General features: G+C 35.5%; 1 protein-coding gene across 2 annotated transcripts; it reads right to left on the minus strand.

The window, feature by feature from the left end:
- Window positions 1-22,537: 22,537 nt before the first annotated feature.
- LOC149795195 (uncharacterized) lies at window positions 22,538-60,226 on the minus strand. Of its 2 annotated transcripts, XM_089964932.1 has the most exons (10): window positions 60,150-60,226; window positions 54,325-54,572; window positions 49,632-49,730; window positions 42,852-43,030; window positions 35,528-36,439; window positions 33,035-34,182; window positions 31,941-32,244; window positions 30,910-31,034; window positions 29,428-29,546; window positions 22,542-23,577 (listed from the first exon to the last, which is right to left on the minus strand). In XM_089964932.1, exons 2-10 carry the CDS (start codon window positions 54,557-54,559, stop codon window positions 23,387-23,389), a joined length of 3,312 nt encoding a protein of 1,103 aa, XP_089821058.1. In that variant the 5' UTR covers window positions 54,560-54,572; window positions 60,150-60,226; the 3' UTR covers window positions 22,542-23,386. The 2 variants fall into 2 exon arrangements, with proteins under 2 accessions (XP_089821059.1, XP_089821058.1); XM_089964933.1 differs by lacking the exon at window positions 49,632-49,730 and having other exon boundaries at window positions 22,538-23,577.
- Window positions 60,227-62,527: the final 2,301 nt, after the last annotated feature.

Consider the following 62,527-nt stretch of genomic DNA (forward strand, 5'->3'; position numbering starts at 1 on the left):
GGTGTAGGGGTGAGTTTAAGCAATCAACTTTAACTGCCTTATACCTTTGCCACGGCCAAGGCCTACTTCTGGACTGCGTACTGTTGATGATGATGATTGGGCTGAAATCACTAAGGGTGGTACGGTAGGCTTAGTCACAGGGTTGACGTGTTTAGCTCGGGAAGGTCGTATTCTCTTCGGTCGTAATAAAGAAGTCTGATACATTTGTTTCAGACTTCTTAACTCCGCTAAAATGTCCAACAGTACCGTGACCGTTTGATTTTCACCCTCTTGTTTCTTTGCTGCTACTTCTTCTTGCTGTTGTTGCTGTTGTTTTTTTCTTACCTCTTCTTCTTGCTGCTGTTGCTGTAGGAGAAAAGCTTGTTCCGCTTCCTTTTGTCGTTGTATAAATTTCTCCAATTCTTCTTTCTGTCTCTGTCTAAAATTCTCCACTTGCGGTAATGAAGAAGGTAACGAAGGTTCCGGAACAAATTCTTGCGAGGTAAGAAAATCCACAAAATCCCAATTCACCTCTTCTGAAAGTAAGTCCGGGTTCCCTTGTGCGGTCTCCCCTGCTGGTGCACCCCAATGGATCGTTTTCTGAGTTTCCGTCATGTTGAATCACTGTCGCATAGATTGACTGCACACAAGCGCTAGCGAATCTATATAGACCACGTGACGTCACAGACTGCTCTCTTCGGATTGGATGCGGGCTGACTGAATTTTGTAACGCGTGACTTTCAATTGCCTACCCCTTTTTTAAAAAAAATTTTTTTTTTTTTAAAAAAAAAAAATAATCCCATATTCAATTTCCCTTGACGCTAGACAGTCCCACGATTTCTCTCCATATTCAATTCCCCTTGACGCTAGACAGTCCCACGATTTATTCCCATGTTAAATTCCCTTTGACGCTAGATTGTCCCACGATTTATTCCCATGTTAAATTCCCCTTGACGCTAGATTGACCCACGATTTTTCTCCATGTTAATTTTTCATTGACACTAGATTGTCCCAGGGGTCTCTGTAATGCTAATTCCCATTGACGCTAGGGTGCCCCACTTCACTACTATCGGGGTGGATCGAAATATCGATGACCATAAGCTTGCAAGATGCAAACTTAGGGTAATTTTATGGTATTTCTTATTTGATTTTTCTCGCTAGTATTCGAGACTATGTCGAAAGTTTACTTTCGAGTTTATGTTTGCACGGACCGCTCCGGAGGCCTAGTGGTTAGAGCGTCCGCCTCGGATGCGGGAGGTCATGGGTTCGATCCCCGGCCGAGTCATGGTAAGACTTACAAAAATGGTACTAACAGTTGCCTCGCTTGGCGCTCAACGTTAAGAGATTAATGTTAGGACTGGTTGGCCTGTTGTCAGGATATTTGATTGGGTGGAACATCATGCTACATGTCTGCGACATGATGCCCCAGTGCCAGGCATCACTATAAACTGCCACACTGCAGACATCGTAGCGAGATGACTGACAAATTGTTAAAGCTACGTTAAAAATCAAAATCACACACACACACACACACACACACACACACACACACACACACACACTATGTTTGCTTTCTAGACTAAGTTGAAAGTTTACATGAAATGGCTCAGGCTTACACTACATATAAGAACAATTTTTTAAAAATTATTTTTGTTTTTGTTTTTGCTTGTGGTTTTCTATATAATTATATAGAGTTCATTTACTATTCATATGTAAAATGTAAGCAACAATTGAAGCTGCATTTTACTGAATTCATAGTAACCACACCCAATTCCAATTTAGAATGAGAGACCATTCAATGTGATATTTGTCAGTTTTCTCTAACAATTTACGCCTTGTCCACGAACATGTATACTGTTCCAAAGTGATTTAAACAATAATTAAAATAAATTACAAATATTTACTGAGACAAATAAAAACTTACAGAATATGTGTTACTCCTTCAAATCTAAAGAGTATTGGATGGAAAATAAAATATATTTGTTTCTTTCAATGACAAATGTAATGTTCACATGGTAAATAGAAAATAACTAGTGTTACGTGTTTAGGCTCGAATACACAGTAATACAAGAAAGAGTGAAAACAACAAGCTTTGAAAAATTTAACAAATTATTTATTTCCCTGGAAAATACTGTAAAATTGAAAAAATAAGAACTGACGGTTTTTGAGAATCAAATCCAAAAATAATCCAGGAATAACATTTTAGAAGTTCTAATATTGAAATATTCTAATGAATTCAAGTTCGAGTCCTGACGAAGAATCCAAGATGGAAGGCGATGACGTATACTGTATCCTTTGTGGTGTTGGAATGTCTACAGTTCTATGTTATTCACAAACAATAATCTAGTGTTGGAAATCCAATTTTTGTTTAAAGAAATGGTTTTGTTCAAGAATTCTGTATGAACATTCAGCATATTTCCAGAGAAATCGAAATAATTTTAGAATCCAAATAATCTGAAGAAAAATTAACATATAACTTGAAAACTGGCTACAACAGAAGGAAACGCCTTGACATACAGTTTTTTTGTAAAGCACAGACTGAGATTATTTCATTAAATGATGGTTTAAAACTAGAATTTTACGCAAAACAGATGCCAGGATAAAGGTCACGTGATCATGTTTATATATATTTAAAAAAATCACATAGTCAATGTATGTCCTTGATAAGAACCAATAGTTTTACTCCGAGAATAAAAGTTGTTTACTTCACTAAAAACTATTTTCAAATCGAGGGCACGTATCCAACACAGCCTCGATCTCAACCGTATTATTCCCACAATAAAAATAAATTTAAAAACCTTGCTGACGTGACTGTTAACTAAATTTGAATTAAGGTCGGGAACAAGGTTAGCCTTATGTGTTTACAGAAATGATCAGTCAAAGTCAAACTATTTTCTGGAAAAAGTATGAGTTACTTGTAAACAGAACTACATTATTTTGACATATAATGACATAAAATAAAAAAATGATTTTAAAGATTACAAACAATTAAATCAGATATAAATTAGATTAAATATAAATAACACTTCCACCCATAAAAAAGAAAGATTTAAATGATAAAGCTTTCTTTTTACCACAGACTAATTATACATGATTTAAAAAATTAAAAAATCGTATACATTACACACAGTGTACTTTAAATAATACATTGTTATACACGGGAAAGTGCGTCTGCTATTAAATTATTTTTCCCCTTCATCTGCCTGATGTCAAGATTATATACCTGTAACAAGAAACTCCATCTTAGAAGTCTTTGATTTTTGTTTTTCATCTTGGCGATGAAAGTAAGGTGGTTGTGGTCACTAAACACAATAATCAAAGAAGAGGCTGAACTAAGGTAAACTTCAAAATGTTGTAATGCAAGTATGAAAGCCAAACATTCATTCTCAATTGTTGAATCATTTCTTGCTTTGCCTTTTTGAATTCTTAGAAATATAACACACTGGATGAACAATACCATTTTCATCTTCTTGAATCAAAACTGCTCCAACCCTAGCATCACTTGCATCAACAGACAGTTTAAATGATTGGCTGCAATTTGGAGCTGTAATAACTGACGCGCTCCTGATATTTTTCAGTCCAAAACAACTTGATTTTCTTACTCAATAAATTTGTCAGGGGTTCACCAATTATAGAAAAATTGGAACAAAATTTTCGGTAGTATCCGGCCATACCTAAAATTCGCATACGTTTCTTATTATTAACAGGCACCTGAAATTCAGAGATAGCCTTGACCTTAACATCTATAGGTTTAACTTGTCCATATCCCACGATACGTCCCAGAAAAGTTACACTTGCACGGCAGAACTCACTTTTACATTAATTAATTGTCAAACATGCATCAATGAGTCTGTCAAAGAATTTCCGAATTATTGCTAAATGTTCTTTCCAGGTGTCGTTGTTGATGATGACATCATAGATGTAAGCATTGTTACGTGTTTAGGCTCGAATAAACAGTAATACAAAAAGAGTGAAAACAACAAGCTTTGAAAAATATAATAATTTATTTCCCCGGAAGAATCCTGCAAAAATAAAAAATACGAACTTACGGTTTTATAAAATCAAATTTAAAAATAATCAAAGAATAATCCACGAATAAATCTTTAGGAGTCCTAATAACAATTTTCTACTGATTTCAAGTTCGAGTACCGACGAAGAATCCAAGATGGAAGACGATGATGTATGCTGTAACCAATAGTGTTGAAGTCCACAGTTCCTTGTAGAAACAAGAAATATCACTCCGGGTTTGGAAATCTGAATACATTTTTTATAAGAGCTGCCTTTGTTCAAGAATCTCACATGATCACACGTATTTTCCAGGGGAACAAAAATTAATCCTATTAAATCCAAGTAATTTTTGAAATAACTTCAAAACCACACAACACCTTCCAGTGTAAAGAAAAAGCCCAACTGAGAATATCTCTCAAAACAAAGGTTATATCGTACTCTAAAACGCAAAAGGGGGTCACGTGATCATGTTCCAGAACCTCGTCGAAATTATTTACTTGTTAAAAATCAGGTACACCCAGTGTGTCTCTGACCAAAACCAATCATTGTACTCATAGAAATAAAATAATAGAAATTGTTTACATCTTAAACTACGTAGCCCCATCATGACCCCGGCAACAACCAATCATTTTACACTAAAATAGAACTTATTTACGTGGTTGCTACTAATTTTGAATCAAAGTCAGGATCTAGGGCAAAACCTGATGTTTGCTAAAACGAACAATCACGGTCAAACTATTTGTTAGAAAAAGTATCATCTCCAGTGAATACATTTAAATTACAATATCATGTAATGAAAAATAAAAAAATAAAAAACTAACAAACATAATATTAAATTGAAATAAATATTTATTAAATCAGATTTAATTAAATCAAATATACATAACAGCATCACAATTGACTTGACCAGAGATAATCATATTCATGAGACGTTGAAATGTACTTGGCGACCCTTTCATCCCAAACGGCATTACTTTATATTGGTAAAGTCCATCTGGAATCACGACTTCCGAAATTAGAATTAGTACAATTTGCCAACTGGCCGATCCCCGCATCGACACTCAAGCCAAAAAGCAAATCATTTTGAAGCCTTGATGGAGCGGTTCTCTAGGATGTGTCATCATTCGCTTTCTCTTAAAATGGCATCCTAATGCCCCCAAAGTTCTCCCCAAGAAAAAAGCCAAGCGAAGCCCTAAGAAAAAGAGCAACGGTGACAAGAACAGGTCACAACCGCAGAAAAAGAAAAGCCCACAGAAAAAGAAAAGTCCTCAGTAAAAGAAAGCCATCAGAAAACATCTTCTACCCGCAAGAGAGACAATTCGGCCAGGACGCAACCTTACATTCGCAAACACACGACCTGCAACAACGACGTCTCCGGTAGCCTCAGGTTCTTCTACTTCTCCGTTGCTGGTGATGCCTACCAAACCCAATTTGTTTATATTCCAATTTGATTGTTTTGATGTATATGTTATCGTTGTACTTAACCATTTGGCTTTTATGTATTTCAGAAAGTCAAATTTGGCGACATACTTTGCATTCCCGATCTTATCAAGACAGTCATCGATTCTTTGTAATGGGAATGAATCTGTTTTTGTCACACTATTCACCTTCCTATAATCAGTACTCGTACGGAAAGTATTATCTGGTTTGGGAACAAGTATGCATGATTAACTTCAGTCACTTTTGCTGGGCTCTATAAAATCATTATCCAGCAAATATTGAATTTCTTTTTTCAAGTATTCCTGTTTGAGAGGGTTCATCCTGTACGGGTGTTGTTTCACATGTTTGGAATTTACGATTTCAACGTCATACAAAATTGTATTCGTTCTTGTACGAACATCTGGAAATAATTGTTCATATTCAAATAGTAACTGTTTTACTTTCATTTATTTGTTGCTCTTGTAAATGTAAAAGATTCTGGTCCAGACCCTTCATAATTTCTGAATTCCGAAGATTTGTCACTCCAATGTCAGTAGAATCCGATGATATTCCTTCACTTAAATCTTCAGTGAATGGGACAGGTACAACTAAATTAATTGCATGTTTAACCTGGCTATCTCTTTCAATATACTGGTACTCGACTAATTTATTTAAATCCCAGGAGCACTAATATTATAATTTTACTCATTCATTTTCTTCTTAACTTTGTAAGGGCTGTAATATCTAATCTGAAGATAAATTTGAAGAATGAGCAAGACAGACAGAACCCCATTATTACCAAACTCATAATTTATCTCCATTAAAGCTCTGTCAAACCATACTTTCACTTTTGACTTGAAAAATGAAAGACTGGAAAGTTGCAGACCTAAAAATTGACCCTTGACTCAATTGGACAGTTAGAAAGGCCAAATTCAGTAAATAAACTTTATCAAAGTTTTAATATTTAAAGGAATCGCCTCTGGAAACCTTGTTGACGCACACATACTGCTCAACATGTATTGGTTACATGACTTGGTCTTAGGTAAAGGACCAACACAATCTACCATAATTCTACTAAATGGTTCGTCAAAGGTAGGACTAGGTTGTAGATGAGCCTTAGGTATCTTCTGATTGGGTTTTCCTACCATTTGACAGGTATGACAAGATCTACAGTATTTACAAACATCACTTTTGATTTGTGCCCAATTGAAGTGAGTCAAGATCTTGTGATATGTTTTATTAATCCCTAAATGACCAGCCAACGGAGTTTCATGTGCCAAACTAAGTATTTCTTGCCTGTTAGGACTTGGAGCTACAATTTGAAAGTTGACTGACCACTTATCATCAGCAGGTACCTCGGGATTTGTACACTTTAAAACAGACAGTTTTTGATGCAAGGCTAATGACAGAATTGATGCAGTCAAAAAATTTAATATTCAGAAATTTACACAAGATGTACCCATCTGAATTAGATCAGCACCTGGTTGGTTTTATACTCAGTGTTAGGAGAAAAGATGGATCTGAGTTTGAAACAAACAGCTTAATCTCCACCTTAAAATCAAGAAATATGCAAGTACAATCGTGAGGGGAAGAGACACAAATTTTGCATTAACAAGGGAAGCTTATCGGGCTAAGCCAAACTATTTAAAAGCCAAAGGAAAAGGAAATAAACCCAATCGGATTCAACCGATCACAGACGAAGAAATAAATGCCTTGTATAGCAAAACACTAATGGAGATGGAAACAGCTGAAACCATTGTTAACACATTGTAGTTTAACAACTCTGTGCATTTTGGTTTGATTGAACATTACAATCTGAAATGGGGGAGGGGTGTTACATTATAGAAAGATGTGAACGGCCTCGAGTATCTTGAACTCAACGAAAGTCTACCGCTCTACATGGCCCTGATACCGCCCGCTTAATATTCAAGTGAGATCCTACTGAATAGAATACGGTCCTCTCATTGGTTAAAAGAAAATGACATCCTGTATTCAATAACTTATTTTCAGTTGGCCAATGAGAAGGTAGTATTCCATTCAGCGCGTTGTTCTTGCATATTAAGCGGGCGCGATCAGAGCTATGTCAAGCGGTAGCGTGGGAAAATGATTTGGTATTCCTTAAAGGTATGATATTAAGTCAAACTTTGGATAGGGATACACAGTCGAATGCCTACGATAAATATCGGAGCCACATTTATTAAGCTACGCAAAGTGTCCTCCCTTGTAGTTATTATATGGGTCAACTTCTTAGAACAGGCGAGTTCTCAAACAGGGCACACACAGCGGAAACGCACGACAATTATTGAAAGCGACACTGACAGTCAGTAGGAATAGCGAAATAGGGACAGAAATGATACAAATGAAATAAAGTTAGGGTTAAATTGTTTATTTACCTCTTGTTCTTTCACTATTGTGATGTATTTGGCTCGAATCGTACTGTTGCTATTGATGCAAATGGCCGCCCTGTTACTGTTCATGGCAATAAACGCTGAAAATTCAATGTTTGCATGCACATTATTAAAAAAGTTTTGAATGTTAACTATCAGCCCTGTATTTTCATTTAATTTAATATTGCTAAAGGAAACATACAGCAATTAATATGAAAGTAGTGTACAAGAGAGTATGACTTCTACATAACTTCTTCTTTGAGCGTACATACATGCGAGGGGTTGTGAAGAGTTCACTCACCTAAAAACTCACAAACCGTCAGTTTTATATCCCATATAAAATGAAAACTTGTATGTGGTATAAACAAAATATATGTATAGTGTGTACGCTGTATCAATAATATACCACTCGTTGTATAATTTTTTCATTAAAACAAAACTCGGCAAGCCTCATTTCCTTTTGATGAAAACTTTATTCATCTCGTTGTATATCATTGATACAGCGTACATACTATATATATATATATATATATATATATATATATATATATATATATATATATATATATATATATATATATATATATATATATATATATATATATATATATATATATATATATATATATATATATATATATATATATATATATATATATATGTATGTGTGTGTGTGTGTGTGTGTGTGTGTGTGTGTGTGTGTGTGTGTGTGACTGGAATTTTTTTAAAGCTATGTTAAAATTACAAATCAACCACACACATACAGATATATGTGTGTGTGTGTGTCTGTCTGTCTGTCTGTCTGTGTGTATATAGTATTCCCACTACGAAAACAAAGTCATATGGACAACGTTCTTTTGCATACCAAGGCCCAGCAACGTGGAATGAATTAACCACTGAGCTTAGACACAAAGACACAGAGATCCCATTCAAGAGTGCTCTCAAAACTCAATTATTTGGACTGCAACAACAAACTTAAAGACCTAATAATGTTCCCTACCTTAAATATGTTTAGCATATTGCATGCTTTTTAATTTCATGGTGTTTGTTTTTTTTTGTAATAATGTCATTGTTTATGTTTTTTATGTTATAGGTGTTGTCTAATGTTGTAAAGCGCTTAGAGCTTCTAAAGATTAGGCGCTATACAAAGTCTTCATTATTATTATTTTTATTATTATTATTATTATTATTATTATTATTATTGTATAAGAGAGAAGAGATATTGTATAAATTCTCATGTTCTTTGAATGAGGAATTCATTATGTTTGCTTTTTTCTAATTGCATTAATTTCATTATTACGCATGCATTTGCCCCAAAATGTTTGATGTATCTGCTTTTGTTATCATAGTAACATTAATAAATATTAAAACCGCATGAACTGATTCTTCCTACCTTTTGATATATTTTTATGTTGTATTTTTTATTTCTCTTTTTATCCTATATCGATGGTATTTCCTATACCACAGCGTAACCTGTTATGATGTGCAAATGATTCAGGTATTGTGACAGGATTTAAAGATTTGTAAGAAATGCAAGACACCTATGTGTCGACGTCCCTATCATTTTCTGTTCATTGCTATGGTTAGTGATTCAGGTTAGAACGTCTTTTTTTTAGGCAATGGAAGCCTTTGCTGAGAATAAACAGTTGTTCCAACAGTCTCTTTGTAGCATGTCTATATTATTATCTAATAGAGGAGCAATCCCATCAGTTCCAGGGATCATATTGTCATGCTGTTTACAATGAGATAAGAATATTTTTATATTCTTCTTCTTTGCAGAATAACTTAATTGGTAAAATTCTAAACTAATATCATAAAAATAAGTTTAAAACTTCTTTAAAAATGATTATGCATTTAAATTAATTCTCAATGTAATATGATTAATTTTTTATAAAATACTTGATAGTAAGCATTATGCACGCCATAATTTTGTATTAGATAAATTGAGTTCTGATTAATTATTTAACAATTGTACAGAACATTTCAAGATGTACATACATACATTCATACATACATACATACATACATACATACATATATATATATATATATATATATATATATATATATATATATATATATATATATATATATATATATATATATATATATATATATATATATATATATATATATATATATATATATATATATATACATAATAAGTGTGTATTATACATAATAAAATATTGATAAAACTGTTTATCTCTATTTAGTCATAAATTTTATACACACAGACGTGTGTGTGTGTGTGTGTGTGTGTGTGTGTGTGTGTGTGTGTGTGCATTTCATTCTGGAATAATCGATTGCATCTTTTGTACTTTTAGGAGCAGCAACTTAAGATCAATGTCCTTTCTTGTCCCCAGTCAATAAATAGCTGAACGCAGTTAGTGACATATGAAAACCAGTTATATATTTGAAGAGAGAAGTTGACTTCAAGCAGATGAAAGTGTTTAATCCAACGATGTTTTCACTTTAAAGTTTAAAATGGATTTCAAACTTTGTGTTTTTAAATATTTATTTTGTTTTCTGATTAACAACTAAAATGGCATTTTGTCCCATTGAATTTGAACCAAAAAGGTTGTACATACAATGATGCTCATGATATTTTAATTCCTGCCCCAGCCACTCCACCTTATATAAAAAGGACAACGTGTGACTATCCAGTTAAGTATATGTGAATCACGTGTCCGTTGGAAGAAATGAGTAAAGTGGATGTAATGCTTATGGGGTAAGAGCCCAAAAATTAAAACTACTGATTACCTGAAATGAAAATGATACCTTATTCAGAATATGAGTATTATATTTAAGCAAACAATAAACTAGAAAGGAGGTAATAGATGGAAGTCAATATTGTTTCCGAAAATAACACGTTTTATTTTCAAATCTTTGGTATAATATTTAAGCAGACCTAGTGGCAAATGTTATTTTATCACTCATGCGACAGGGAAATCTTGCTGATTTGCTAACCTCACTTCTCTTGTCTCTGTCTGGATGTCTCAGGTTGTCTCAGTCGTTGTGTCCACATTTTGAGATAGACCGACACACACACACACACACACACACACACACACACACACACACACACACACACACATGGCGTTGTTAAACAGTTGAATATTGTGTTTGAGGGGTCTTCAATAAATGATGGTAAACTTACAACCAATATTAATTACCACGCCGGTACGTCACCAACAGCTGCACCTCTTGCAAAGAAAAGGTGTGTTATATATGACTGCAACACAGATCACTAATTCTTCTTCAACAGTCTCACACATATAAATCGTACTATCTTCTTCACAAACTGCTTCAGAACTGTGTACCCAGTATAACATCATTATCTACCGTAGAACGTTTCCTAATTAGAACTGACGAAAGTTAAAAACTATCCATACATTAATAATATTGAAATCTCTTTGGAACTATGACATTCATTTAAATTCTCATATTATTAGTAGATGGAACAAATTATTCTTTAAATGTGCCATTTAATCTCATTCTTACCAATGCATGGCACAATTAGTTGTTGTAGATATATCTGTATACTTTTATGTATGATATATATGTTCTTTTATGTTTACAATGTTTTTACTTTATAATTATATTTTAATTTAGAGGTATGGACTTTGTAGTCTGAAATAAAGAATTCTTATCTTAATAATTACTAACCGTCATTTTCATCTGACATCCATTGATTAAATGTGATAATGTGTTAGGATGGAATTTTTTAGAAAATCGTGTGATAAACAATTTTTTATTCAAGTAACATAAAGGCGTACTATTTCAATAAAACTTGTGCCTTATTATATGAAATTAAAACAATCCTACACATTGTATAATGCTTAAGTTGGCAAATTTAGAACTCTGCAGGAGCAGTGCTGGACAAGCGAATTCCTTTCTGCCAAGTAGTATAACACTAAGGTTTCATGTGTTCATGGACAAATCTGTCTGATGAAGTATAAGAGACCCATACGGTAGTCGGTAAGAAATGATGAAGCCTCACTTTGAAATTCTGGCTGAAACCAAGAATTACGACGTATGACCATATTTGGCAAAAAAGAGGCTTGTATCATAATACAGGTAAACTACTGTCTGCGTACAATTTTCTATACAGTGTAGGGATTTTTAATGTTAAGATGGTAAAGTAAGAGTTCAGTCTAACATAGGTGCATTTGCAACATTGGGTTATTTTAATATTTCTTTAATGTTCTTTAATATAATATATTGGAAAGTTTAATTGTTTGAAGAACTTATATTTACTTGTAATTATGTTATTGATTATAGCAAAAGGCGACGTTCGCTACCAACTTCATACACAGTAATAATTCATTCAGAAATAAAATACTCTTTAAATAACAGAGTTTAATATGTTGGTATCTTAGATTAAATTGAGCAAATATATTTCTACTAAATGATTGCGGTATTAACATAAAATATTGAATTTTATACTCTTTAACTATCGTGAATTTATTCGATATTTAATTGTCTGTATTATATTCTAAAAGGCAGAAATTATACAAATATATAATGTTGGTAAGTGAAGGAATATCGTAGTTTTATATGAATTTTTTTATATTCGTAATTTAAATGTATGTAGATTGATATTGGAATGTAATTTAATATGTTGAGTGTTTCAATAAAATTAGTCCGTTTCGTCAGAACTCAAAGGGGCTTGTATCATTACGGCATACTATTACCTCCGCTTGTCATATTCCCCATATTCCTCTCTCTCTCTCTCTCTCTCTCTCTCTCTCTCTCTCTCTCTCTCTCTCTCTGCACCTGGTCATGGGATAGAGCATTGCTAAGAATTTATGAGAATAAATCTCATAAAAATGCAATAATAATAAAAAATGATTGTCACATCTACTCAGTCCCAGTTCGTAAGTCATGTATAAACTAAGGTATTATTACAAGCCATGTTTTGATGTCATAGCATTGCCACAGGCTAGAATTAACCTCTTACGCACAATTATCGTGACCAGATAGAAGATCCGGCATTTTGGATCGGCACAGGCGTTAGATCGACGACTTACCATCTATATGTTACAGCTTTATCCTAAGATCAGAGGATCCCGCGAGGGAACAGTGCGTGTTCTAAATCCGTCCCTACGTGGACAGACAGCGAGAACGACATTGTCCGCTGAGTTTGATTGGATCGGGTCAAAGCGGCGCCCAATCGGAATAGACGAAGGTTGTGATAACAATTTCGATCCAAATTATAACTTATAACTAGAAAGCGAAAATTTAGTCTCGCCTAGGAAGATTGTTAGGCAATATAGGGTTATTCCGAGAGAGCCACTCGTACTTTAACATAGAAACCATATTCTAATAAAAGATAAAGCTTCGTAAAGGAAGCATTTTGGGGGATATAACTTATGGTTTAGTAAAGTCCCGATTCTCTAAGAGGGGAGACGGACGTGAGACTAGCAGAGCTGTCGGAGTCGACAAGTCATGTCGGTGGAAAGAGTCGAGGTGGAGGAGGGAAGGAGTCGAGGAAGAGAAAGTGGAGAATATAATTATTATAGAGAAGTCGAGTGGAGAAGGAATTTGGCAAAGTCGGCAGAAACAGGAGAAGGAATAGGAGGAAACGGAGAGAAGAACACACAGATGAGTATAATACAAGGACAGGTGGAAAGCTATTTCCCACTACTAATCAAATAATGCAATAGGCTATCACAGGGTCGAGCTGAAGGAGAGTACTTGGGACATTTTAATCATTTGACTATTGAGTTATCATTAAATTGTTGTACGTTGAATTTAACTTTTTTGAATATGCAATCATTTAACCGTCAAAATTGCTGACTAGGGGCTCGGAGCTTTACATATATCTTTCACTAATTTAACTTCCTTCCAAATTCAAGCCGGGGTGGGACTTCTATAATAGTTTACATAAAATATTGGAAGCACCCCACCTCGCACCTACGGCAGTGACGGCGAAACAAACTCGTCACGCCACAAAGATTTGTTTCTATTTTCTCAAGCGTAGAAATTGTGTACTTAAGGTCGACAATTCACCCACTGCCCTCATTGACATATTCGTGTGTGTGACGTTAGAACAAATTTATTTTTCTCATTTCTTCTTAAAGCTTTGCCAAACTATTCCTGCATGTGCTCGAAATTACAGTTTGGAACTGTGCAAAGAGCTCTGTCTCGCAGAATAAATTATATATGTGTACATAGCTTGGCAACTGTAATATTTGCTTTCAGGAGGAACTGGCAAACAGATAGACCTGTAAATATGTTGGTGTTAGTTAGCCTTTGGAACTTGTATAGCACCAAGACTAAATCTTTTATTTTACTTAATGATGGTACGACTCTGTTCTTAAGCTAAGTAGCATGAAAGGCAAGAACAACAAGTTTATTAAAATTAAACAAATAATTTATTTTCCCTAGAATACAAAACGTCAAAATGTCAAACAAACTTACAGCATTGTAACTTAAATCCAAAATAATTATACAAGTTTAATCACAAGTCAAAAGATATTCTGCTCCGAATGAATTCCATATCTGGAATGAGGTGATGTATCAATGATCTTGATTATCCTAATATATAAATAGTCTTGATGTATCACAATGATATAATCCAGAATATGTTTAAATGAATTCACGATAGTATCAAAATAATTTTGTTTCCAAATTGTCAATGAGTACTTTGCAGTTCCAATGAATAATTTAAGTACACAACTCGTCTTAAATACATCCGCATCTAATCTATGTCACGATAATAATTTCTGATCATCCGTTAAAGAAAATTACTTTTTAAATGTAAACAAGGTCGTTTCTAGAAACTTATATGGTCATAATCAAGGCTCGGTTTTGAACTCAAACTGAAGTAAAGATCCATTCATAACTTCTAAACAAGACAAAAGTAGGGTAGAAACCAAAACTCAATCTTCAATCGTGGACAAAGATCAATCATACAAAATAAATGAAATATACATAACAACAAGATTAGTGTTGCCCTAGAAAAGTGTATTACATTGTGTTTTTGTGACATTCATATCTACATTTGTTTCTCAATTGTTTTATCTTGCTGTAAAAATGTTTGCTGGTTTGAAATGAAAGTGTCTCCTATTAAAATATTCTTACGTTTTCATCTTCCCTCTTGGCATTTATTATACTGGGATATGAATGTAGTTTATGATTTGAGTTGAAAAGTGTATCTCGTTTGTACTGTTAGACAAGTGGATCTCTATTATACTGTTAGACAAGTGGATCTCGTTTGTACTGTTAGACATGTTCTTCATTGTTTATGTTAGATTTTTTGTCAAGGAGAGATATCATGATTTAACAATCGGGCAAGACCCGCTTTTTATATTAGGGGTTGCGACCTCTAAATTCACACGTCTCACTTGATAAGTGATGCAAAGCAAACTGAACTTCTTTGATGCCATAAACACTTCTTACCATATGATTTAGGAATAACTCTAATTTAGAACATCTTTGGTATCGAAAAAATATTGTCTGTACACGAGGAACTAGGGAGTTGTATATATTATACAATACCCATAGCTCCATTTTTATAGGTGAACAGCATACACATAAAATATTCAGCAAAATATAAGATAAACTATTAAAATCACTGAAATTATTCAGCCATCTACATCTAAAATGCATACATATAGTAAATATTTCTTAAACGCGCAACATTCATTTTAGCATTACATAAATACCATTTATTATCATTTCATTTGCTTAGAATCACGCCCAAATTATAATATTATATTGCTTTACTAAGATTATGTATATACAAAAATGTAGCCAATTTATTGATGGTGTTCTACATGTATTAGACCACTAATTATTTTACAGCCAGAGATTTAGACCAGTATACTGGTGGAGGAATATCAATAGAGTACAAAATAGTTTTATATGCATGGCTGCTTATAAATAGATTTCATTTTTTCCAATTTTAACTTCATAAACTTCAATCTATATGCTGTAGTTAACAACAAAATATTTACTTTCATTTGAATATCTTGTACATAATTTCCTATAACCAAAGAGCTTGCGAATTCTACATGCGAGGTTATGTCGTGATATACATACGGGGTGGGGGGGGTCGCCTTGTTTAACAGTTCCGGGTTCCAGGAAAATTCGGCGAAACACATTTTTTTTCTTCATGACTTTAAATCAATTCTCTTACTGTAATGAATGAAAGCATGTTTTGTTTGTATACTAATCTAACGCAGACATTTTTAATATATTAACATCATCTCCTTGGCAACTGAATTAGTGATTCTATCCCTGTCGAGCATGCCGTACCTATATGCAAATATATAAGCGATGATCATTTGCATAATCATAAGTATATCATATATATATATATATATATATATATATATATATATATATATATATATATATATATATATATATATATATATATATATATATATATATATATATATATATATAATGCCTATATAAGCGATAAATATATGTGTGTATGTGTGTGTGTGTGTAGAAAGAGAGAGAGAGAGAGATGTGTGTGTAAGCATATAATGGTGAAGATGCATGTTGATTTATAACAGCAAAATACTGTACAATCAATTAATTGATGTATGATGTGAATTTTTTTCAGTTTTATCGGTTGTGGCTACTTAGAGACAATTACATAATCAGTATTTATCTCCACAAGAAAGAATCTAAGCACCTTGCAATGATACCACGTGTATCGGTCAGTAATGTTTAGAGACTCTGTTTGACAGGATTGGAAAATGTCAATCAGCAATACACAAACATTCATATCAACCGCTGACTCATCTAATCACACAAGTATGTGTCCATGATCACCTAGCTGCATTTTACAGGTAAACTGTGGTAGTCGGATAAGAGTTTGTCCAACTGAATGGATGACCTGGATTCCCTTAACTATATAGCTATGATAATTAGTGGTCAGTACATTTTGCTTATGGTATCACGGTACCAATTGTTTTTCCATATACCTCAATGCTAATGTTTTGTGAAATAAATATACTTTCTGTCCTACTTGGGCATGCATGTCACACGCTGTCATATAGAACAATGCTAGATTGTCAATTTGACAATGACATAACCAGGTACTCCATTGCATTTAAGAGAGATAACTCTACTGGAACTAGACAGGGGTAAGAGTTATCTAGTCACAACAAGCACATTTTCAGTCATGTGTACCATATTTTAAAAAAATCATAAAAAATACAAAATATGATCTAGATAGAAATTAACACAAACTCACATGTTGCCAAGAGGCTCAACTTTTTTTTAAGCCAAACAGAAAGTACAAGTCTTACATAATGCACCAATCACAGCTAGTTTTGTTCTTTAATTCTGAATACAATGTTCCATACACCTTAAGCTCCGCCCACCTGGACTTGCGCAATTGGTACCGTTATACCTATAGCAAACCTTAATTTTTCCAATAATCTGTGAAATAGTTCAGGACTGTATAAGTAACAAATATACTTAGTCTCACTTGTGAAAAACAATTTGATGAGGTACTAACCTATGTCTTATATGAATGTGTAAAGAAATGTCATTGAGCTGTTTGAACTATTGTTTTCATACTTTTGCTTCACTATCAAAATCATCTTTTGAAATAAAATGAATTCTTTCAACTATGAGTTGTATCTTATTCATATCAGCAATTATTGAACTTCACATAGGTGATATGGGATAAATCACATTATATCATATTATGTAATAACTAGGTCAAAGGTCAATGTACCAAATAGTATGCACCTGTCCTACTTCAAAATGTACAATTCACCTAAAAGAAAGGAATTTATATTTGTTTGGTAGGTGCAGAACTTAACATCAGAGACAGGTGGACATGACCCAATCTTATTATAAAGTATAAGCTTTGACCACTTTACACTATCTACAGATACAAGAGGTCACTAACCACCAGTCCTCACACAAAGGTCCACCTACCCATCCTCTTTGTAACACAAATAGTAAGCTTTCCTCCTTTGTAATGTGAATAAAATTGTTTCAATAAGCCAGTCAGTCACCAAATATAGTAAATCGCAGCTTCTAAGTGGTTATGTTTGGATTGGGAGGTGAAATTAGGGGAATAAAATACAGAAAAATGCCAAATATAAACACTAAGTATAGCACATCAAATGGAGTTAAAAACAGGAGGAAAGTGTTTATCTAAAAGGGAGAGGTAGCTTATGATAAAGGAATTAAAGGTGGCAAAATCAGCAATGCGAAAAATGAGAAGTGAAAGTTTGATGACCTTACCTTGGACAAATATATGGGGCAGGGCCCAACAGGTCCAAGGACAGCCCAAAGGCAACTGTGCTATAACATCCCTTACAGGACCCAAATTTCAAGTGAAGTTGTGTTCATTTCCATCTAATATAAAAGGGTGAATAATTTAGATAATATAGATACATATAAAGTATATTTCTTCTACATAAGAATTTAATAATAATTGGTATAAGATAGAGAGAAACTTATCTCAGAGCCAAGCAGAACATACCTTATCAGTTTTTTAACTTGTAAACTTTACTGTGAGAAATTATCAAATTGCTTCTACTTACATTTGCATCAAGATTGAGGGCTAATATAATACTTCACAAATCTTCTCTTTATTTTCATAATCAGTCACTGAAAATGTGAGATTTTATTTCCTTGAAATGTTATGACTGGTGTAAGGGAGATAACTGAATGATATACATAAGGTGTGGTAACCTTGAATACATTATCCATGTAATATAGATGAGTTCATCAACAACCTGTATTAACTTCATTGCAATTAAATTATCTCAAAATACATTACTGACAAAGTGAGAACCTAACATTTAGACTCCTATGTTTAGTGGAGACCTCAAGAGTCATGTAATTTTAATTTCTAAGATGACGCAGCTCTTTCATATCACATAGTTCATATTTTCTACAATGCCGGCATGTAGAGTGCAGCCTTCCATAACCATGCAGATATCATCTCATGCCAATTTGGATTCTTGCGATGGGATGCAAAGTTTCAAGAACAGTGTGGATTTGAATGGAATGAATACGCACTGTGTGACTAAAATGGTTATCATTCTGTAATGTTGGACCAAACATGGAAATTCCACAAGAGCAGCTTGACAGAAAGAAATAGGATTAATTGAAAGTCAGTAGTAGATTATAATTGGGCTTATACAAGTGCCAATGGGAAATGCTGACTTAAGGAAACTGTTCTTGTTTGTTGGTATTCACTGCTACTTCAACAAAAGGGAATGCAAGAGAATTGAACTAACTACATGAACAATTTCAAAGCAGGAGAGTGTAAAAAAAAAAGGGACAATTAGAGCAGGACAATTCAAATCAAAATGGGAAGGAATACCAAATCCTTAATAAATTACCTAAAAATTACTCATGCCAGAACATCCCACATGGTACAAGTGATCTATCTACAAGTGTACTTAGAATGTTCTCTATCCTGGTTTATGGCATGCCTTACAAGAACAAGATAGTTGTTTTTGTACACATGATTTTTCATCTTTTGCAGGTACAATAGCCAATATTTGGCCAAAATCAACTATATTATGTTTACATAACTTATTTTGTTGCATGCATTCCAATCTAGGAGGTAACAGCACATACATAAAGGCATCAGGTAACACAAGTCTATATCTATCATAGCTATAGTTATCAAAAGTCCCCATCCAAAGCCATCTTGTGCTATTTTCTAAAGATTTCATACATTTTATTCTTAAAGAACTTTCAATATTTGACCAAAAGTGTTCAGCATACATTTGTTTTCCTACATCAAACTAGTGTAGTTCATAAATGCCGCCCACATGTATGCGTTTCTATGGAAACACTGTGAGGCTATTCTTTCCTTTAGGTATCACGGTACCAATTGTTTTTCCATATACCTCAATGCTAATGTTTTGTGAAATAAATATACTTTCTGTCCTACTTGGGCATGCATGTCACACGCTGTCATATAGAACAATGCTAGATTGTCAATTTGACAATGACATAACCAGGTACTCCATTGCATTTAAGAGAGATAACTCTACTGGAACTAGACAGGGGTAAGAGTTATCTAGTCACAACAAGCACATTTTCAGTCATGTGTACCATATTTTAAAAAAATCATAAAAAATACAAAATATGATCTAGATAGAAATTAACACAAACTCACATGTTGCCAAGAGGCTCAACTTTTTTTTAAGCCAAACAGAAAGTACAAGTCTTACATAATGCACCAATCACAGCTAGTTTTGTTCTTTAATTCTGAATACAATGTTCCATACACCTTAAGCTCCGCCCACCTGGACTTGCGCAATTGGTACCGTTATACCTTATATCCTTGACGTGAACTGTATTGAGGTCACATGCAGCTATTTATTTGTATGAGCTACAAACCAGACTAAGTATATATTAAATAGCGTAATTAAAAAAAATGAATGTCGCTGATTGACTGAAAATAATAATGGGAATAATTAATGAATTTTTTCTGATGACGCCGACGTATGGGTAAATTTTACTCAGTAGTAGCCTTGAACCTCAATCGTTTTCATTGTACAGCTGTCAGGTACTACCGGATTTAAACCTGGACATCTCGACGAACTAGATTTGACTTGTCAACATTTACAAGAACATTTTTCTTAAAAGGAGAAGCTCAGTGAAGAATTTTCATCGTTCTGAAAATTGTCAGTTGGACTGATTATGCATATGATGAACGCTTATTTTGCCGATCTTACCAAAACCGTAAGTAATTTGAAACACAAATAGTAGCGTCACGGTCTTTGTGAATTACTTTAGTTTTATTTGCCTTTAAACAACAAACATAATAAGTGGAAACAGGCCTGGATACAGCAATCACCACTCCTTTCTCGCGCGTTCAATCGGCCAGTTACTTACAGTACGTAAGAATTTAATGTTGTTTTTTCTGAGTTCATCGTGGTATAAACTGTCAGTTGCCGACTCACACGGCAAATAACGCCCGAAGGGTGTTATGTAAGCTGTGTGAGTCGGCAACTGACAGTTTATACCACGTTGAACTCAGAAAAAACAACGTTAAACTCTTATAATTGAAATTTTAATTACTTGTTATGTTATTTTGTTTGCATCATTAAAAAACAGAAATCTTAATTGAGCGTAGTAATACATGGTTGTGGTTTTTCTGTTACGTAGCTATTTATAGCACTTGGGATGTCCAGCTTGATCGCAGTAAGGTTATCATAATACCAGTCCTTCAACCAATGGAATCCAAATGTTTTCAATTATTTTTTGTTTGTTTGTTAGAATGTTGTATTTCTTTAATGCTTACTTCATGTCTGCCTTAACTGGCGGTGTTTATCTTATGCTGTACACGTGACTCTATTTATAGAAGTGGAAAAGTAGTTCTCCTTACAGTTCATACAGAAATGAACGCAATTCGTTTTGATCACGTGGTAACATTCTGACCAATGGAAATGTTACTTTCCTGTACCAGCTACTGGCATTGCAATTATATATTGTTAATCGGTCTGGATATTTTAGCAGGTGTCATATAACTGCATAACAAGATGATGTCAATGTGTGTGTGTGTGTGTGTGTGTGTGTGTGTGTGCGAGCCCGCGCGCGCGCGCGTGTGTGTGTGTGTGATTTGGAATTTTAACGTAGCTTTAACAATGTTTCTTTCATATCGCTACGATGTCTGCAGTGTGGCAGTTTATAGTGATGTCTAGCACTGGGTCAATCATGCAACAGACATGTAGCATGATGTTCCACCCAGTCACATTATCCTGACACCAGGCCGACCAGTCCTAACACTAACCTCGTAATGCTGATTAAAAGCCAAGCGAGGCAACTATTACTACCAATTTTATAAGTCTTTGGTATGACTCGGCCGGGGATCGAACCCACGACCCTTCCGCATCCGAGGCGAACGCTCTAACCACTAGGCCACCGGAGTGGTCAGATGTGAATGTGATGATGTGAATTACATCTCCTCACTAGTGCGTGTTACTAGCAGTATATCTGCCGTATATTTAATCATATACATGTGTGATTAACGAACTAGATAAATTAATTTATCAAATATTAGGGAACAAAATCTACAGTTTTTATACCGTGGTTGGACAAAATATGTTTATCTGGACAAGAACGAACAACTAAACGAAGTTACATGATCACTATGTGTCAAGCTTGGTACCATCCTTCTGTAATTTGGTAATTAATTTATAACACATTGTGTTCTGATTTTCCATAATTTATGCGATTTTGCAAGCGTTTATCTGCATCTCTACACGGGTTTAATGATGCAACTAGCCTAGGAAAATTCTTCCACTGACAGTTTATAAAATTTCTAACTTTAGATTTCATTAACATCCAAAGGAACTGAAGTCTGTGAATAAGGAGAGGTGGATTCTAAGATCTACGGCCTTTTTCTACGGCAATCTCTTCATGCACGTTTTTCATATAAGAAATTCACCAAGCACGCTCCTCTGAAGAAAAAAACACCAATAGTACCGATTAAGTGCATTTAATGACTTTGATAACCTTGAATAATGTTTCGAACGACTAAATCATTTTTAAAATATATTATAGGAAAAAGAAAGCGATATAACCATATTTATCTCCCTTTGTTAGAGTTAGTGTGCCTTGTAATATTGCTTAGCTTCATATCTTCATAGTAACAATACTATCTATTTTTGTACGTATAATGAAGTTTCGTGCCGAATATTCAATTCCTTAATGGAAACGTTCTATCATTCTATCTTTTCAGCTTCTAAACTGAAACAAATTCCTGGATGTTGAAAATGATGATCTCGAGTCAAAACGTGCATTTGCATTAGGGTTTCAAGAGAAATGAAGCTAATTAGATATAATTAAAATGAAAGAATATTTTTATTTTCGGTCACATATAACTAATTATTTATGATTGGTAGTATGGTAAATATGGTATTTGAAAGAATGTAGGTAACTGATTGTCTACAAGTATTAGTAACTATCTCAAACTATAAACATATTTTTTTCAGAATAATTGTACACATTGGAGCGTTGGCAGCTAAAATCATTTTTATTGAATGACTGCTAGACCTTAACGGGAATATGACACCGGGCCGGATGTTGACAGTGGGCACCTACAACGGAATTATTCGAATGAAACAAGCAACGCAGTCATCATTTTAAACTTTTCCTCCAGGGTAGAAAACGCATATACTGTAAACAGGTTTTTGAAGCTTTTACCACACAGCCAACCACACAGCCATAGCAATTTGACAATAATATTTGCATTACGAGTCACATTAATTGAAATAGTTGTCTATGTCCCATTAATTGTACCATCGTATTTTCCAGCATTATTTTGTACAAAGATTTTCTTATTAGACGGGGGACTGAAGAACACAGAAAAAGGAATATATACAAGTTGCTTAGTTTCGTGCGTATACTTATTTTCCAAAACACATATTCTTCTAGACGATAATATTAAATACGTAATGAAGCTTTTCTGAATATTGTATCCTTCGATTGGAAAACGAAGATGCAGTGCACAGTAAAATCGCTTAACGATTTAGAATCCTTATAGTTTATTTTAAACTATATATCATTTGAGTAAATGACAAAAGGTCATCAAAATATAATTAACAATTGCCAAGGCTTAGCTTCCGATATGATTCTTATCACATTTCTTGCATTTCTATCTGACTGAAATCAATTTCATCGTAGACGTTGTTTTCTTGCATATATCCCTGTCCAGTCGCGAATCTTGTTGGATTAGTGCAAGACATCTCTTCAGAATAGCCACTGCTGTCGGTACCCTCACTCATGGGGTTGATATATGTGTTTGCGTAGCTTCTGTTGCCAACTACACCTATTAATATAAACGGAAAGAATATGATTTCAATTCACATTTCATGACCGGTTGCAATTATTTAAAATTCACCTTCTAATCTGTCATTAATACAACCTAAATATTATTTTAGGAAACGCACAAGCTTTTTAAAAAAGGCAATGTGCGAAAGTTCAAATTCTTTATAAATGGTATAGTTTCGTACCAAATGCAGGGATAGGTATTTATGAAATCACATAACCAATAAAATGTGTAATGGGGAATTATGTTAATGGCAGATAAATGAAGGTCCATGCAACTAATTCGGATGTATTGTGCCTGCAAGCATGATTGCCATGCAAGTTCCTCGACATGTATATGTGAACTATAATTTCAACGATTTACGATCAGATATTCAGTTACACCTATTTGGAATTCGATAAAGAAGAGCACTTCTAATACTCAACGTCAAGTAAACCCATCCACCTGGCCACCACAAATGTTAGGGAACCACTAGACTGCCAATACCTCAAGCCGAAGACCACCAAACAGGAGTAACAGAAGAGTTCTTGGTGGACTTTCTTTTGAAAGAAATATAGAGATACGGGTATAACAATACACGCAAGCAAACATAAGTATTCTGGCTGAAACTGAGAAGTAAAGGTTTCTATGAGTACAAAGACCTGGTTAGTATTGTAGCATGCTGTTGAATTACAGAGTTCATTGGCCTGTTCCCCAAGACGTACATCTTTCTTAAACATGGAGTTTCGCAAGGTTAAACGCATTTCTCTGCCGGAAGTGTAAGACCACTTATGACACAAGTTCTACCTTGCGTATCTTCAAAAAGAAAAGTGTTTCTGTACACAATGACGTCGTTACCAAATGTCTTAATATAAAGGTCTAACGCATCAACAAAGCTATTCTATCTTTGCCGGACACGAACTGGTGTATTTTCAAAGCCGCATCATAATACGGTCATATATTCATTACCTTAACAAGCTATTCGGCTTCGTCGAGCTACATGATAATTAAGAACACCTGGGGTAAATATCTTCTAGCACAATCTGCAGTTCCTCGATTGCACAAATGTACGCCTGCAACGCGAGCAACAATCTGCCAGATCGTGGATGAATATACAGGCCAAATCGCGCTAAGAAAGTTGGCTTTTCGCTCTTGGCGATTCAAAAGGTCAGGAATCTATTCACGTTTCACGGCGTGTGCCAGATCTCCACCTCTACATCAAGTGCCAAAACAAAATGATCACCACTAAATTCATGAGCATGGCTAACCTGTGAGCCACATAAACCACCAGCTCAAAATTTTACAGTTCATGTGATGGTGTGTAGAAGTTGGCGAGCTTTTGGTTCATGGCCTAGTTCGCCATTCAGGCTACCGTCAGAAACTAGCCAGTATTCGAGTTCGGTTTTAATAACATCTTGAAATGTTTTGTCAACACGAAGATGTCCAAACAGATACTCATTTAAGTGATTGGGAGACAATAAATAAATATTTCACACTGTAATAAAATAGTTTTGCTATCATTGTCGTACGCGCTACCTCCAAGTAATTAAATTAGTTTGTGTCGTCTTCTTCGCTACATATACCGGTTGCAACCATATTAGCGCACTTTTTAATAGTATTTAGGAGGAATAAATCGCTAAACATTTTATGATAATTAATTTTCGATAAGTTTTAGAATCTTGTAAAAAAAAAGATTACTGACATTGTTCTTCTGGGTAATAACCCAAACGCTGACGATTAATATAGGTGAGATTTGTGAGAGCGTTTTCCTTATACTGAGCGTCTGAATGATAGGAGCAATCATTCAGCAGAAAGCACGTGGTGGTGCCCTCAATCCACTTTGCCAGGGTGAAAAGGAGGCACTAGGGGGGCTTATATAAACAAATACTTGATAGTCTTTTTGCCACGTGACAAGGGACGGTTGTGGACTTCATAAGGGCTAATACTATAGCAGATTATGTCCTCAGACTTGAAATGTCCATTCAATTCTCTTTCCAGAAATTGATAGGAAAAAAGCAATTTTGCCACAACCGCGGAAGCCAAAGATCATGATGCAGTGTAGAGTCATGTTTTCAAAGATTTACAATCATCCCGACGACGGCAAATGCTGCAGGCTTGTGGATTGCTGAGACAAATGACTATTTTCTATGTCGAACTGCGCGTCAATTATAATAAAGGCATGTTTGACGTATGAGCCACCTGGGTAGTCTTTTCAATTTGCAGCTTAATCCCATTGTATCACCTTGGTTATGCTTGATCCAGACCGTTTGGTCTTCCGATGCCCTCATATCGAAGGCCAGTGCGACCTGTTTTAGAAATAGGCACCAACATCGAACTGTGGCATCCTGTATGGACTTCGTCGACATTATTTTCATGGTCTCTTCCCATTGCTGGTATCGCTTGCACCCGTTTGCAGATATTTGGACTTTGCTGCCTTCGATTATCACGGACACTCTGCTGCTGAAGGGGTTATAGAGGCAATCTGTGTCGCTGTTAAAATCTTCACTTTGTGTTGGTTTCTTGAAGAACAATATTATTACTTTTGTGCTTTTAGCGGCAGCGTTGATGTATTCCATGCGCTATAGTTCCTATTTACTATCATCGTGCGATGGCATAGAACTCGCCAATACAGAATTAAATTTTCTTCACCGCCTTGGCTAGAGTTTTTGCTCACCCTGCCTTAGTCCTTAAACGTCATCTCAAAGGGGAGGCGATCAGAACCGCCTGACTGGAATATTGACATATGATCATTTAGCAGCCGACAGTTGAGCAGCACAAATAACCTGCTTTGACATACGACTGAAATAGACGCGTCGCGCTTTTAAATGAATTGATAAGGGCATTGACAGCTCCAACAAGTTAAGCCGCAGTGTTGTCGTTAATAGATTAAATGATCTGTATAAACTTGGTCTTAACGGCATATAATGGCAGAGGAAGATAACGGTGTAATGGAGCAGTTTTCACAGGAACGTTTAAAAGCGACAGGAAATACAAACACTTGGTGAAAGAGTATCTGCACCAACTGCTGTAGAAATAAACCCAAAAAGTAGTGAGCACAAACGAGACGGTGTCGCAATTGCCACTACAATGGCAATATGGTATTTGGAGAAAGGCCTTTGATAGAAACCCCATCAACAGTAACCTTTCTTTCGGGGTGTAAAACAGCCTCTTATCACTCGGTTCAAAAAACAAAACAAATATGATTTATATTATTACAATGATCGGTCAGAAATACTGACACAGGTACATAATCACAAACCCTACGAATGATACCCTGCTTATAACTCTTGGCGAGCTTGTTGGTGATGGCCGTATTATTTCTGTATCCAAAGATATTAAAGAACGTACATTTTATTTCACCACACTGCCGTCTTGTAAGTTTGCCACTGCGAGCGCTTAGAGATGAGTACACGCATGTCAGCGAAACATGCCGCACTCTCCTAATTAAAATGTAATATTGCACTTATCTAAAGGAGATAATGAAATGTCTTGCTGTAAAATCCATGTGAATGTAAGCTGTGTGGTTGTTTCAGTCGAAACGACAGAAACAGAGGAAACGAAAGAACAGAGAAAATACAACTTTTTGCAATAACAGCACACTTGCGAAAGAGAAAAGCATAAGGTCTATCCCATTATGCTGCCACCATTTGATGCATTGTGCTGACCTTAACATGTTGTTCCATGGCGCAAAAAAACAGCTTTGGACCGCTTTGGGGGTTTATTTTGTTGTCGGTCACTGGACACGAGGTAGTAATATGTTTGGTAAAACATATTAGTTATCAGCTTGAAGCAAACTCTCTCACATGTCTGTATCAGTTCAAGGAATACATAATTACTGTATGGTAAACCCTGCGCTTTGCTCAGCAGGACTTAGTTATACAGCCTCACACAGAACAACGGCAGACTTACGAGTCATCACCATACCTGAATACGGATTTATCTTCAGCAGCAGATCGTAAGCAACCAGTTCGGTTGTTATAATTTTATATTCTCAAACCAAATTGCCTTATACACGTCACCATGTTTTTAAAATAAGCGTAGCTATTGTTTGTGTAGCCATCCGTAGATGGGCATGAATAAAACATCAAACCGTACACAATGTGCTTCAGTACTGGACGTTGTCAATTTATTTTATAAAGTTTTCTTACTTTAAAGACGTATAAACTCGTGTGAAACAAATATATAGGTGCTATTCTGAATGGACTGTTTGCTGTAAACATTATCCTAAACAATTAACGACTCTCAAACGACACCTTGGATTATATACTGCCCAGAGCAAACTGATGTGTTACCAATAACTTTTATACCATCAAACCTCATGTGTTACATCGCCAAAGAAACGCTTTATATCAACATAATGAAATATGAACAAACAAAATTGGATAATGTTTAATTGCATAATTATACAATGTATAAACTCGATAAAATTAGCATTTTATTATTTAAAACATAATATTTCAACTGAACAAACAATAAACAGTTATTGCAATGCTGTAAATAACACACTTTGTACTGACAGAAAGCTTAACTTGAACATTTGTTTGCCAAAATTCGTAAGTGAATTTATTGGTCATGGCTGTTTACTTTTGAAAACGAAAACTTGCTACTCGAAGGTTTACATTCCACTTCGCCTACTGACACCGCATCTTTTGGAGAAACCGCTTTCATAGTTTCAATTATCTTCGGAATTTCCAGGCACGTTTTGCGTTAGAAATTGCAATGGTGTTTGAATAAGATATGTTTCATCGTGTGTGTTGTTTGAATCGCTTAATACATTTATTTATGCCTTAGCATCTCAACTAGGATAAAGAATGTGAAAAAACATAGCCCAGTGGAATAAATGCAATACATTTATGAAACACTTATAAAGAGAAATAAAAGTTACTTTTCCATGATATTGTCTGTGTCTTGATATCTAGAATTTAGTCCTGTATTTAGAAAATAATTGTATTGCACTTGATATTGATCAGAACAAGGTTCAACAATTGTGTAGTGCGTTTTATTTTCTTTAGACCTCCCTTTAAGTCAATCACTACTCACAATAATTGCTTCCATATGGCACATTCCAATGTTTGTAAGTGTAATAGCTTCCATATTTTTACTTCCCCTATGAGTTACTGATTAGTGTGTTTGCTTCATTTTCAAAATAAAGCACACCACAAACATTAGGTCTTTATTATGTTCAGATTACATTGAACTAGAAGAAAATTCTGGACCATATGAACATAGTTCCGTTTCTAAAACAACTCCCGAGTTATTAATGATAAATATAAAATATCTAACCAAAAATGACAAACTGTGGGATTTAAAGATGCACAGGGCATGCTTGAAAGTCTATTTTGAGAAACAGGTGATTTTACTGAAGCTGACAGTTCTCTGGGAAGCTACACTGGAGACGTCCCATGAGAGAGTACTGGCCAAGTGTCAGTCACTTATGCATGAGTTGCAGTACAATGGCTATAAGACCGGAAGTCTACCGGTGGGAAACAGGATGCCGTGGCATTGTAGCACAGAACTTGGAAAAGCTAATCTGTTCCGGACTTACTTTTATCAACTCAGTCGGCGCAACCCTGGAGAACGTCGATGATCAGAAATGCCCAAACAATGTGAATGATGAAATCGGTTGGAGTGCATAACTGTATTCATATATTGCATCGTGAATCCTTGAAACGCTAAGGTAATATTTCCATCGGTTGTGCTATTAAGTGTAAAGGCATGTGTAGAAAAATATATTGGTTGATTATTACGAAAATAAATACATGTTGAGTAAAAGAAATACTGCGACACGTTTAATGATGTCATTCACGTATAGTAATCAAACTTTCACTTAAATTAACACATACACACACCTCCTAGAAACTTTGATCCTACCTTTACGTCTGTGCTTAATAACGAGAAAGAACACCACTGCCACTGACACAATGCAGAGAATTATCAGAGCTATGGTGGAATACAGAAATTCTATATACGATGAAGTCTGGGGTTCAGACCTGCAACATAAAATATTTTGCATAATTTTTTTAATCACAGAATTCAATAGAAATGCAACCAGTTTTATACATGTCGAGAAGCATGAGTTAAGATCAGCTATTACCAGAAAAAGAATATAAAACGTTTGTAAAATACATATAGTTTTGATTCACTGAAGAATCTAATTCGCACTTTTATCTGTCTAAAGGGTGCTTTATGTATGTCGTAAGTTGTCTAATTTTGCCAATAACTGCCGATAATAATGTTTCCCTCGCCCAAGCATGAATGTGTATACATGATATCAATGTCAGGGTCATGTTTGCCACAGACGCCGACATCTATATTAATGATCACATTGCTTTATTTCAGTTAGTATTTCATGGTGATATTCAGGATTTCTACCTATTATCAATAACATTTGAAAGTCAAAAAGCCCATTTGTGGCAAACATAGTAATGCACAGAGTGACATTCCTTAAATTCGTGGTTTGGATAAGGTGGCCCAATATTACCAAAAAGCGATTATTGTTCATTGGGTCTTTCTCTTCTTTTCTTGTAGAAAACACGAAATCCAAGAAAATTGCTATCACACGAAAAATAGTGATTTTTACAGTAATTCATCGTTTATTCGTTCATGAGGTAGATGCCTTGCTCAACCATTATGTTTGAACAATTAACTAAATTATTTTTTCTGGTGAAATTGTTGTTTATCGTAGACAATATGTATTCATTCACGACAAAAATAACTATTGCATTTAAGATGGTTTTTGAATCAGTTAACAGCCTATTAACATTAACCCAGTATAAGTTGTTTCATTCATTGGTTGTATTTTGCACTTGGCTAAAATAGACAAAATCAAAGCGATGGAAAGGTATACCCGAAAATACCTAAATGTATCAAGGCATAAGGGCAAATAACAGTAAGAAAGACTGTATATATATTGATGCCATTTTCCTATTTGAAGGAATATAGTGTGTGAATTTTGTACATTGTGCAGCAATTAACGTTACCATTGCTTTAACCTTTAAAAGCATGAAAAATAAGTCTTTGACAGTAAGTTTCAGGGCATTTGGAACGATGTTTACATTATTTGAATTTGACTTTCATCAAGCTGTCTTTAAAATGTGAAACCTAATTAAGTGAATTAAATAAATTTTAACCCAAACTGAAACTTCTTTGTAATAGTCGTCAACAAAGTTCATTATATACTATCTGCTATTTTGATATACGTACTTTATCGGTGCTTTCCTCCGAGAAAAGCCTTTTATAATTTAATTTTTTCATTATTTTTCTTAGGAGTAATGTTACTATTTGCTGTCTCTTTTTGTCTCGGTAACTGTTGCCATAAACAGTTCGCCTTTTTTGCCTTTTAAATGTACTTACGATTGTTCCGGAAAGCATGCTGGGCACACAGATTTATGTCCACACTTGAGATCTGACTCGCCTGTGAAATTCACTGAGTTTTCCCATATATATTTATCCCAAGAGAATGGAAGTGATTCTCCTAGCTAAATAGACATGAAAAATGTGTTTCAGAGGGACACATCGCATGTAGTTACGTTATACATAGAATCTTCTATTAAAATGAACGTCACATGTATCCCATCATGCAATTTGTTTAATTAAAAACTTCTAAAATGTTTAATTTAACAGTGTTTACGAAACACGTTGTCTCATCTCGCTTTACTAATAAATCTATTACATGAGTTACGGACAATTTTGACATATATTTTATGTATCATTATATTTTTTTCAATGCTGTCAAAGATTATGGCTTTACAACATCATCAGATGTACATGATGTATAAATTCCGAACAGAATAATTATAGATAATTACATATAATTAATTATATATAATTATATATAAAGGAAAGCAGTGGTAATCATCATAATGATGTGAAGCCTTTCTTTTGCACGCTTATTTCATTCTTGTTATTCCATAACAGACAATATCTCCCTATTATACATGTGTGTGTGTGTGTGTGTGTGTGTAATTTTAGCATGGAATATCATTCATGTTACTAAATATTCCATTATTATTTATTCTTGCCACCATTCAATCTATCACAAAACTCGATATCTCAATCACTGCTTTGCTAACTGAAATTTAGTGTAACATATGCCATTATGAGCTTTAAGTGTTTCTATACTGAACTGAATTTTTTTAATGTTTTACATTGTTCCCATTCCAGGTCTTGTTCTTGTTGCTGCGTAAATTGGAACACCAACATTGTTATACCCGAGATGATAGCTGCTTTTGGATATTCTTTATCAAATACTATCATTCAAAGAATAAAGGTTAATGATGTTATTGATTTCTTCAATTTAGTGCAAAATATTATATTCGAATTTATAAAGCAGAGTACGACTGAATAATAGTGCATGCACACCGGTTTTTAGATCATAAACTTACCTTTCTATAATTCACTTCACCAGCATGCTTTTCCACCATATAAATAATGTATTTAAGTTTTCCATCACCGTTTCGATCGAATACATCTTCTTTATTCCCAGTGACGCGAATATCTAATTGTACTTGTTTGATTTCCTCAACAAGTTCCATAATATATGCACGGTAATTGTCACAGATGGAGCTAGTTTGGCCACATTGTTTCTTTAATGTCCGTGACGCACCGTTCAAAAGAGCGTAAACTGCGTTCTCCACCATTGGTACCCAAGCATCGATCTTGTAATCGTTTTTCAGGCCTTCGTCAATCCTGAAATGTATGCGAAAACTACAATGGCTCCATGGTTAATGTCTAAATTTGATATAAATAGATTCAACAGTGTTACTACTATATCCAACGCCACACCAATTGTTATTACCACTACGTCTACTACTCCTAGTACTAATGTTAAACCAGCAACACCTTGAGTATACTGTTTCGGGGTGTAGGTGGAGGGGATAGCAAGGTAAGGAAGCCGAAAATAAATGTTTCTGAACGGCAGCTTAAAAAGGACATTAAGAAAAACACAACAAATGTTACCAAATGTAACCTTTAAAATAAATTGGGTCTTTCGTTCAAAGTGGGTGGTTTGAACTAGAGTCTATGTTTACTATGCTCTATAACAGGTATCATTTAAGCCGCATATAGTACCTTGTTTAAGTTATTAGAACAACAAGATGTGCAATTGACATTAGAAAATGTTTTACTTCAGAATTTTGCATTGCCTCGTTGTCTTCACCTCATTCTACTTTTTCATTAGAAAAATGAAAGGACACTTACGAAACAAAATTCGCCGTTTAAAGATTAGTCCATTTTAAAAACTCAAAAGACTTTCGAAATAAGATTTTTTATTTTCGTGAATTGGGCAAGGTTTCTTTAAAAAAATTAATAAAAACAAGACATATTTAGGTTACATTTAATACTCGTGAATTAGGAAAAGCTTTGTTTCTTCTACCAAAACTTGCACGGTTAGTTTCAACGAATGTCCACTCCTTCGCCAGAATTTACCATTTAAAGCATAATTATTATATTAGACACTATTCTGCTTGTCGACTGATACCTGCATGATTTCGAAGTTGTTTTGTTGAAACTCCACTGAGAATGGCACTTCAGTTCCTTTTCCATGAACGTTTGCAACCACGGATTAGCATCTTGGCCAGTTGTCCTCAAGTTCAACATGTGCTCCTTGAATTTCTGGTTCACGGGCAGGTCTGTTGACAGAGTTATAGTTCCTATCAAATTCTTAACGTCTTTAAGTATTGGTCGAGTTCCCCATTCTTCTGACGCTATAAATATGAATTCGCGCGGTTCCAAATGTTCATCTAACGATGGCACCAACCATTCGTGATCTGAAGTACTGAGGAAGAGTATAACAACTTTTGCTGATGAAAAATTTCTTATTATCTGAACGATAACACTTTGCTCAAAGTTGGGAAAGGATGGAATAGTAATGACCTGGGCAACACAAATTCTAATTTGTTTAACTGACTCTAATAGAGCGTTCTTTCCTCCGTTGCCATATGCAGAATCTGTGTTAATAATTTGTATGTAATTTGCTCCTATATCTTTCACAATGTCAAGCATAACTTTTATTTGCAGGGTATCCGAATTTGTCAAACGTAGGAAATACGGATATAGTGTCCTGTTACTCAAAACAGGAGCTGTAGATCCATAAGCAATCTGAACATGTCTAGTTTCCGTCAAAATCTCTGCCACTGAAATACTTATATCACTTGACCATGCTGCAATAAAACCAATGACACTCGTCATAATTGGAGAATAGCTTCCATCGTCATTTCGTATTCCGTATCTGTACAGAGTTAGAATTCTCTCTTTTATTATCAGAGGATGTATGCAGCTATCAATTATGACGGCGCCTACTGAAACCTCAAACAGATCTTTAGGCTGTCGAATTGCAAAATTTATTGTTTCTACTATGTCAATTCCTCCTCTTTTTACATCACCACATTGCATCGGCGATGATCCACGAACATGGACGGGGACAACGGCAACAATGTATAACTCTCCTCGAATGATAAATGCATGATTTGGTTTGTCGATTATGCAGCTAGTGCATACTGATCCGTTGCTGCATTGACCTTTCCTGATTTCGTTCCAGGACAGTTCTGTGTATCCGGGGTACTTGTAATCCTTTATATCACGATTCAAAAGGTTAAGTTTGTTAGAGACTCTGTCGTAGTTACCAACCTGTAATTGAAAAAAATGAATTAAATTTTCTCAATTTTCAATTACTTCAGTATCAAAATACGCGTTTCTTAAGATGTATTGGGCTGATTTCTTCTTGAGCGATATAAAACAATTGCCAGACAAATTATGAAGTTCATACCATAGACAAAGAAGATGCATTGTCATTCGATTTATACGAGTTCATCGGTTTACACGAGTTTATCTGCTGCAATGTGTATGACTTAGTTATTCCTGACTATATTCACTATTATCAGGCCCGGCACTAGGATATGCGGGGCCCTAGCAGCCAACGTTGAGCGCAAGGCCCCAGTCATAAAAATTCCATTGCGAGGTAGCGAGGGGCCCAAAGCCTTTGCCTCGTTTGCTTTGGCCTAAGGCCGGCGTAGACTATATTCAGTATATCTAGACTCTTTCTAAAGCTTTCGTATAGTTTATCACCATGAGGGCAACATTACTGCCACATGTTGGTGACGGCGAGTTGAGTCAACGAAAATACCAGTCTAATGGGCCAAATACCAGTCTAATGGGCCAAATACATAATGAACTACTGGAGACTCTTTTTCTTTACTCTCTTTGACATCGAGAGGGTTTATTTTGAACATGCAAAGAAGCACTGAGTACTCAAATGTTATATCGTTTAACTGCTAATTTGTCTGTAATAAGTAACAATTTCATGTACCTTTCAGATACAGATTGAGAAGACAGTGACGAGCATGTCAAGAGCTCTTTACGTCTATATTTAGATGACAATTACTATCACTTGTACATAAATGAATGACCACGGAATAGGGAAATCTCTCTCTCTCTATTTCTCTCTCTCTCTCTCTCTCTCTCTCTCTCTCTCTCTCTCTCTCAACCTAACCATCAGTCAAATATGGAGAATATGTAGAGATTTCGTGAATATCTAAACTTAAAAGCCAATTTTTACTGCACATTTCATATATTATCAACTAGACCTACGAGCACTGATTTCGAAAATGGCCGATACATATGCTGGTCTAACAAAGCAGTCACACATATTTGCAGTCACTTTGATAACACGATCTCCGTATCAACGACGTGTAATCGGTATTTTCTATTGATTAGATGAATATTCCGTTATATAATAATATAACCAATAGAAGTTTGAAATTATTCTTCGTGTTTGCAATGGTAAATTAACTAATATATGAGACAGTGTAATTTCGTTGTTCTCGTTAAATAGGCAATAATTATGTGCAGTGTACTACACATTTTAATGTTCCGTTAGAGAAAATGCGTAAACAGGCAAAGTTACATCCATTTTAATATCTTAAACAAATATTAGTTTTAAATTATAACAGAATAAAACATCAATTTTCGTCACCTCCTTGAAGCAATTTTCTCTAGTGCCATCTATATTTTTCTGACAGTTGAACACCACATAAGAGGTCGATCCTTGCTGAGGAAGAGCGTCTACAGAACCATTGAAGAATACTGAGAGAGATTCCAAAGATTTTATGATACTTGGAAAATCCGCTAAATCAACCTTGATATCTGCCAACTTATTGATTAGCTGAATTCGTGAAATGTTTAAAAATGATTGACAGTATCCATTATTTCTACAAGTATCTTTATGCACTCCTTGTATTGCCTCTGCAAGTACCACTGTAGCCTGAACAGCAAAATGTAGGAAAGAAGAGGAGGGTAGAACTGAAGTCAGTACTTCTGGTGGAAATTCTTCACATGTCGTCCCATTTTCATGTGTGCAATTCCGTGATGACCATAGTTCATATACATCCAAGAGCCAGGGGTTTGAATCATGTATGAGCATAGTCGGGTTCATAAATAAGGAAGACCAGTATGTGGCAAACTTTTCTATTTTTCTTATCGGTGGACTGAGTGCGAATGATCCAGCGAGAACAGTTGGCCAGTCTACTGAGAAGGTACCTACATTCATCGCTGCCTCAGAGAGAATAAGGAATGGAATAGCTGGTAAATCATTGACAGACTTATTCACAGCATGAAGAAAGTTCGAGGCAAGTTTTGTTCCACCAAACACTACAAATCCCAAAATAGGAGATGTTTTATTCATCAGAGATATTAACGTTTCTTGAAGCCTTGATATTGTCTCTTGATCACTAAGTAGGGTGTCGACTGGAATCTTTTTCGTCAAGCAAATTCCTTCGATCTTAGACAGCTTTTCCAAACTACCCACCCCCTCACGTCCATAAGCATCATCGTCATAAATAGCAGCAAAGTATGTCCAGTTCATTGCGACCATCAAACGTTCCATCGCCTGAAAATGTAAATCTATAACTATACAAATTCTGATACATTATATTCAGTAATACTCGTGACTCTATGTCATTGACGTAGTTCATGGTGAATTTTTCTGTAACTATATACTAAACATTTATTTATTATGCAATTCATGCCGAAAGTTAAGGGAACGGTTTACATATTACTTCAAAACATATAACGGAGATAGCTTACGACTGTTTGCTCTTTCGAACTCCTGAATCAGCATCATGAGATTAGGAAAAGAGAACAGTTACTTGATTTAACTGTAACAAAACATATTAAGTTATAAAGCATATAAGAAATGTACAGACAGGGTGGAACCTGCAATGCAAAGCTGCACAAAACTGAATTTATGATGGAGTAAAATCCAATTCAGATTGGTTTGAATGCAATTTGTTTGTTTTAGGTACATTTATGTCATAATTTTTCAAACTGTCTCCATTTCTAAAATTTAAATTTGTACTAAATGCAGTAAAACCTGAAGGAAAATTGTATCAAGAATGGATTATAAACAGTTTATACTTATTAGTTGTGCCAATTGGTTACGTTGTTCAAAAAGTTTGTCCAGCTATTGCAAATTGAATTTTATGAAAGTATATGGGGATAATTGCACCGGGTACACGGGTGAGAACTAGAGTTTTAAATCAACTAGTTAGTGAGCAGCTTACATAATACCCAACTTTTATAACACAAATTAGCATCTTTAAGAGTTGCGAATTAACAATAATACATAGGTCAAAACAACCAAACGTTTGGTGTGTGGCATAACTTATTCTCTCTCTCTCTCTCTCTCTCTCTCTCTCTCTCTCTCTATATATATATATATATATATATATATATATATATATATATATATATATATATATATATATATATATATATATATATATATATATGTACACGTTTGCTAGCAATTAGGCAAAATGCTTTCACCAATTTTAAGAAGTGTTCAAAATCCTGGCAAAACATTCTGGAACCCAGATTTAACGTGTGAAATCTTTTCTTGTAAGGGTGCATTCGTAGTGTAATTTGTTTCACAGTATCTGAAGCGGTAATGGAATTATAGCCAAGAAATAACTGTCACCACTTATTTTTAGTATTTAAAAGTAGGTCAGTGTGAGGCAGTGTTGGTGTGCGGCACAGGTTCATCCCAATAGACACACAAAATTTACGTTTAATTTTAGCAAAGGTAACATTAGGAAATGTGTACAAAATAATCTAGAAATTGCTCAAAGCCAGAGAGATAGACAATGGGATGAACAATGTCATAACATAAAATGAATAACTTAAAATGGCTTTGTAAAAATGCGTCAAAATTCGTTCAAATTTAACACGACACAACAGTATCATGTACATCCTTGTCACCAGAAATAAGTGTTGATGTTTGAGCTTTTCTTTCATAAATGAGTTTGTACAATCCATGCAACACTCTCTCCAGTCCTGAATCTCCGTATACACACATTCATCCAACAAATGGAACAGCTTCAGATCGATAGGATGCACAGATCCCTCCCCCAAACAAACTTCCTCCGGACGCTCATGACAGACTGAATACATTCATCTTCAAAATACAATTCAAATGGTCGTAAATGAAACACTCTGATACAAGATACAACTCAAACAGTCGTAGATGAAACACTGTGATGCAAAATCCAACCCAAACAGTCGTATATGAAACACTCTGATACAAAATACAACCACTTTTTTTCTGTTGTTCAGGTAAAAGGTATAACTCTATCTCTGGAAGAACTATTTTACTGATATTATGACACTACAAAAATATTTTTTAGAGGGTTGGGGCGTACACACTGAAGATGTTGACCGGGCCTAAGGATGTTGACAGCCGGAGGGCAAGGATTCTCTCAGTACCTGATGACGGAGGTTCAATGAAGGCGATTAGCGTGTTCTTGACAGCAAAGCCTACACCATGCTGCCTAGGTTCATCCAAGGGCTTCCCCTGCCAAAAGAATGTGTAATTGGCTTCCCTGATGGTGCCGCTGTCAGCCAGTCGGGTCTCCTGGAGGCAGGCAATGTCGATGTTCAGTCGGGAGAGTTCTCTGTCAATGACGGCAGTCTTCCGTGCATCGTCGATCTGCTGTAGGTCAGTGGTCAATCCAGGACACATGGTCCTGATGTTCCAGGTTGCAAAACGAAGAGTTGGAGTCTTAAGTGTGTACGCCCCAACCCTCTACTCCACCTACGAGGAGAAAGACAAGTTTTATGAGGCTCTGGATCAGGCAATATCCAGTATCCCCAACAATGAAAGCCTTTACTTACTAGGAGACTTCAATGCTAGAGTGGGAGCTGACCATGAGGCCTGGTCCACCTGTCTCGGCTTTTACGGAAGGGGCAAGATCAACGAGAATGGTCAGCGACTGCTGGAGATGTGCTGCTCCCACAGCCTATGTGTGACCAACACTTTCTTCAAATGCAAGGAGATCCACCAGGTGTCGTGGAGACACCCACGTTCACGCCACTGGCACCAGCTAGACCTCGTCATCACCAGGCGTGCAGAACTGGCCAGTGTCCTCCTTACCCGCAGTTACCACAGTGCCGATTGTGACACGGACCATTCCCTCGTGGCCAGCAAGGTGCGAATATTACCCAAGAAGCTGCACCACGCCAAGAAGAAGGGTCACCCACGTATCAACACCTGCTGTGCAAGCAACCCAGAGAAAACACAGCAGTTCATCAGCAAACTGAAGGAAGCCCTCACCAATGTGACACCTGATGACTCCATTGATTCCAAGTGGTCCCATATCCGTGACTCTGTGTACAATTCAGCCATCACAGCTTACGGGAAGAGGGAGCGAAAGAATGTCGACTGGTATGAGGCAAACTGGGAGGAGATGGAGCCCGTGACTGAGGCAAAGAGGAAAGCCCTACTGGCATACAAGGCTGCACCTAGCCCCAGAACACTACAAGCCCTAAGGATTGCAAGGAATAACGCCCAGAAGACCGCCCGCCGCTGTGCCAACACCTACTGGCTGAACCTTTGCAACATTATACAGACAGCTGCTGACACCGGGGATACAAGAGGAATGTATGAGGGTATCAAAAAGGCGACAGGCCCCCCCCCCAGCTACAAGACCGCCCCCCTCAAGTCCAAGACGGGCGAAGTCATCACAGACCAGGGGAAACAACTGCAGCGATGGGTTGAGCACTATCTCGAGCTATATGCAACCCAAAACAATGTCACTGGAACTGCCCTGGACGCCATTCCAGACCTGCCTGTCATGGAGGAGCTAGACACACAGCCCACCCTGGAAGATCTCGGAAAAGCCATCGATTGCCTTGCCTGTGGGAAGGCTCCTGGAAGCGACGGCATTCCGCCTGAAGTCCTCAAGAGCGGAAAACCAGCACTGCTCCAGCCCCTACATACACTCCTCTGCCTTTGCTGGGAACAGGGATAAATCCCACAGGACATGCGTGACGCCAACATCGTCACTTTGTACAAAAACAAAGGAGACCGTAGCGACTGCAACAACTATCGGGGCATCTCCCTCCTCAGCATCGTCGGAAAGGCCTTTGCCCGTGTTGCCTTGGCACGCTTGCAGATCCTAGCCTCCCCCGTCTACCCAGAGTCCCAGTGTGGATTTCGAGCCGGCAGGTCAACTGTAGACATGATCTTCTCACTACGTCAGCTGCAGGAGAAGTGTCGCGAGCAGCGGATGCCCATCTACATTGCCTTCATAGACCTGACGAAGGCGTTTGATATGGTTAGTCGGAGTGGACTCTTCAGACTCCTGCAGAAGATCGGCTGCCCCCCACGTCTGCTTGCTGTCATTATGTCATTCCACGAGAACATGCACAGCACAGTGTGCTTCAATGGCGCAACATCTGAAGCATTCCCAGTCATTAGCGGAGTCAAACAAGGCTGTGTCCTTGCACCGACGCTCTTTGCCATCTTCTTCTCCATGCTTCTCCAGTACGCATTCAAGGACTGCATCGAGGGAGTGTACATCCATACCAGGGCTGACGGCAAGCTGTTCAACATCGCCCGTCTCCGTGCTAAGACTAAAGTCATAGAGGTACTCATCCGTGAATTGCTCTTTGCCGACGATGCAGCCTTGACATCACACACGGAAGGTGGACTTCAGCAGCTGGTATGCTGCCTCTCCCATGCATGTAAGGAATTTGGACTGACCATCAGTTTGAAGAAAACGAATGTCATGGCACAGGACACAGACTCCCCTCCCTCTGTCTCCATCGATGGTACAATTTGGAAGTTGTCGAGAACTTCACATACCTCGGGTCTAACATCTCCAGCTCACTCTCCATTGATTCTGAGGTGGGCGGCAGGATTGCCAAGGCAGCAGCAGTGATGGCCAGACTTAACCAGAGGGTCTGGAACAACCCCAACCTCACAGAGAAGACCAAACTGCGTGTCTACCAAGCGTGCGTGTTCAGCTCACTTCTCTACAGCAGCGAAACATGGGCCACCTATGCAGGACACGAGAGGAAACTCAACAGCTTCCACCTGAGATGTCTGCGGCGCATTCTGCACATCCAGTGGCAGGACAAAGTACCCAACACAGAGGTTCTAGAACGCGCCAGCATGAACAGCATGTTCTCCATACTCAGCGAGAGGAGCCTTCGCTGGCTCGGCCATGTCAAGAGAATGGACCCAGGTCGCATTCCCAAGGACCTGTTATATGGGGAGTTAGCAGAAGGTGCACGACCAACTGGACGACCACATCTGCGCTACAAAGATGTTTGCAAGAAGGATATGAAGACAGCAAACATCAATGTCAACGACTGGGAGAGCTGTGCAAACAACCGTTCCAGCTGGCGTCTAGCTGTCAGGCAGGGAGTTCAAAACGCAGAGGAAAAGAGAAGAATAAAGCAAGCTGAAAAGAGAGCTAAAAAGAAGGATAAGCAAAAGCGTACTTTGGAGCTATGCCATCGTCTCTCGTAGACGGACGGATGCCAAGAAGACAAAAATATTTCATAATTCAACCAACATATACACATATAATACACATTTAGATAGAGCACATACACCTAAATATTTAAATATATGACAGATTAAAAGACCATGCCACAGAATATGAAATATAACACACACACAAACACACACACACACACACACACACACACACACACATATATATATATATATATATATATATATATATATATATATATATATATATATATATATATATATATATATATATATATATATATATATATATATTCTCTCTCTTTCAACCGCTCCAGTGGCCTAGAGGTTAGAGCGTCCGCCTTGGGTGCGGGAGGTCGTGGGTTCGATCCCCGGCCGAGTCATACCAAAGACTTAAGAAAAGGGTACTAACAGCTTCCTCGCTTGGCGCTCAGCATTAAGAGGCTAGTGTTAGGACTGGTCCGTCTGTTGTCAGGATAATGTGACTGGGTGGGACATCATGCTGTATGTCTGCGATATGACTGAACAATCGTTAAAGCTACATTAAAAATCCAAATCACACACACACATACTCTCTGTAATTAACGATTAACATAATAAACGTGACACAAAAGAAATCAAACAGTGGTCCAAACACAGTCCCACTAGCCATTGTTTGCAGGCTGCATTCACAAATAAGTCAGTTCTATTATTATTGTTATTATTATATATAATGTACGTCCTACCTACTTTACAGTTTTGGCCGCTTAGGCCCGCATAGTCGAAGCTGTTGGAATACCCTGACATTAAACCTGATTTATGGATTTGACCAATCTGTGTACACCTCCAATCTGTGTACAATAATTGTTTGGCATACTTTACCATATACACAAATTTGCCCACCACCCCCATCTCCCTATGCACACACAAGCAATACAATTATGTTGTCTGCTTTACTCGCCGATATTTATGTACGGTTTTAATTAACACAGTAAAGACTAATTAACATTTTTCAAGCCGGTATATCACTGGGATTGTAAGTGGATTTGTCTCTCCTGGTGTTGATTGCAGCTGTGAGTATCGCCGCTTGAAAGGAAATGACGTCAGTGTTGATTCGTCTACTTGTTGTCCAGTCTGATGCCTCGAACTAGGTGTTGTTCAGATATAATGTAGCAAGTAATTATTATATTCTTTAATTGTTTATACATGTGTCACCCAATGATTCCAGTGATTCATTGTGATCGGCAGTTACTAATAAAAAGCAGAGTGGTGTCTACTTCAATTCATCACTGATTCTGCATAAATATTATTTGTATGGACCAATACCACAAATATAGATAAAGCCATTTTAGTGCAACTGGTTTTAGTATTGATTAGTGAAACCTTAAGTCGAATCCAAGGCGTTACCAGAAATTAAAATCAAATTTGTATGGAAGCATCGTGGAAAACATTCATTTTACCAACCGTGTTTTTGCGACATACATAGCAATAACAATAATATGATCTGAACCTGGAAACTTACACTGATCTGAATATTATCTGGAGGAATGACTCGGAAGAAGTTTCGGTATGAGTTTCTATCCGACAATGATGCGGCACTGGTGGAATATCCAATCTGTGGGAGGCGATGCATTTCTGGAAGTGCCCCAAGTAGGCTGGAGACAACCATGGCTTCTGAACTGAATTCCGGACCCAATATTCCTATGAAAATCATAGATAAGAGATTAGACTTTTATATATATATATATATATATATATATATATATATATATATATATATATATATATATATATATATATATATATGCAAACATTTTGGAAATAGACGAAAACTATTTACAGTGTATCATTTTCATCACTTGTCCGTAACCAATTGATTCTCCTATTTTTTTTTCAAGCATTAATTAGAAACGCGACGCAAGTCATATGTAAAAACTGAATGAAATCAAGTACATAACCTATCCTATTTGTCCTTATTTCATTATCTTAGAATATGGCAGTCTAATTAAATTTGCCCCTGCATATAACTGTCATCGGAGCAGGCTGTCAATTGATAATAATAATAATGATAATAATAATAATAATAATAATAATAATAAAAAGTTAACATGTTAGCACATTAATACAAAAATGCTAATATGGCCATTCAAAGACATTTAGATATATAAATTTATTGGAATTACCGGGAATTCTTCTTAAGACATTTTCAAATTATAGCATTAATTTCTTATATACACATCAGTACAACAGTGACGTAATTCCTAATACTTTGGAACCTTTTCGGATTATCTGAACCATTGGAATTGATCGAACGTTTAGGATTTTAGGAATTCATCATGACTTACACCATCCTGTAAGTTATTTGTATTCTTTCACTTTGTATTTTAGGGAAATAAATTATATTTCCAATTTTACAAAACATGTTCGTTTTTGTTCTTGCTTGTTACACCAAGACCCTGGAGTTGTAACAATGATATCATTATTGCAAAGCAATAAAACGTGCCAGCTATATTTTTTAACATTTTGAGAGGAAAAAAAAACCTGGATATCATTAGGGGTTATTACTGTGAATCCAATTTACAGTATGAGACTGATATTATATTTTGAATAAGATTAGTGTTCCATAATGGTGGGTCCAATACAACCAGAGATTTCTCTGAATTAAGAGAAGTGAATTTTAGAATAGAAAAAAATACAAATGAAAAGGAATGAGGATCAATGTCAGGTGTGAACGATTTGGCGAGATATGATAGATATCTTGGTCCAAGAACATGGTCCGCCTTATATTTGATGAAAAATATCGGTACTTCGACGCGTTCACAAAATTACAACCAGTCCATTTTTTAAAAAAATCTATTTAAGAAGATGGCGTGTAGTCACCAGCTTTCTACATTATTCAAGCAGTTCGTTCTTGTAAACATAGTATCCGTATTAGTTTGAGCGTTGCTATAGTTACTCCAAATTATGCATCAATTGCATGTGATTGGGTGGACATTTTTTAATATTGTTGAAGAGTACTTTTAAAATCTTTAATTCTAATAAAAAAACATTGTTGTCAAAAGGAGTACCTCCAACAATGTTCAGACTATACAGAGGCACGTTGTGATCATGGAATAAAACTCACAGGGAAAAATAGAGGAGAATATTCACGGGGAAAAACCCACGAAAAATGTACTTACAGAAAAATGTTATACGTTTTCGGCATATAAATATTCTGATTTAAGAAAAAAAATTCAGTTAAATTTGACTTGTTCTGATAATTTAGTAGCATTATTATCAAAACGTGTGCAAACATTTGGCAGCCCACACGACAGGGGTATAAGTGAAAATCTTCTCTGGACCCAAACAATAACATCCTTGCGGTAAAGAACCACAACCACCAGGTGCAGTTCCCATACACTATGTATGCAGAATTGAAGACAATAAAGGTGCCATTGGAAGGCCAACCATCAAAGGAAAATAACAAAAACAATTGCACACCAGCTTCCATGTAACTTTTGATACACAGATGTTAGAAGCACAGACTTTTCAACGATACAGTGTTATACCTCGGCCACGATGGCTCCAGTGAGAGTGCTAAGAGATTCAGGAGCTTCGTTATCAAGCTGAGCTTTTAAAAGATGGAGACCACTGCATGGATTTATAGAAAGCCACAGTTTGCAATGTTTGTGGCGAGAACTAGGTAACGATGGAATGCTAGACCACTGAAATATTACCTGATTGTACTGCGGTGCCTCCCACAACAAATGTAACCTCAAGCTTCGCATCTACCCAGGAAAATAAAATGATGGTGTAACGTGTGTTTCATAATCTTTGCGGCCACGACTGTGACCTGATCACGGAGGCTATCGGAAGGGCATCATAAAGGAAAATTAGCTCCAGCGATTCGAAGAAATACAGATTCAGCCAATATATGCCTTTTACAACCAACATGGTTGGTATGAAGTGATCAAAAAATAATATGAGCGTGCGCAGAGTGTGTGACAGACATTTTGCTGCCAGTGCATGGAAGCTACCAGAAACTCTTGCTCAAAACCAATGTCATTCTGATAGCTTTATATGATACCTCGCTAAATATGTACGGCCTCAACTCAACACTTTATTACAGCGAACCCAGCATTAGTTGGATGCCCTGCTAAAATTACATGTACCATGTTCGAGCTGCTGACAGAACTTCGACATTTACCGATTTATTGAGAAGGGCCTCCGTGGCGGTGTTTTGATGTCTAAGCGACAGTCAGCGTCATTTAGCAGCTAATCTCTTTAGCGGATATCTTGCTGTTGTTTATTTTACAAAGGCCAGACTGATACTTAACCATCTATGCAGAGCGGGAAATTCTTGATCTAAGCACGTAGTTTATGTACGCTATATCTTTAAGTAGACTGGACACTGACACTGACAATCTGATGTTGTAGACTGAGACCGATGATGTCTTCCGAGGTATGGCTCTATGACACAAGCGACTACCGTAGGGAAAATCGGCTCAGTAGCACGTAAAATTAAAAAGTCTTGGGCAAGTTTAAGGCTGAGTGTTTTAGAATGTTCATCGCCGAGTTTGCTGACCTGCCCAAAGTTAAGTCTCCGGACCCGTGACATTTGGAGTAGCAATTCTTTACCTATGGAGGGTATTCATTTATTATTAAGTAATGACCTGGCTGGAAATAAGATCGTGGTTAATCCACTTGTAAGTTACATATTTTGTTTGGATCTAAATATCGCTCCAATTGAGAGCGAAATCCCTGATTTGTATCCTGCTTGTGCAATTGCAAGAATTATGGAAAAAGTGCTCCTGAGACAAATGTTGATAAGAAATGTGTTTCTTTAGCTAAAACTTTTATTGATCAGACTTTTTATGAGGTCACCGTTACCCAAGACCAAGTCAGGCAACCAATACTTGTTAACCATTATGCGTGTGTTCACACGATTTCCACTGGAAATTACTCTGAGTAAAAATTAAAATTAAAACCCTTGTAAAAGCTTTAATAATTATATCTACTCTAGTTTTCTTCCCAAATTTATTCAATCTTATGAAGGGTCAAATATTATGTCTGGAATTTTCTAACCAACTATATAATAATGAGGCATCCAAGAGTTTAAATGTCTCCCTATCACCCTGAAAGTCCAAGTGGCTTTGGAAAGATCTCATAAAACATCGAAGAATATGATTTGATCGTATTGTTTTAATAAACGAAAATATTGTGATGAGGGCGTTCATATGATGTTGTTTGCTGATGGGAAAAGAGTTCACGAATCATTGGATTTTAATCCTTTTGAACTATATTTTGGTCACACTGTCCGTGGACCATTGAATTTATTAAAATAGAAATGTCTTTAAAATGAACATTCAACGATTAATCTTTTCAAATATAAGTCGTCAGAAGCTTGTGGTATAGCACGAACATATCTTCACTCTCCTCAGTCAAAATAAAATTAATGTTTGACAGAAATATACATGAAAGAAGGAGGCTTTCAGCCTTGTGATGAGTTCTGGATTTCTTTCCCATACCATAAAATCCTCCTTGTGCTAGATTATGTTGTGTTTATACAATTTTTTTTTAAAAAGAGCAAATAATGCAAAATATATCAGTAACACTCCTGGGAAGAGGAAACACACTCAATTTTGTTATATAAATATGTTAAAGGAGTATTTTAGTAGAGATAGCTTAGTTATTTAATCAATCACTTTAGTTGCATCTGTCACACAATTAGGATGTAAAGAATGGAATGCAATCCGACCGTAGTGACTTTGGTTTAACCATTCTTCAGAATTCAGAAAGATGAAGTAATCTGGATCAGAAACTTTCACACGTACATCCAGTGAACTAAAACGGCTATACAATCTATATTGGCATTGAAGTTATAGCTTCTACACCTGTGAAACAGCATTCATACATGATAAATCTTCTCAAGCATGAACTTTTTGTAAAAATAAACTCGATATTTGTTGGGGAATGACAGTATAGAACCAAGTAAATGTATTGGGATTTCAAAATGTAATTTTGTGTCTAAACCAGATACAAAAATTCGTGTGTATATTAACTATTTAAAAGTTAACAGTGTCACCATAACGATTTCCAATGCCAAGAATATGTGGCTTTATTGACAAATGCAAAATGCATCACTAAGTCTCACTTTTTGAAAGGATTTTGGCAAATTCCACTAACTGAAACAACAAACGAATATTCGGCATTTTTTAACTCCAGATGGTCTTTATCAGCATAAAGTAATATAATTTGGCATGAAAAAGTATCATACTATATTTCAGCACTTAATGAACATGACAACATCTGTCCTAGATAATAATCACGCTGCATCAATGACGTCCTCTTGAACACCCATACCTGAAAAGATCACCTGGTACCCATTCGGAAATTCTTTGATTGACTCAGTGACTCAAATCTGACGGTTAATATAGGGAAAAGTTAGTTTCGCCATGCTCGTGTCACGCTTTTAGCACTTTGGGGGACACGGTTAGGTTAAACCTGTAGAATTCCCAGTGCCTACCAGTAAAAAGCATCTGACACTAATTGCTGGATATTATCAGAAATTTTGCTCAAATTGCTCTATAATTGTCGCTTCTCTAAAAAAATATGTGTTGAGTAAGAGATCCAAGTTTCTTTGTCTGACTCGTGAATCTTTTGACGAATTATAGCGATATTTAGAGGCTCACCAGTTCTTACAACTCTATATTTCAGACTATTTTATAAAATGTCTGTTGATGCAAATGATGTAGTGGTTGGTGATGTATTGATTCCATGAGGTAAGAATGGAGTGGATCATTCAGTGTGAAATTTTTCTAAAAGCTTAACAAGTACCAGAGAAATTAATTCACAATCAAGAAGGAATGTTTGACTTTTATATTGGCTTTGCAACATTTTGAAATGTATATAGCAGCACCTTCTCCGATTATTGCATTTAGTGATCGCAACCTCCTTACTTTCATTTAGTGATCACAACCTCCTTACTTTCATTTAGTGATCACAACCTCCTTACTTTCATTTAGTGATCACAACCTCCTTACTTTCATTTAGTGATCACAACCTCCTTACTTTCATTTACAAAATGAAAACAAAACATCAAAAAAGTATTGTCGGGATCGAGTTTTATGCTGCAGGAATATTATTTTAGAAACATCAGGGGAAACAATAATGTGATTGTAGATGTTCTCTCATGTGCATAGTAGTACTATATTGCATTTTTGTGTATATTTGGTGTCATTCATTAAACATAGTCCTCAGTAATTATTATTAATTATTATAGTATCATACGTATATTTAATAAGCATGTAAAACTAAATTTTAGTGTATGTCTTTATTTTTATTTATGAACGGTGGTGTTTTGAATATTTGAATTATAGTATGTACTTGACTGTTGTCCGTGATTGAAGGTTATGGATAGAGTTTTTGGATACCTGGATTTTGTCATGTTGTGAATGAGGTATTTCGATAGAGTTTTTGCATGCCTGCTACCTCATATTTCAAGCAAACTGTTTACTAGAATTTGAGTTCAAGGAATAGTGAGATTTTCCATGGAATTTATATATTTTCCAGAACATTCCATTGCGCCGTATGTTAAGTGAAATATGTATAAACAGAGGCTTGGTAAACAATTTGAATTATTGTTTTAAATTATTCTTTGGAATTACAAAGAATTCAATGAGTTTGTTTTACTTGGACACTACTTTCGAATCACCGCGAACCCATTAAAAGATGTTCTAGACTGTATCATTGTTTTACATCAGGGCACTCAAGACTATTGGAATTCATTTGGAAAATTCGATTTGTTTTGACTTGTGATATGACATTTAGGATTGTTTGTGATTTAATTCACAACACTGTAAGTGTCTCCTGATTTCCACGTTGAAACTTAGATAAATAAATTTGTGTTGAGTTTACAAAACTTATTGGTTTCGCATCTTTCTATTACATTTTGTAAGACCTAGCGTTGTAACACACTATAGTGACCCCGCTTGTAGACATGTGCTAGGGTTTTGGTCTCCTTGTATACGGCTGGCGACATCAACTACAAACATCACATACATGTACTTATAATGAATAACCATGTCATGCGGCAGAAACAAAATATCGGCCTTGTGCACCACTTTAGGGCTTGAACATCCACATTTTAAGAAGAACATTTGAGAATTTTTCATGATCCAGGATTTCTTGAAGGCTATCAGTAGTTGAACCTTCAGTCTAAAAAATAGAAACAAAGAAAATATCTGACCTTGACATTTTTGTCAAGGTTTCAGAGTGTAAACTATAATACATTTAGGTCCTCGGTCTTATACTTTGCATATACCAAAGGTTGTTGATTTATTGGTCTTCAATTCGTATGCAATAGTGGCAGCAACCATGGCGGCATTCTCTGTAGACCTGCACGTACGATGAGCCCGTAGTCCTGGAGTGAGAAGAATATCAGTATGTCACTTCATAAACGAATGCACTTGTACTTTTTTAACTTCGTAAAAACGGTAGTTGGTGGACTCCTTGCTCAGAATGTAATTTTTATGTTTAAAAAGCAACTTGCAATAATTTGAGGATTTGAGAAAATTACATATCGGATATTCTGAGCAAACTACCTTCGCTTGCAAAAAAGCATCGGGTGAGACGAAAACAAAATATTTCCCACTTATGTTGTTCTTTCGATAGAAGTAAAATATTCTGTGTGAGGTCTAATTTTGAACATGTACTGCAATATTAACCACTTGTAGCTCTAAGTCATTTGTTATTTGGTAGTATATACTCTGTTTCAATTCTCTTTTGTGGGCTTTTGTGCCGGGTAACATGAAAGTGCTCACCAATCAATCACAGTCGTCTATCGGTTACTGTGTCAGATAACCACGAACGGCAATGCATAACTTAATACCATGGATTACACTAATCTACAATTGTTTTAGAAGTCGTCTGCTACAGAGATTCAATGTGCTATTTATTATGGATTTTGATGTGCTGAATTCAAATATGACAATTAAAACAACTGATTGGCTACTGTTCCCTATTAAGTTTCTAGATTTTACGTCTATGTATATTGTGTAGATTGTAGAGTTTTACTCATAAATTGTAAACATGGATCTTTTTTGTGTTTATGGTTGCTTTACATGATGATATTTCACCTGTCCTGTTAATGTAACACTTTAAAAACAGTAAAAGATTTATATAAATAAAATGTATTATGAAACAAAAGGCAAAACACTATTATGTATATAAAGATAGATAGTTTAGACCTTATCCAGTATCTACTTGACGCTTCTTGGCTTGTCTCTTTTATAAATTAAATGGAACATCACTTGTGCTGTCCAGAAATAGTATGCAGCATTGATGGGCTCAATTTGCCCTGACATCCTTTCTCCATTGTTGCAATGTCCTGGCGAAATCGCTCGCCATTCTCGTCGCTCACTGCTCCGCAGTTCGGTTGGAAACAAATTTAGATGAGAGTGCAAAACATGTATCTTTAGTGACATGTTGCAACCAAGGCTTTTGTATGATTTGAAGAAGTTTTCCACCAACTCCCTGTAGTTGTCTAATTTGTTGTTTCCAAGAAAATTCTTTGCCACTAACTGGAAGGCTTTCCATGCTGTCTTTTACTTGCTACGCAGTGCACGGTCTAATGCATCATCTCGAAGATGTTCACGAATCTAAGGACCAACAAAGACACCTTCCTTTATCTTAGCTTCACATAACCTTGGAAATTTTCCACGGAGGTACTTGAAAGCTGCTTTTGTTTTGTCCATGGCCTTAAGAAAATTCTTCATCAGAACCAGCTTGTTGTGCAAGGGTGGTAACAAAACGTTCCTTCATTTAACAAGTGGTTTATGCTGAGTACCTTTCCTTCCAGTCTCCAATGACTCTCGAAGTAACCATTCTCTCTTGATGTAGTGAGAATCTCTCGCATGGCTATCCCAGTCGCAGAGAAAACAGCAGTACGTTGTGTATCCAGTCTGCAGATTAAGAAAGAGAGCAATAACCTTCAAATTGCCACAAAGCTGCCACTGATGCTGGTCATAGTTTTCACATCAAAAAGCTGTGTCATGTTTTCATAGGTTCATATGAACTGCATGACCAACTGGAATTGATGGCAAAATATTGTCATTATGCAGCAAAACAGATTTAAGACACGTCTGCGATGAATCAACGAACAGTCTCTACTCATCTGGATCATGAACTATGCTGAGGGCTGCCATCACACCTTCGAAGTTGTTGCAGGTTACAAGATCACCTTCCATGAGGAATAATGTGACAAGATCCATTTGACTTTCACGGAATATGGAAACCCTAACATTACCTGCCAGGAGATTCCACTGCTGTAGTCTGAAACACAACAGCTCTGCCTTACTCATGGATAGTTCCAAATTCCTGACAAGGTCATTCAGTCCTCCTTGTGTTGTGCGGTGTGATTCAGCGGAGCAGGATGGGAGAAATAATGGCTCATGTGACATTGATGGATCAGGACTAGAAGTTTCATCCTCTTCCTCTTCCTCGTCTGACTCAAGTGACAATGATTCTGGTGCATCCGAGACCCACCGTCCTTCTCCGTGGGATACTGGGTGTATTGCTGATGAAATATTTGGATAATGCACAGTCCACTATTTCTTCTCTGACATACATTTCGCAACTGTTGATATGGTATGTCGGCACTCTCCGGATCTTTAGCACAGCAAAAGGCTTAGATACCCTTTTCCTCGTCAACCACTGGCTAGGATTTGTTGCACAAGCGTTGAAGCATATGTGTTTGGTCCACTCTTGTCCTGGTCTCCAGTATTGCAGCCAAGATAAAAGAGACAGGTTTTCTTAACCAAAGTGGTTATTCTGCATTTTTGCGATGCAAAACGTTACTTCACCACAAAAACATAGCAGAAGTTATCTGCATTGTTCACACAAGCAGGATTTCACCTCCAAATACGTTTTGGCCTTCATCCGTAAAACTTTATAACTGACCACTACATATTCGCTAACACACTGAAAATAAGTCTGCGTGTGCCCCTGGTTATGTTATCTTTAGCGCAGTCTCTTCTAATAATGATAGTCTTAAATATGCCAAATTTAATAATAAATTTTCCACCGTGGGAACACGTATTAAATGGTTATTTTTCTGATTCACCCTTAACTTACGAAAATAGAAATCCCTATAAAAGCGCGCTTAATGTAATGATACCAACAGTGAGTCAAAATCCGAGTATGCAGTGTCCAGAAAATGTTTGCGTAGGAAACCGTGGAAGGTAAGTTAGTAGGCGAACAGACAAGTATCTCATGTACTGCGGGTTTCATACTCATCAATGACAGCTCCAAGTCGTCTGCATCTGCACATCTTTGTGAAAGGCATTTAGATCCCTTTTTTTGTCATGATATTGCCAAGAATGTGTTGAAAGTGTTGTTAATATGCCATCTAACAAGGGGTAAGCAGGACTACTAGCAATTTAAAATTAATATTTTATTTTTGTGTATAATTCTGCCTATAAGATACCTTTTGGACACTTTGGGTTTCTATTCCAGATAAGTATTAGAGAAATATTATTATCTAAAACGTGAAAAGGTTTTTCCTCCTGGTTTATTTGAACAAAGACCGAGATTTATAAATTGCAAACTTATGAAGACAACCAAGTAACGTAACCTGCACAAGTAACTCACGTTTGGTATACTTATCGTTACAGATCGGTAAGACTTCCAGACCATTCCTTGCTTGTTGGCCTTCAATGTATAATTTAATTGATATCTTTGACATCGTTGAACATATCTTTATTAGGGTACAAAAACAAATTAAATTTTCGATGCGTTTATTTAATGAACCTGAACAATGTATGACAATAAAATAAAACATTTTTAAATCAATAGTTAATATCAATAGCCGCAAGTGAGTTGCTTAAAATTAAAACTAGCTATTCAAAAGTGTTAATTGATTGTGTCTGTAAAACGTTTACTTTGCTTTTGTAAAATGTTGCAGTTTTCTGGATATTTATTCATCTTTCAAATGATACTAAATATGACTTCATTGCTTTCAAAAGTAGAAATTGAATAAAATAGAGCAGAGAAGTTAATGTACTTTCAATAGCAAATATAATCAGTTGCTTCAAGCATTAACAAATGTGTACAACAGCCTCAACGGGGATATTGCCCCATCCATTTCGCCTTTCAAACTTGGTCTGTGTTAAATAACGACCATATTACAAAAAGCATTCACAGTACGGCTGCACTAATTGATTTTTCACATAACTACATACAACCCAGTGGTGTTAACGAGAGTGTTTGATTTGTTCGCCAGATGGCAGTCTATGAATATAGGCCTCTGAGATAGGTCATTCCTTTTGGAGTATATACGCAATGTGCTCTTTGCTAAGGGGGACAAGGCCAAATATGAATATTAATATTATAGTTGTATGCTGACCAGTCAGCCACCTTACCTAATTTTTGGTAAGCCTTATTTTCGGCGTTGTTGTGTATACACGTGACTTAAAATGAAAACTAAGTTCCCATAGCAGACCTACAGAAACACTGTGATATTAAAAATCATGAAACTTTAAATATGTGAATGGTCGTGATCAAACCTATATTTCTCAGTATAGACCTATCTATAATGCAAGTTTCTTTGTGGAGTAACACATATGCCCCATACCATTGTTTTATTTAGATGTGTTTTCATTTCCACAAGAAAATAATTAGGTGCTTATTTCAGTAATGGGCGTTCCAAGAAACTCCTTCAATAAAACACTATATTTTTTCAGTTAGAAATAGTATAAGCTCTCAAAAGTTTCCTTTTTTGAAAATATTACTTTCATTATCGACCAGGCATGGCTATACAAATGCATATATACTCTATTTTATCTTAACCTATTTCTTCACCTGTACCCATTCTTCCATATACCTAGTACCGTGAGTCCTTTATTTACCAGACATTCAGATGGTTTAGATCTGTGTGAGTCAAACGAGAATCTGATTGAATGATTCTTCAGCATTCGAATGTTTTGTACTTTGGTTGCATCAGTCACCTTATTACGCACCTATAGTAATTCCTGGTATGTACGAAGCTTCTTGAATGGTTTTGAGTGCCCATCTAACTGCTTCCAACTGTTGTACAGATTCTGGGTCAACCGTCCCGCACGAACCATTCTCGTTATGGTATACAGATAGAATAATATCTATGTAGACATTTCCGGGAGAGACAATCACAGTATCCGGTACGCATATGACAGTATAGGCAAACAGCAGAGTTCCCAGTACCGACGGAATGGACATATCTGGTGTTCAGCTGCAGAAGATAAACGGGAATGAATGAGGGATTCGACATTAACAATCCGTGGTAGGAATCATAATGTTAGAGATAGACAGCGACGGAGGCAGAGGCAGAGATACAGGTTTATGAAGGAAGCTGATAAAGTGATTGCATTGTGTTTATCAATTAATTATATGTCTAAGAGGTGAAATATTTTGCTAATGTATTTCCTTGAAAATGATTGTTAATCACATGGATTTGAAAACTACTAGTCTATATCGTATGAATTAATCACAGCCACGCACTCTTCCTTTGAACACTAATTTGACTCATTGCGGTGTAATAATTTGGTTGCTTCTGAAAAGAAAAGTATTTTTTTCAGAAGCAACAGATACGTACACATTATTCAGTCATTGTTGTACATCACATATCGACGACATTCCAAAAGGTCACAAACGTTTCGTCTCAAATCCCGTTAGATAGCATGTTTTCGCACCTGTCTGGCAAAAGTTGCCTTTGACAGCCTATTTAAAGGTACATATTTAGCTCATTAGACTTGCAAATATATTACTGAGGAGGATGCGGAAGAGAGAACGCTCATAGCCAGTTATATTTCACCACTTGGCGCTACTTAACTAGGGAAGTTCCCAAAAGCTGCCGCAGCTCACGCATGGGATAAAAGAAGAGATTTGATTGGTTGAAAATTGATCAATATAATTATGCAGAACAAGATATCGCGGATCAGACGGCCAGTTTTAGCAATATGTTGGGTGAGCTTTTTTACAACGTATCAATATCAATTATTGAGCACAAGGAAAGTTCATATTGACGTACAAGAGGTTCTGTTAGCATGTCGTGTGAATATGTTCGATCGTATTTCGCTTTTCAACATCAGAAGTACCCAGTTTTATTGAGAACTGCTTTGTTGATGCTTGCAGATACCTTTTTATGTTCCAGTCATATTAATAATAATAATCATCATCATCATCATCATCATCATCATCATCATCATTATTAATGGCAAAACTATAACAAATTTAATCTAATACATGTACATACACGCTGTTTATTAATATTACGCAACGTTGTTGGTGAGATAAAAGGTTTAATAATGGTTTTAATCTTGTTATGGTCTCCGCGTCAGAATGGATGGTTATTATTTAACCAATTTTGGAACTGTTTGTTATTTCTTGTTGTTATTGTCTCTCTATTCTTACTGTGCTCTTCTCTTTTTTCCTGTATGAAATTCCAGTGTAGACCTCCGTATGTGTACGAGACATGCCGTAAGCATAGAGCGTTTCATACACAAATTTTAAAATATCTGCCCAAAATCAAGCATATCCAATCAAAGCAACAGGTAGATTGTATTTATCTGTTAAAACTTTCTGATCTCAGCAATATTATTATTATTATTATTATTATTATTATTATTATTGTTATTATTATTATTATTATTATTATTATTATCAGAGGATAATTGTTTCCTGTAAAGACATTGTCCTTGTAACAAGAATTTAGATAATTGGATCTCAACAATATCAGTAAATTGTCAAGCCCTAGGGGATGAACCAAAAGTTATGTTGTTCGGAATTTTCTTGAGGCAAAATAGAAATCTTTATATTTTTCAAAATTAAACTTACCAATCAAAAGTGGAATAAATCATGCGTGTCGTATGGGAATATGAAGATTTCTTTATCTCGTTTACTGTCCAGTCAAGTGGCGTTGCAGTCTTATTCAGCAATAATTTTGATTTTAAAAAAAAAAATTTAAGAATAACTAAAAACGGGAATAAGCTCAATCTAGATGTAATAATAGAAGGAAAACAAACTTGACTGGTTCATAAGTATGGTCCTAACTGCGATTCATACAGAGATAATAAAAGAAATACGTACAGTACAATACTTATGTAAATAAGTCAGGCGATTTTAATTTAGTCATAAACCCTGGTCAACATACACAAAATTGTGTTCATATAAAATAATCGTAAACCTAGATAGGTAGCTGTAGGTATGACACCACAAATATAAATCAAACTTAGTTTATATCAGAATTTAATGTGGAAAAGAATAGATTGACTTGACGACCAAAAACTCAGCTTTAGATTAGCCACAATTAGATTTCTTCCTTATTTCAGATCAACTGCTGTGACGTGGAGAGAGTAGTTTAAAAATCTAAAAAATCTAATTTTTTTTTAAATGGGAACGTAAATACAAATGACACATGCCCTAGATTTGTTACAGTATCTATTAAAACAATACGTTGATCTGAACACTCATAAATACGGCTTGATTTAAGGACAGAAAAATATGGTTCACTAATAACCGATCAATATGAAATGCTACACGAAACTAAGTCTTCTTGTGCAATTTCCTCACAACATTTATAGAAGTAGAAGATATGATTTTAAATAATCTTTCAACCTGGAATTTAAATCACATAAACGTAACTTAAATGAACAAATTTAAATTTAAAGATTAACTGCATACAATGAATTACTGTCCAGTCTCAAAAAGGGAAAAAACAATAAATATCCAGGCACAGGTGGTTCAAACGCCCTTATTTCCTTTTTATTTTAGAAAGATTCTTTTTAGATATATAATTTTTTGTTTTCGTCAGTGTGAAGTATCAACTCCTTAACAAGAAGGAATTATAAATTAATTAGAAAATGTAATAAGGATAAATTATTGCTAAACAAATGGAGACCTATTTCTTAGTTAAATAATACCTATAAACGTTGCTTCGAAACTTCAGCGACCAGAATTTAGAACCTTTTTTCTGAAACTTTATACACGCGTTTCAAACGAGTTTCAATAATGCGTTACTGTCAAGAGTTAAGTTTCATGATCGTTTCTTATTGGACGCAGTTGTAGGCAAGGTTTTAACTTATCGCCATATATTTTCATTTTATGTCCCTAGGGACATAAAATGAAAATATATGGCGATAAGTTAAAACCTTGCCTACAACTGCGTCCAATAAGAAAAGATATATATATATATATATATATATATATATATATATATATATATATATATATATATATATATATATATATACCTATTTTGTCTCTTATCGAAGACTTGAAGTCATTATAGAATTATAAAATTACCAGTATGCATACAATCTGACACAGTTGTAATTATATATTAATTTTTTTCTAGAAATGAAGCCTTCAGTATTGTACCATCATGGCATGTAGACAATTGCTTTGGAACAAAGCCATAAACGTTGTAGAGGTGGAACGGTTTGCATTTTTAGCTGTGCACTATTATAAAAGGATATTTATCAACTTACATATTATTTAAATATTTAACTATTTTCTGGGTTTGTCTTTCTGAAAATTACCTAACAGATTATCTGGGATCAATTTTAACAATGAAATCAATTGGTCATCTTCCAAACTTGGCTGAGGCACAGTTCGTCAAATAAAGCTGAATTAATAACCCTTATTAGATACAATTAGTAGTAGTAGTAGTTGTTGTATTGTTGTTGTTGCTGTTGTTGATTTTGTTGTTGTCATTATTAGTAATAGTAGTAGTAGTAGTAGTAGTATTCATAATATGTCTTACCTGATGTGTAGTCTTTATATTTGACCCATTTCCAGAGATCCCAATATCACTCTTGCATATGATTACATTGAAAGAAGAAATATTGATTTTCATGTGCGGTTTAAAAGAAGATGCGTTAACGAATAGACTTTTGATTTTATATGCTGATACAACATAAGGAAATTCGAACCTTTTTCCACTGTGCAGTTACTTATTTATAGAATATTTAATTATTTTTAAATTTATCTGTACTAGTACAGTGAAAACTTGCGAACCACCTTCAAAATCAAATGAAACAGTTATGACATCTGCAGATAATACAGAGCATATCAACAAACATGTAATATATATCACACTTATTATTACTTTCTTGTTTGTTTTACATTATCATATAACATAACGACACCCTAATTAGCATAAGATTCATCATTAGTTTATATCCTTGGTTAAATCTATGTAAATTTCTTTCTTGCCTGCTTACTGATACAGTGAATAGAAGTACATGACGCTAAAATCGAAATCCACAATTAAATGTCCACATTCGAAGGAATTCCGAATTAGCTTTATGATTTTGCTATGTACTCTCCAGTTTATCTTAAGACAGCATTAATTATAACAGTAATTAGATACTCTTCTTGACAGCGAGTAATAAAACCTCCTCAAGAACCTTAAGAATGAAAATAAAATTAAATATTGTATTAAATTATCTAACGAATTTATGGGTGAAAGTACACAATAAATCTTTTACTAAATTGCATTCGGAAGCGTGTTCTTTGTTTTCAACTACATATTTCATTTTTAAAGTTGCTTGCTTTAACAAATTTAATGACTATTTTTAGTTCGTGAAAGACAATTTCATTATTATGTTAAAATCCCATCTTTGTCACAAGTAGAATTATATAGGGCACTCAGCAATCAACTCTAATCTAATATAATTTAATTTTAATCCAAGTCAATTATTTTGCCTTATAAGATAGCGGATTAATAAACAATACACTCTTGAGCAACATGTCATTTCCGTGTGTGGATTGGCAATGGATTAGTAGATTAATGAATGCTTAGTTTTACGGCATTGTCCAAACCCTCTGATTTGTTTGCATTGAACTATCGATGTGCTTGGAAATTCTTATTATTATAAGGCCAATTTCATCGATACATTAAAGAAGAAAATGATACACGGGTATTGTCCCATTATAAGGGTTGCATCAGTGAATCATTCTTAACATGACTGTCTTTACTTGCATATGACTTTCAACGTTTCAATGGCATAATGACCCTTAATAGTGTATCTTCCCTGCCTACCACAAGAAAATACAAGAATATAACTTAATACTACATGGGTAACTTTAGTGTCTTTTTCTAAGTGACTATGTCTTTTCGAATAACAAAAACCTTATATCTTAAAGGGATCGCTAACAGTAGACATTAAATGGCATTTCTTTTTACATACACTGTAATTAAATCAAATTGTTCAGTTTGACAAAGTCAGCATGATTATATTTTACCGTGAATTATTGCTTGTAAATAATATTATACCTGTTCATAAATTGCAGCAAAAATATACAGATGTATGTATTGTACTTGGTTTAAATAAGACGAAGATTGTTGGAGGGGTAGATTTGTATTTTAATAATGACCAACACATGTATTTAATTACTGTGAAAGTGAAAAGAAGTTGTGACGACTTTGTGGATTTTCTAATTAGCGATAAAACATTTGCACTACGTATCTAATTCTGGCTAATACGGCAACAACTCATACTTCCAATTGGCATGAATTATTTATCGAAAAACAGCAAATACACGGAAACACGATCTTACACGAAATGCGTATTAAAAATGCTTATACAAGTGTTTCAAGAAAAACGTTCTAATAATGAAGAATCAGCCATTTGTAAAAGTCGCAAATAAACGCTATTTTCTCATGTTAAAATGTCTTCACGTTTAGGCTTTAATAATAGCGGGATTTATTTCAAGAGCAATCCAATAGTATACCCAAATCAGATAACCATACTTTTTAAAAAGTCTCTTGCTATTTCATGCATTATGTAAAATATCATATACTTACTTTTGATTTTTCTTTCCTGTATAAAGTTTAGACGACTTACTTTTCTGATTTCGAATCGGTAAAATGCGATGTTAAAAGGTAATAAGGAAACTATAGAAGCTTAATCGGGAGATACCATTCTTAAGCGATATCCTAGATTACATTAATTTCCGTAGCAATTGATAACTAATACACCTTGTTTCCGTTAATAGTATTTAATGTAGCGTAATATCTTTTAAACCGTAGGCATAACACTGAACACAATTTAACTAAGGCTTTTAAAAAGAGCAATTTTCTTTTAACGTTGTTTTTTTTTTACATTTTGAATACCCGTATATACATTTAGCCCCTGACATGATATAACATCGATAATTACGTCTGTAATTAGTATAATTAGCATAAATCAACTATTTTCTGGCTCTTTGACCTTTCTCGACAATTAATAATAAACTCTCACCCATAATTGCTTCTATGATGCGATTAAGGACATATTTAATGAAACTATAACATAGGCAGTTCCATAAGAAATTCTTGCAGAAAGAAAATCCTCTAATACGTTTCCATGTACGAAAACAAAATGCGTCAGTAGTAGAAACCTTTAATATAACTCTGAAGATGAGACTGTGGAAGTATCTTACTGAAAATGAGATCAAACAATAAATAGATGTTATTACCTAACGTTACTTGTGGCTGATGCAATCTCTATCATTCTCTCATACAGTTACCGAAAATTACAACTAGTGTTGTCTTAACGTTAACCGTCTGTTTGCAAGGTATTACTGTAATCGGAGGTAACTATTGATCGTATATTTCCATATACTGTTGTTCATTAGAATCAAGAACGATCATGTAGGGATAGATCAACTTTTAACTGAAAACAAAAATAGTTTTTAAAATCTCACTGACAGTTTTAGCGAGTAGCAGTTTATATTTTATTCAATATTTAAGAAACTCCGGTAGCTGTGAGTCGGGCTACCATCAGACAGACTGCCTGATAGATTTTCGTACAGTTGCATATTTATACAATAGATTAAATGTATGTTTGGAAAAAGAAATAAACAAAAAGGTACCGAATGAAGCAAAATCTATAAGGGAGATGTATGATGTATGATGGGGGTGTGTGAGAGAGAGAGAGAGAGACTTCGTTTTCTCTTTTGCTTCTTCTACCCCTCCATGCACAGCACCCCTAACAGCATAAAACTGACTTAAGATATTGGACCAACTTATTAAATTTAGAAAATAAAATTTACAAGTGACATCTGACAGAGAATATTAGGAGAAGATATGAAAAGCCCATGTGATCTCAGCTATAAAAAAGAAGATAAATAATATCAACTATGTTAGTCCTCTGGTAGAGATAATAATAGGAGACCGGCCAAAACCTTCTGATATAAATAGGTTGATAAGATTGAAAAGGGAAGCCTTATGCGAGAACTAATAGAGAGAGAAAGGTAGCAGAGAAGAGAAAGTTTTGTGTCTGATAGCGGGAATAGAAGTAGCCTTTCATAGTCAGACTAAAGGAAGATGAAATAAAGGTGCCATGAGATATATAATGGTTATAATTATATCAGTTAATCGGCTAATCAGTGTTTTGAATATACACATTAATTAATCAAACAAAAAAAAGTAAAAATTAATAATTTTCCCCATACTTTCAGCATCATTTTAGCATAAATTTCGCACTGTGACGTGAATTTGGCACATTTGTTATTGTCCAACGTGGCTAATCTGTTTCTGGCTTCTAGAACCAAAAGGAGGTGCAGATTGTGGATCAGAATACAAGGAAGATCTTCGATATTTGATGTAATGCGTCCTTAACTCTTTTTTCATATTACTTCGAGAAGAATCAAAGACTTTGTGCATTTCTTCATTTGTGTATGTGTCATTTACTCAAATATGTGCCCATTCCAAAAGTCTGGGTATGTGTCAAAGTCCATCATAAAGGCAGCAAGGTGAAACAGTCCTCCAAGATTCAGGTCACGAAGATTCAGATAGCAAAGGTAATGTTAGAACTTAAAACTGATTAATCTGTGTAAAAGGGACTAATATGTTTAGGGAAAATGAACTAAAGTCTTGGAATGATGATGCTATTTACAAACTATGTTTTCGGTCTTGCCTCATGCTCTAAAACAGAAAATATGAAAGCCTGGCCTACGATAGGGAGAATTAAGTGAGCCAATAACAGCGCTGTAAGAGACAGAGAATACTATGAAAGACTAGGAAAGAGTCATTTACATTCTTATAACGGGAGAGAGCAAAGAGATCTACGTGGTCGGTAATGGGAAAATAATACTAAAAAGAGAGAGAGAGAGAGAATTACCGCTCTTTGTGACCTTTGATGGGGAGCATAATAGAGAAAATGAAAGCCCTACGTGGCCTCGAATAGAGAATAATATGAT

This window comes from Sinohyriopsis cumingii, chromosome 7 (assembly GCF_028554795.1).
Source record: "Sinohyriopsis cumingii isolate HCF-2022 chromosome 7, ASM2855479v2, whole genome shotgun sequence".
Classification (NCBI taxonomy): domain Eukaryota; kingdom Metazoa; phylum Mollusca; class Bivalvia; order Unionida; family Unionidae; genus Sinohyriopsis; species Sinohyriopsis cumingii.

Bases quoted from the DNA above. Each gene is read 5' to 3' on its own strand.
- LOC149795195 (XM_089964932.1), bottom strand. From the start codon at position 54,559: ATGTCCATTCCGTCGGTACTGGGAACTCTGCTGTTTGCCTATACTGTC. The intron at 36,440-42,851 runs GTAAGTTTCCAG...TTACATTTTCAG, and splicing joins CAGATAATATTCAGATCAGT to GCGATGGAACGTTTGATGGT. The intron at 34,183-35,527 runs GTGACGAAAATT...TTTCAATTACAG, and splicing joins GAGAAAATTGCTTCAAGGAG to GTTGGTAACTACGACAGAGT.